The following is a 72,089-nucleotide window of genomic DNA, read 5'->3' on the forward strand; positions in this document are numbered from 1 at the left end:
GAGACAGAGAGGGAGAGTGTGAGAATGGTGTGCCAGGGCTTCTAGCCACTGCAAACAAACTCCAGATGCATGCACCACCATGTGCATATGGCTTACATGAGACCTGGAGAATCGAACCTAGGTTCTTAGGCTTCACAGGAATGTGCCTTAACCACTAGGCAATCTCTCCAGCCCTTCATACTGTTTTCTGTAGTGGTTGTGCTAATTTATCTTCCTATCAAGAATATATGAGAGTACCCTGTCTTCATATCCTCTCCAGCACTTCAGGTGTTTTTTGTTTTGTTTTGTTTTGTTTTTTCTGATCAAGGCTCAGGTTTATTCAGGCAAACACAAGCTTATATACAGAAGATTAAACTTTCTCGATAATCCCTATCCTGCCTAAAGTCAGCTTCACCAGGATCGTATGTTAATGCCTCTGTATCTGATGCCCACTCCACCTAGGCTGTATACTAAACAATGCCTTAGTATCAGGCGCCTTATCGATAAGGCCTTTGTATCAAGAGATTAGAGACCACCCTTAGCTCCCAAGGTCAAAGAGCAGCTGCAGCTCCCAACATCTCCCCCTTCTTTATTTATTAAAAGAAGCGATTGTACCTGTCTTAGGTTGTCAGAGGCAGAAGAACATCCTTACCTGTCATTGGACAAACATACATGCCCTGTCTTAGCTTGGATGCCTCCTCCCCCGATCTTACTTGTCTCTGGCTACCAGCCAGATAAAATTCAGGGAGAATTGGTATTAAATCTGAGGGAGCCAAGGACGTGTTCTATAGTGCATACCTCGGACCTTTGTGTGAACATTCACAATAGACTTCATTAGACACTTGAAGAAAATAGGCAATAGGCATAAGAGAAGCAGAAGGCAAACTCCCACAGCTGCAAAGCTTCCTAGACAGGAACTTAGAGAGTTCTAACCAGGCAACACACTTAATTGCAGCAAGTAAATCATTAGCAACCTTAGTGGCATCAAAATCAACATGACTGTTCTGTATAGCTAGAATTTCTGAATGTAAATTAACCAAAGCTAACAAAATGTTATCATGGTGCCAAATTCCTTCTAAGTGCATTTTGACCTTTACCCAATCTTCATAGGTAGCATTGTAAGTTTTAGAGGTGATGCAGATCCATTGGTAATCTGCATGGCATTCCAATCAAGCTCTAATCTTCATTCCTTGAATTTGCTCTCCTAAATAGATCACTGCATCAAACAAGGCATCTATCTTTTCTTCTAACTTCTTATCTATGGCTACTTGAGTTCCCAAAGCAACAGAAATGTTTTTAGCTAGATTGTTCAAAAAGTGAGCAGTATGTTGAGGTACTTTTTGTTGTTGTTGTTTTGTTTTTGTGTTCTCAGGGTGGCCTTGAACTCACAGCAATCCTCCTACTTCTGCCTCCCAAGTGCTGGGATTAAATATATGTGCCACTATGCCCAGCATTTGAGTTTTTGTTTGTGTGTGTGTGTGTGTGTGTGTGTGTGTGTGTTTGTGTGTGTGTGTGTTTGTGTGTGTGTGTGTTTAAGTAATAACCACTCTAACTGCAGTTTGTTTGATTTGTTGTTATTATTTTGGATTTTCAAGGTAGGTTCTTGCTCTAGTTCAGACTGACCTGGAATTCACTATGTAGTCTCAGGGTGGCCTCAAACTCATGGTAGTCCTCATACATCTATCTGCCTTCCGAGTGTTGGGGCTAAAAGCATTGTGCCATCATTGTGGCTTTGATATGCATTTTTGACAGGGTCTTACTATGTAGCTCAGGCTGGCTTTGAACTAACAATCTTCCAGGGTTGAAAAGATGGCTTAGCAGTCAAGGCATATGCCTGAGAAGCCCAAGGACCCATGTTCTACTCTCCAGATCCCATGTTAGCAGTTGCACAAAGGTGAGGAAGAGCAAAGTTGCACATGCCCATTAGGTGGGCAAGCGTCTGGAGTTCTAGTGCACTAACTGAGGCCCTGGTGTGCCAATTCTCTCTCGTCTCTTGGTCTCTCTCTCTTAAAAAAAAAACAAAAAAAAACAGGCATGGTGGCACATTCCTTTAATCCCAGCACTCAGAAGGCAGAGGTAGGAGGGTCACTGTAAGTTCGAGGCCACCCTGAGACGACATAGTGAATTCCAGGTCAGCCTGGGCTAGTGTGAGACCCTACCTTGAAAAACAAAAACTCGGACTTCCACTTAAGATGGCTGTGTAGGCACCACACCACAGCAGCCTAGGGGAGTAAAAGACCAAAAAAATTCCGCAAAATACACACTTTGACTAAAAAGTGAGGTGTATAGGAAATTGAAATGGCAGTGGAGAAGTAGAAGAGATCCAGAGCATCAGGAGCCCACACAGGCTGGCAAAAGTGGGCCCAGCAGGTCGGCTGACCCTGGCAGAGGCAGGCGCACCAGAAAGCCGCCAGGCTCAGCTCGAGACTCGGGAAAAGCCAAGTGCGGGAGCTTCCACTCACACCGGCGCTCTCCGCAACTCAGGAAACGTGAAGGGAGAGCGGCAGTGAACAATGGAGGAGCAGATCACAAGATAGAAGAACATGTGGAACAGCGAGAGAACTAGAGCAACTGCAGCTCCCTCCCCCACCACCACCACATGAGCCCAACTCCAGCGAACAGAGCAGCAGTCCTGGGACCTGGTCACGCTAACTTGAGCTGACAGCAGGACCCAAGCAGGAGCAGGGTCTGGCAGCAACATCAGGACTCCAGCACTGGCAACAGCGTCCCCAGTGGCAGCAGATCCAGCAGCTGTAGCAGTTCCAGCAGCAGGGGTGCCAATCTACAGGGCCGCAGTTGCCAGGCTCGGTTTGCCCCACAGGAAAAGCCAGTGCCCAGCTCCAGAAATCAGAACAGTGGCCCAATGACCCAACCAGCAACTTGACTGAGACGAAAACCATCCAAAAAGGTAACAGGGAAGGGTCTCACTAGGTCACAAGCTGACTTGGATCCCTCAACAGACCAGAAATCTTAATCTCTTTGATGATAGAGGATCAGGTTGTTATAATAACTTCTCTTGCATAAATACTCAGTGCTGTTTTTGATTGAATGTGTAGAGTGCTTAGTTAAATTTTAGAATCTACCTGTATTTTATTCCACTCAGCCTGCTTGAATACTCCCATAGCAGGGAACCTCAACCCCTAGGAGCACCTTTGTAGATACTCTGAGAGTCTTAAGAGCCACACCTAACACCTTAAGCTCCTACCCTGAAAATATATAACATCAAATCAATTGATACAGCTAAGAATACCCAGCTAGCTAAAAAATCCAAGCATTAACTTAATCCAAGATGCAAAAATATATACATTATAACACCAGAAACACTAAAAATCAAGACAATATAAATCCACCTAAAAGTATTAATGCATCATAAATGACCTCCAGTGAGAACGAGCTAGAGGATATGCCTGAGAAAGATTTCAAAAGAATGATTGTAAATATGTTCAAAGAAGTTAAAGAACAAATCAAAGGAATCAAAGAGGAAATCAAAGAAGATGCAGGACACCAATTTCATGAAATAAAGAAGGCAATACAAGACATAAATAAGGAAATAGAAATAATAAAGTAAAACCAGTCAGAATTATTAGCAATGAAGAACACAGTTAATGAAATAAAAAACTCTGTAGAAAATCTCACCAGTAGAATGGATGAAGGAGAGGACAGAATATCTAAGCTAGAAGACCAGATGGAAGATCTAATACAGTCCAACAAAGAGAAAGACAAACTAATAGAAAAGTATGAATGGGAATTTCAAGATGTCCGGGACACTATGAAAAGAGCAAATATAAGTCAGGGCATAGTAGAAGGAAAAGAATTTCACTCCAAAGGCATACTACGCGTCTTCAACAAAGTCATAGAAGAAAACTTCCCCCAAATTGGGAAAGAAGTGCCAATGCAGACACAGGAAGCCTGTAGGCCCCCAGCCAGACAAAACCTGGAAAGAACCTCTCCTCGCCATATTATAATCAAACTACCAAACACACAAACCAAAGAAAAAATATTGAAAGAAATTAGAGAGAAAAATCAAGTTACCTACAAAGGCAAGCCTATCAGGATTACAGCAGATTATTCAACACAAACTTTAAAAGCCAGAAGGGCTTGGAGTGATATATTCCAAGTTCTGAAAGATAACAACTGTCAACCAAGGTTACTTTATCCTGCAAAGCTATCCATTCAAATAGATGGAGAAATAAGGACATTCCATAACAAAAGCAGGTTAAAGGAGTATTTGAAGACAAAACCCACTCTACAGAAAATACTTGATAGAATCCTCCCATGCTGAAGAAAAGAAAATCACACAAACAAGGAACCTGGAAAAAACAAGCAATACCCAAATACTAGTTAACACAAGAGAGCAAAGGTAGAACTGGAACCACAAAAAAAAAAAAAAAAAAAAGGCAAACATAAATACACACCTTTCAATAATATCTCTTAATAACAGCGGCCTCAATGCCCCAACGAAAAGACATAGGTTTGCAGACTGGGTTAAAAAGCAGGATCCTCCAATTTGTTGTCTCCAAGAAACTCACCTTTCTACAAAGGATAGACATTATCTTAGGGTGAAAGGTTGGAAAACAGTGTTTCAAGCAAATGGGTCTAGAAAACAAGCAGGGGTTGCTATCCTAATATCTGACAAGGTAGACTGTAGTTCAACGTTAGTCAAGAAAGATAAGGAAGGTCACTTTATATTGATTGTGCCTATATTGAGATATTAGAGGGCTGGAGAGATGGCTTAGTGGTTAAGCGCTTGCCTGTGAAGCCTAAGGACCCCGGTTTGACGCTCAACTCCCCAGGTCCCACGTTAACCAGATGCACAAGGGGGCGCACACGTCTGGAGTTTGTTTGCAGTGGCTGGAGGCCCTGGAACGCCCATTCTCTCTCTCTCCCTTTCTCTGTCTGTTTTCCTCTTTCTCTCTCTGTTGCTCTCAAATAAATAAATAAACAATAAAAAAAATTTAAAATAAATTTAGAAAGGTCGTAAGTAAATGACCTAATGCTTCACCTTAAAGCCTTGGAAAAAGAAGAACAAGGCAAACCAAAAATCAGTACATGGGAAGAAATAATAAAGATTAGGGCAGAAATTAATGAAATAGAAACAAAAAAAAAAACCAATCCAAAGAATTAATGAAACAAAGAGTTGCTTCTTTGAAAGGATAAACAAGATTGATAAACCCTTAGCAAATCTGACCAAAAGAAAGAGAGAAGAGACATAAATTAATAAAATCAGAGATGAAAACGGCAACATCACAACAGATTCCAGAGAAATTCAAAAAAATCATATGGACATACTATAAAAGCATATACTCTACAAAGTATGAAAATCTGAAAAAAATGGATGAGTTCCTTGATTTATGTGACCTACCTAAATTAAATCAAGATGAGGTTAATCACTTAAGTAGACCTATAACAAGCATGGAGATCTGAACAGTTATCAATAATCTCCCAACTGAAAAATTCCAGTCCCAGCTGGATTCACTGTTGAATTTTACCAGACCTTCAAGGAAGAGCTAACACCATTGCTTCTTAAGCTTTTCAAGGAAATAAAAAGAAGGAATTCTACCAAATTCCTTCTATGAAGCCAGCATCACCCTTATACCAAAACCAGGCAAAGATAGAACAAAAAAAGAAAATTACAGACCAATCTCCCTCATTAACATAGATGCAAAAATTCTCAACAAAATATTGGCAAACAGAATACAAGAATATATCAGAAAGATTATTCACCCTGACCAAGTAGGCTTTATCCCTGAGATGCAAATGGTTCAATATACGCAAATCTATAAATGTAATACATTATATAAATTGGTTGAAGGACAAAAATCACATGATCATCTCATTAGACGCAGAGTAAGCATTTGACAAAATCCAACATGCCTTCATGATAAAAGTCCTACAGAGACTGGAAATAGAAGGAACATATCTCAATATAATAAAAGCTATTTATGACAAGCCTACAGCCAACATATTACTAAATGGGGAAAAAACTGGAAGCTTTTCCACTAAAATCAGGAACAAGACAAGGGTGTCCACTGTCCCCACTTTTATTTAATATAGTTCTAGAAGTCTTAGCCATAGCAATAAAGCAAGAGACACACTTAAAAGGGATACAAATTGGAAAGGAAGAGATCAAGTTATCATTATTTGCAGATAACATGATTCTATACATAAAGGACCCTAAATACTCTACTAGCAAACTGTTAGAGCTGATCAAAACCTATAGCCATGTAGCAGGATACAAAATAAATACACAGAAATCAGTAGCCTTCATACATGCTAACAACAAACACACAGAGGATGAACTCAGAGAATCACTCCCATTCACAATTGCATAAAAATAAAATAAAATAAAATAAAGTACCTTGGAATAAACCTAACCAAGGAGGTAAAGAATCTCTTCAATGAGAACTTTAAAACACTTAAGCGAAAAATTGGAGAAGACACTAGAAAGTAGAGAAACATTCTTTGTTCCTGGATTGGAAGAATCAATATTGTGAAAATGGCAATCTTACCAAAAGCAATCTATACATTTAATGCAATCCCTATCAAAATTCCAAAGGCATTCTCATGGAAATAGAAAAAAACAATCCAAAAAATTCATTTGGAATCACAAAAAACCTCGAATATCTAAAATAATACTGAGCAACGAAAACAAGGCTGGTGGTATCACCATACCAGATTTTAACCTATACTACAGAGCCATACTAACAAAAACAGCATGGTACTGGCACAAAAACAGACATGTAGATCAGTGGAACAGAATAGAGGACCCAGATGTAAGTCCAGGTAGCTATAGCCACCTGATATTCGATAAAAATGCCAAAAATACTCACTGGAGAAAAGACAGCCTCTTCAGCAAGTGGTGTTGGGAAAACTGGATATATATCTGTAGAATGATGAAAATAGATTCTTCTCTCTCTCCATGCACAAGAATTAAGTCCAAATGGGTTAACTTTAACATCAGACCTGAAACTCTGAAACTGCTAGAGGAAAAATTAGGGGAAACCCTTCAACATATAGGTCTTGGCAAAGACTTTCTGAACAAAACCCCAATTGCTGGCAATAAAACCACAGATTAACCACTGGGACCTCATGAAATTACAAAGATTTTGCACTGCAAAGGACACAGTGAAAAAAGCAAAGAGGCAACCTACAGAATGGGAAAAAATCTTCGCCAGCTATATATCTGATAGAGGATTAATATCTAGGATATACAAAGAACTCAAAAAGTGAAATAATAAGGAATCAAACAAGCCAATCAAAAAATGGGCTTTGGAGAGAGTTCTCAAAGGAAGAAATACAAATGGCATATAAGCATCTTAAAAAATATTCTACGTCACCAGTCATCAGGGAAATGCAGATTAAAACTACATTGAGATCCCATCTCACTCCTGTCAGATTGGCCACCATAATGAAAACAAATGATCATAAATGTTGGTGGGGATGTGGAAAAACAGGAACCCTTCTACACTGCTGGTGGGAATGCAATCTGGTCCAACCATTGTGGAAATCAGTGTGGAGGTTCCTAAAACAGCTAAAGATTGATCTACCATATGACTCAACTATAGCATTCCTAGGCATATATCCTAAGGACTCATCTCATTTCCTTAGAATTACATGCTCAACCATGTTTATTGCTGCTCAATTTATAATAGCTGGGAAATGGAACCAGCCTAGATGTCCCTCAACTGATGAATGGATAATGAAGATGTGGCACATTTATACCATGGAGTTCTACTCAGTGGTAAAGAAAAATGAACTTATGAAATTTGCAGAAAAATGGATGGATCTGGAAAGGATTATACTAAGTGAGGTAACCCAGGCCCAGAAAGCCAAACACCACATGTTCTCCCTCATATGTGGATCCTATCTACAGATGATTGGACTTCTTCGTGAGAAGGAAAATACTTAGTAGCAGAGGCCAGTAAGTTAAAAAAGAGATATAAAGGGAAGAGAAAGGAAGGGAGGAGGGTACTTAATAGGTTGGTATTGTATATATGTAAGTACAATGATTGAGATGGCAAGGTAATATGATGGAGAATGGAATTTCAAAGGGGAAAGTGTGGGGGCTAGAGAGGGTATTATCATGGAATATTTTTTATAATCATGGAAAATGTTAATAAAAATTGTGAAAAGAAAAAAAAATAAAATTAAAATTAAAATTGGAAAAAACAAAAAACTCCAGTGTTAGCCTCCCAAGCATTGGAATCTAGGCATGTGCCCCATGCCTGGCTGTTGGGTATTTTTAGGTGCTTGTTGGCATTTACATGTCCTCTTTTGAGTATTGAGTAAACAGGTCTCCCCCCATTTTTTTATTGGATGTTTGGGATTTTGCTGTTGAATTGAATGCCATACATATTCTGGAACTTTTGTTAGATAGAAGCCTGCAAATACTTTCTCCCATTCCTCATTATTATTCCTTTGCTGTGACAAAGTTGTTTATTTTGATGCAGCCCCACTTGCCTGCTTTTGCTTCTATTGTCTATGCTTTTAAGGTCACATACAAAAAGTAATAAATAAATCTTTTCTAGACCTACACCTTCAAGTGTTTCACCTCCATTTCTTTCTACTAGTTTCAAGCCTTACATTTAAGTTTTTATGCAATTTGAGTTGGTTATTGTGTATGCTGAGAGATGGTGATGCTGAGAGATGCTGCCTATGTTCCCCAGTGTTCCCAGAACCAGTGGCTGACAAGACTGTCCTTTCTTCATTGTGTTATGATTTAGGCACCTTTGAAAATAAAATAAAATAAAGTTAAATTTAAATTTAAAAACCGGGTGTGGAGGCACATGCCTTTAATCTCAGCACTTGGGAAGCAGAGGTAGGAGGATCACCGTGAGTTCGAGGCCAGCCTGAGACTACATAGTGAATTCCAGGTCAGCCTGGGCTAGTGTGAGACCCTACCTTGAAAAAGTAAATTAAAAAAATGATTTAGGCACTTTGTACTATAAATGTATGGGCTTATTATTTCTGAGTTTTCTATGCTGTTTAATTGGTCTACATGTCAATTTTTACACAAATACAGCATTGGTTTGTTTTTGTTTTTGGCTTTTCGAGGTAGGGTCTCACTATAGCTCAGATTACCTGGAATTCACTATGTAGTCTCAGGGTGGCCTTGAACTCATGGTGATCCTCCTACCTCTGCCTCCCAAGTGCTGAGATTAAAGGCATGTGCACCACCACACCCAGCCATGGTGCTGTTTTTGGATGGGTTTTGAAGCCATTGTTACAATGCTTCCAGCTGTGTTGTTTTTACTCAGGATCACTTTGACAGTTTGGAGTGTTTTATAGGTTCATACAGCATATAGGAGAGTTTGTTACATTTCTGTGAAGCATGTCATGAGGTACGGGTGGCATTGAATCTGTAGGCCACTTGTTGCCTTGACAGGCAGGATAATGCTACTGTGAGGGGAAAACAGACCAACATGGATGGAGATTCTGAGCCGACTTGGCCCAGTGGGCCCAAGATGGTGATCAGCCAGGGTGGACTATCCAGCAAGAAGTGGAAATGTGAGATTCAGGGCTAGCGAGAGGCAGGGAGACACGAAGTGGAATATGCACACAGTGCTAGCGGGTAGAGGCAGCCGTGGGTTCAATGGGGAAAAAGAGAATCCAGGATGCTTCCTGAAGAAGCCATCCTGGGAGGAAGAAGAGTTAGGGTGCCAGATAGAAAGATCCAAGAAGAGGGGCAGGTCCTTGTTAGTACTACTGAGGCGCTGAGTCAGCAGAGAAGAGCTGGCAGGATTTGGTGTCTGAGCATCACCAGTGACCACAGCGAGAGCATTCTCAGGTAATAGACACAGGCTTAAAGGTCCAGGAAGCCACAGAAGAATGTCAGTCACTCTGTCAACAAGGAACGTGGGTGATGCTGAGAATAGATCTGATGGGAAAGAAGGAGGAGGAGGGAAGAAGGGTGGATCCAAAAGTGAGTAAAGATTTTGGAATAGACAAACGTTGTTGTCCTAACAGCGCCAACTCATCTTCTTTCTGGTCCACTGTAGCTAGATGCCAAGGTCCTCAGTGGATGCCTAAAACCACAGATAGTGCCAACTTCTGTAAACTGTGTTTTTTCCTGTATATGCATTCCGATGATAGAATTTATAAATTAGTCACAGCCGGAGAGCAACAACAAATTCTAATAAAACAGAACGATGACAACAGTACACCGTAATAAAGCCCCAGATCACCGCTCTTGCCCTTTGGGGCCATGGTGAGCTCAGCGCACTCAGGCCCTGCGATTCGGCGGCAGTTGGTCGGCAGGGTGACTGAAGAGTCCGTGGGTGGTGTGCACAGCGCGATCCATGGGCAGAGAGGTGTTTACATTCCAGGTGGGCTGGAGCGGATTTTGTAAGACTTTATCGGAAAATCTGTGTAAAACTTTAAACATTTGAATTGTTTATTTCTGGATTTTTTCCACTTCATACTTTTGAACCCCACTTGACCATGGACGGCTGAAATGGCAGAAAGCAAGATCACAGATAAACCTGGGCTATTACATTTTCTTACCTGTTTTGCACCAATCCTCCCAGTGTGGGGGGGACACTGTGGCAGTGGAAGAGCCAGGCTGAGTATGTCAGGGTCTTTTGAACTTGCACCAAGCTCAGGCTGTGAAGAAAAGCTTGAGATAGAGCTCAGATGACTCCTGGATGGCAGGAAGAGGATGTAGATCTCATCCTATCCAAAATGGATTCCACTCGTTACAGCCTATAGTGGATGGCATTGTCTGAGACAGCCACAACAGCCTACCCCCTGCTCCTGAACAGTGGGAAAAGATTTTCAGCAAGAAGAGCAGTCTGTTTCCCTTCACTGTTAACCTAGGCAGGCCTCTGCCACCACCTTAGCTGATAGACACCACTGTAAGCACTGGGTGACCAAATCTCGTGGTTGGCTGATGTCATGCCTCTCCTATAGTTCTCTTCTCTTGAATGAGTGCCTCTGAAGCCCTGAGCCATCATGTAGACAAGCCCATATAAGAGAAACTGAAGGCCATAATCATTTCATAGTTCTCGTTTAATATTTTTGGACCATTCTTGACCACTGGGGGGAAAAAAACGATCATAAAGCCAGGCATGGTGGCCCACGCCTTTAATCCCAGCACTCAGGAGGCAGAAGTAGGAGGATTATCATAAATTCAAGACCACCCTGAGACTCCAGAGTGAATTCCAGGCCAGCCTTTGTTAGAGCAAGACCCTACCTTGAAAAACAAAACAAAAAAAGAGATCATGTATCATGCTTGGGTGTCTTGTCCCATTGTTTGAGAGAGGTCCAGGCAAAAAGAAATCAAGACCCTGCCTCAGTCTCAGATGAGCCTCCAGTGCACAGCACTGTGACCTTGACCAGCTTCCTGTGCCCTCCCTCTGCTATGTGTCTTCACCATGCCCAGGGCCCAGAGGAAGTGATGAACAGGCAGACCTTGAGGGTGCCTGGCAAAGGCCACCTGCCCAGCAACTAGCTCGGCCCCTCCCCCTCCAGGCAACACAGAATCCAGAGACCATTCTAAGTCAGCAGCCCTCCAGGTAGAAGCTTGGCTGACAGCCCAGAACCACCTAAATGGACTTTGGGCTGATTGCCCAAGCTGGACTAAGGCCCTCCGCTTCTTAGAAAAGGCACTCTCTTTGGAACCAGGGCCACCCCCTCACTACCCTGTCATGAGAGCCAGGTGCTGGCAAAGCAGGGCAGAGTGAGAAGGGCCTTGGGTCACACACACCCCTGAGACCTGGCCACCCATCTGCCCTGGGTCTGGGGAGTGAGGGAAACAAACCCCATGAGGAGGGCAGTGCCCATCCTCATTACTGTGGGTAGTCCCGTTGCTTGTGCAGGCAAAGCTCTGAGGAGCCTGGAATGCATTTTTCCTCAACCTCAGCCTTTGGCAGTGGAGATGGAGAGAGCTCTCAGAGGACAATATAGTGGGTTTCTTTCAGCAAAGGTGACTCGTGAAAATCAGGAAACACTCCCTGTACTCTTGTAGAGAGATCTGTAACCCGTGGCCACAGGGCAATTCAATAGTTTTATTCTCAGTTCTCTGTTCTTTGAAGTAACATTCACACTTATTGTCAACTTTGGAAAAAGTCATCCAGGTTTTTCTTGATTGTTTTGTTTTTCGAGGTAGGGTTTTGCTCTATTTCAGGCTGACCTAGGATTCACTATGTAGTCTCAGCCTTGAATTCATGGCAATCCTCCTACCTCTGCCTCCTGAACACTGGGATTAAAGGCGTGCGCCATCACACCTGGCAGTCTCCCAGTTTAAATCATGTTGTCACTGTTTAGAAATTAGCAGTCATGATCTAGAAACATTACATTTAATTTTTTTCTCATTTGTACAAGGATAAAATTAAATATGGAGCAGGGTCACTGAGAAATCCTGCTAGAGCTATGCTGAAAACTTTCTCCTTGTAGACCAACTGACAGAAAGCTGGAAAAAGCCACACTGCATGTAGTTCAATGGGAGAGAGAGAAATCACCAGGGGAGATACTCAACAGTGGACATTGCAAGCCTTAAGTTTGGCCAGCCAGGCCAAATGAGCCAATGAGTGCAATAGTGGCACATCTGTTATGGGGGAAACCAACCACCCTCTAATTGGACTGGATGCCTGCTTCATGGGAGGGAATACATGCCTGATACTGAAAACCTACAACAGGGGTAGTCATGAATCTTAGAGGTATAATATCTGCTGGTATCTGACTAAATGTATATACTATGCTCACCAAACTGACCAGTAAGCACTTTTCTTAAGGTTCATACCCATATATTAATGCTTCTCTCACTTTTGGTTAGAGAACCTCCTCTTTTCAGATGGTAGTGACCTCACCAATGACTCAGAAGGCACCATGGTGCTGAGAAGAAGTGACAGAGGAGTGCTCAGCACTGAAACATCTCTATCACACTTTCCACGGTTCAAGATCCATTGCAGAAGAGGTGGCAGAAAGAATGTAAGAGCCAAAGAAAGGGTAGGACTCCTGACAACGTGCTCCTCCAGACACAAAATGGCCTGGATATCCATGACCTCCCAGTGCCTGACACTACCTATACACAAACATCATAATAGGAGGAAAAGATTATGACATCAAAATAAGAGAGACTTATTGAGAGGGGTAAGGAGTATGATGGAGAGTGGAGTTGCAAAGGGGAAAGGGGGGAGGGAGGGAATTACCATGGGTTATTGTCTATAATTATGGATGTTGTCAATAAAAATAAACAAATAAGGATGGAATGGAGAGATGGCTTAGTAGTTAAGTGCTTGCCTGTGAAGCCTAAGGACTCCGGTTCAAGGTTCAAGTCCCCAGGACCCATGTTAGCCAGATGCACAAGGGAGCACATGCGTCTGGAGTTCGTTTGCAGTGGCTGGAGGCCCTGGTGCGCCCATTCTCTCTCTCTCTCTCTCTCTTTTTCTCTCTCTCTCTCCCTCCCTCTTTCTCTCTGTTGCTCTCAAATAAATAAATAAATATTTCATTTTTAAAAATAAGTAAAATATTGTCTATGTGGGTTTGACTATAGAAACAAAGTGTTCTTTAAGTAAGCTTTTATATGCAAGCATATAGACAGAATGGGCATGCCACAGCCTCTAACCACTGCAAAAGAACTCCAGATACATATGCTACTTTGTGCATCTGGCTTTACATGGGTAAAGGGAATCAAACCCTGGTCATTAGTCTTTGCAGGCAAGTGCCTTGACCACTGATCCATCTCTCCAGCCCCTCTAAGTAATTTTTTTTGTTTTTTTGTTTTTTTTTTTTTGGTTTTGAAGTAGGGTCTCACTCTAGCCCAGACTGACCTGGAATTCACTCTTTAGTCTCAGGATGACCTCAAACTCATGGTGATCCTCCTATCTCTGCCTCCCAAGTGCTGGGATTAAAGGCATGCGCCACCAGGCTCGGCTTTCTAAATAAGTTTTTTTAAACCATAGAGTGCTTTATATGCTAAGCATCATGAGAAAGAATATATTTTCATTAATATGTACATGTGTGAAAATGCAAAGGATATTTCTAGATCAGTACTTCACATCCAGGACAAAGGACATCTGCCAATATCTAGAGACATTTTCAGTTGTCACAACCAAGAGCTGTCAGCATCCAGAAGGGAAAGACCAGGGACGGCTGGACATCAGCCATGAACAGAACAGCCCCACCCACAAGTGTCACTGTCAGGTCCAAAGTGTCATCAGCTGAGACTGGGAGCCTATTCCAAAGATGTCATAGTACTCTCTTGTTGCTGGGATAAAGCACCTGACCAAAAGCCAATGATGAGAGGAAAGGTTTTTAATTTGGCCTAGAGTCTCAAGGAGAAGCTCCATGATGGCAGGGGACAGCATGGCATGAGCAGAGGCTGGGCACCACCTCTGCCACAGCAGGTGGAGACAGCGGAAGGAGAGTGAGCCAAACTCTGGCAAGGGGGAGCTGGTTATAACACCCCTAAGCTCACCCCCAACCACACACCTCCTCCAGCAAGGCTCCACCCAACTGCCATCAGCTTCAAAACACATGAGTTTATGGGGGACATCTGATTCAAACCACCACAGAAGGGTTCCCAACAAACAAGCCAATAGTAGTTACCATCAGGTGGGGACCAGCAAGAGAACATTCCTTTTCCTTGTGTGCCCTTCAAAATCATTTTGTGCTGAATTTCTTACTGAGTCCACATACTACTGAAAAAATGAAGCTAAAGAGAGGCTTAGCAGTTAAGGCACTTGCCTGTGAAAACTAAGGACCCAGGTTCAAGTACCCAGTACCCACGCAAGCCAGACGCATAAGGTGGTACATGTGTCTCAAGTTGGTTTGCAGTGGCTGGAGGCCCTGAAGTGCCTGTTCTTTCTATCTGCCTCTCCCCCAGCACCAAATAAATAAATTAAATTAAATTAAACATTTTATAAAAATTAATAACTATTCCTTGAGTCCGCCATAAATATCAAGTACCTACTTTTTATTATTGGAGGAAAAGGAATAATAAAGACGGAGGGCTGGAGAGACAGGGGCTACCTCACAAGCATAAAAACCTGAGTTCAATCCCCCAAACAAATATAAAAATGCCAGGTGTGGTGAGGCATGGTGAGGAGGAGGTGGAGACAAGTGGACTCCTGGAGTTCCCTGGGCAGCCTGTCTACACCACTTGGTGAGCTCCAGGCTGATGAGAGACCTTGTCTGAAAACAAAGCAGATGCCTTTCCTGAGGATGACACCTGAGGCTGTCCTCTGGCCTCCCCATGCATAGGCACACACGTGAGCACAAACACACACCCTTTAAAAAGAATAGGAGGAGGAGGGGGAGGGGGAAAGGAGGACCTGCTACATTACCTCTTGCCAAGTGGGTCTAGCTAGCCTTCCTCTTACCTCGGATTTCTCAACATGGCACACTGACATTCTTTCTCGAGGGCACTGCCTTGTACTCTGCAGGATGCTCAAGAGTCCTCTCCCCAACCGATGCCAATAGCTCCCTTGCCCAATTGTGACAACCAAAGCTGTCTCCAGACATTTCTAGATGTCTTGTGGGAAGGGAGCAAGAGCAGACCAGGTTGGGAACTGCTGCATTAGTGTACCTGTGACAATGCAGACACAACCACGTCCCCATTCACTGATTTACAGTCCACCAGTTCCTCAAGTGCCATACAAACTAGCCACCTCAAGTGCCAAAGGACTCAAGGTGTGGAGCCAGCAGGCAGGTACAGAGCAAAGGGCAGTGACGAAGCACTTGCAGGGGGCAAGGGGCAGGGCTCTCAGACCCCTGAGCCTTCTTGCTTTTCCTTCCTGCAGGCCTATTTCAGAGGAAGAAGTTGAACAGAGGCTAGATGTGGCCAATGTCACATGGTGAGTGAAGGACAGTTCTAGTATCTGTAGCATCCCAGGACGTCCTCAGAGAGCCCGCCCTCATTCTATCACTTCCTGCTCACAGGCGCCCCTGAGTCTCCTGGCACTGGCTGCTTGGAGGAAGTCACCTGAGATGGCATGTGCTTTCTGCATGGTCCCTGCCTTTCTAGATAAGCTGTCACTCAGCTATTCCCAGCACAGCAGCAGTTCCAGTAGGAACAGGTTTGCTGTGAATACTCAGAGATGTCTCCTTGGGGCTGGTGGACAGACCAACAGATGGGCACCCAGCCCAGGATCATAGTAGCTACAGCCACAGGCAGCCGAGACCTGCAGAAACTCTCTAGCAGTGAGAGTGGAAACAAAACCCACGTTAGCAGGGCGTGGTGGCGCACATCTTTAATCCCAGCACTCAGGAGGCAGAGGTAGGAGGATGGCTGTGAGTTTGAGGCCACCTTGAGACTACATAGTGAATTCTAGGTCAGCCTGGGCTAGAGTGAGACCCTAACTCAAAAACCAAAACAAACAAAAATAAAAACAAAAAAAACACCACTTTATTTCAAGTGCTTGGATTAGATGCCTCGTGGCAAAGGCAATGAAGGTAGGTAAGTCCATACTATGTTCTTCCTTGTGGGAAAAACCCAGACTGTTATAAACCTGGACTTTGTAACCAGATTGCCTGGGTTTGCAACTTCATTCTGTTGCTTCCTGGCTGTGTGATCTCAGACAGAATACTTGACCTCTCTGAGCTTGAGAAGTTTCCATAACAGTAAACTCTTCCTGGTATCATTAACTCAGCTGAGATGATGAACACTTTTTGGCACAAACCAGATACGTTGGAGATCACCAGCAATTCCAGCCTTTCGGAAGGGGAGGCAAGAGGATCTGAAGTTCAAGGCTAGCTTCAGCTACATAGTTCTTAGCACAGCATATAACTTATATTACATGGTTCCTACTGTTTTTGTTCTATTATTAAACATAAATATAATTTAAAAATACCATGATCCATGAGCTTATAAGAGACATTCATGAATTACAGTTTGGAGTCAAAAAGGCAGGTAAACAAATGAGAAAGTTCTGTTCAGTTAAATAACACCTTGTATTGGAAAATAAAAGATATCATTTAAATATTTTATTTTTTTATTTGTTTGAGAAAGAAGGGGAGAGAGAGAGAAAAAAATGGGCACACCAGGGCATCTAACCACTGCAAATGAATTCCAGATGTATGTGCCACCTTATGCATCTGGCCTACATGAATCCTGGGGAATAGAACCTGGGTCCTTTGGCTTTGCGGGCAAGCATCTTAACTGCTAAGCCAGCTCTCCAGCCCAAAAGATATAATTTAAAAACAAATTTTAATGGTGTTTTAGCTCATGTGAACAAATAAGACATGATTATTCTTGGTTTCGACTGTTTTCCAGCTGCGGTGTCTTTCTCATTGATCAGAGAGAAATCCCCATGGTCTGGCAAAGGAAGCTTTTAATTGCTCTGGATGGACCAATTTTTGGCTTAGCTGCTCAAGCATGTAATAAGGGAGAGAGAGAGAGATTTTTGAGATTGCTTTGAGACAAATAATACAGTCAGACCTGTCAAACATCCCGTACCTCTCTCACAAGCTCTGCACAGCCCTGTCACCGGCTGAGTGTCCCCAGAAGCAGGCTAAACCCAGGATTTGACTTAATCCCCTTTACTTGAGCGGAAACCTGGAAGCCCTAGCAGAGTGTGTGAGGTTGGCAGGTCACAGCTAGACCACCAGATCTTCATCCTGGAGAACATACCTGAGACCAGTGCAGGACAGACAACCTGCACAGGCCACCCAGAGGTTGTAGGGCTGGGAAGTTACACCCGAGTCCTATCAGCCATAGGCTGGGGTCTGGAACTCCCAGCTGGATGACCCCAGTGCAGGAGCTGGAGGAAGCCCCCAGGACAAGGTGACAAGCACTAGCAGTTGGGAATCAGACCATCTGGAAGCACGACCAGCACCTGCAGCACACGGATGTAAGTCACCACCCACATGGGGAGGACCGCTGGACCTGGCTGAAGAAATAACTTTTTTTTAAAAAAGTGCATGAGGGGGCTGGAGAGATGGCTTAGCAGTTAAGGTGCTTGCCTGCAAAGCCAAAGGACTCAGGTTCAATTCCCCAGGACCCATGTAAGCCAGATGCACAAGGTGGCGCATGCGTCTGGAGTTCATTTGCAGAGGCTGGAGGCCTTGGCGTGCCTCTATCCCTGCCTCATTCCCCCCCCACACCTCTCTCTCTCAAATAAAATAAATAAAAATTTTAAAAAGTGCATGAGGGCTTGGGAGATAAAAGCATTTGCTAAATAAACATAAGGACTTGAGTTCAAATCCCCAGCACCCAAGTTTGGTGATGCATGCCTGTAACCCCAGTGCTAAGGAAGCAGACAGACAGAGCTGCTGATGGAATCAGTGAGCTCTGGGTTCCATAAGAGACCCTGTCTCAATCAACAGTGATAGAGACCTCCAAAAATGTCCATCTCTAGCCTCTATGTGCACACGCGTTTATGGGCATGCACTCTTGCACACACGTTCACCCATGCACGTACATGTGCACCACTCACAGAAAAGCATATAAAATTGTTAAATATCTACTTCTAATCTTTATCACTTTACCCAACCTGCTTATAGCCACATACTATATCTAATGATATATTAATTTAGAAACATTTCTTGCCTTGCCCTCACTCCATGATCCATCCAATCTTAGACCAACTTCTCCAGTTCTTCTTTGCTCTCAGAGCTCTTGGTATCAGCATCAAAGCCACCTTTTGAGTTATTTTCTTCCCTCTCCTCTCCATGCTTGGTGATCAGCATTTTTGGAATCTGTAGGATGCTTTTGCTGGAATTTTTATTCCAAGTCTCAAGTACCTATTTGCATAACATTAGGGCAGCTGGCGGCCCCATTCATCACGGAGGTGCCAACACGTGATCCCCATAATATAACCACTGACGGTGAGGCTTGCTTAGGTGTCCTTAGAGGACTCATTCACCCTCACTTGCATGCCACACCTTCTGGAACTCACTCAAACTGGGGTAAATTTCCTAACCTCCTGTCTCAGTCTGCTATTGTAACAAAACCCCACCAACTGGGTAACTGATTATTATTTTTTGTTTGTGTGTATGTGTGTGTGTAATGTGGTGTATATGTTGTGGTGTGTGTATGCATGTGTGGCATGTGTGGTGAGTGCATGAACATATGCCCATGTGCTCACAGCATGCCTGTGGTGGCTGGACAGAACGTCAGGAGTCCTGCTCCATCACTCTCCCACCCATTTTTTTTTTTTTTTTTTTTTTTTTTGGTTTTTCGAGGTAGGGTCTCACTCTAGCCCAGGCTGACCTGGAATTCACTATGGAGTCTCAGGGTGGCCTCAAACTCACGGCGATCCTCCTACCTCAGCCTCCTGAGTGCTGGGATTAAAGGCATGCGCCACCACGCCCGGCCCACCCATTCTTATTTTGAGTCAGAGTCGTCTTTCTTTTTTTAAAAAAATACTTATTTATTTATTTGAGGGGGGTAGAAAGAGAGAATGGGTGTGCCAGGGCCTCCAGCCACTGCAAATGAACTGCAGATGCCTGTGCCTCCTTGTGCATCTGGCTTATGTGGGTCCTGGAGAATCAAACTGGGGTCCTTTTGGCTTTGCAGGGAAAGGCCTTAACCACTACGCCATCTTCTCCAGCTCCAGAGTCACCTTTCTTAAATTCAGGTCTCTGCTCCCCTTCAGAGAGATGACATTACCAAGTGTCTGGCCATTTCCAGATGTTTGCATTCTGGAGACTTGAACTTGGGTGGTTTCAGGCCCTCTCCGACCTTCATACCTGTGCAGGAAGTGCATCTAACTGCTGAGCCATCTCTCCAGCCTACCAACTGGGTACTTTATAAAGAACAGAAAATGGGGGCTGGAGAGATGGCTTAGCGGTTAAGCGCTTGCCTGTGAAGCCTAAGGACCCCGGTTCGAGGCTCGGTTCCCCAGGTCCCGCGTTAGCCAGATGCACAAGGGGGCGCACGCGTCTGGAGTTCGTTTGCAGAGGCTGGAAGCCCTGGCGCGCCCATTCTCTCTCTCCCTCTATCTGTCTTTCTCTCTGTGTCTGTCGCTCTCAAATAAATAAATTTAAAAAAAAAAAGAACAGAAAATGTTTCCTTACAGTTCTGAAGGCTGTAAGTCCAAGATCAAGCTACTTGTGGGTCAGGGGGAGGGGTCTCTCCTCCAAGATGGCATCCTGTCTGTTACTAAATCCTTACTCTGCAGAAGGGCAGAGAAGGGTCTGAGCTAGTTCTCTAATCCATTCATGAGGGTGGAGGAGGCCCCACCTCTTAGTGCCAGTGTAGTAGGGATGATGTTGCAACAGAAATTTGTAAGGGTGCTGTCAAAATAATTCACACAGCTCCCAGCTCACAGGGAATAAGAGGCATAGCCTATTCTGGGACCAAATATGAGTGACCATGGCCCGGGAACATAGATTCAATTTACACCAGACTCTATGTTCCAACATATTAACAATTTCATAAAGCATTTTTAGTTACAAAAAAAAGTCATAAACCAAAGCACCCTTCAAATACATGGGGGGTGGGGGAAACATCAGGCAGGCAAACATCACAGCAAAGCAGGGAAATCTCTGTGACAGGACCCAGACATCTTCTGATGACATTCCCAGCCCTGGAGCCAGCAGAAGTCAGTGGCCTGCCAGCACTTTCCAAAAAGGTTTCACTCAGGCTGGAGAGATGCGTAGTGGTTAAGGCATTTGCCTTCAAAGCCAAAGGACCCAGGTTCAATTCCCCAGGACCTAAGTTAGCCAGATGCACAAGGGGGCACATGCATCTGGAGTTCATTTGCAGTGGCTGGAGACCCTGGTACACCCATTCTCTCTCCCTCTCCCTCTCCTTCTCTCTCTCTCTCTCTCTCATAAATAAAGAAAAAATTAGGTTGATATTGTATATATGTAAGTACAATGATTGTGATGGGGAGGTAATATGATGGAGAATGGAATTTCAAAGCGGAAAGCGTGGGGGGTGGGGAGGGAGGGAATTACCATGGGATTTTTTTAATAATCATGGAAAATGCTAATAAAAACATTAAAAAAAATTTAAAAAGGTTTTACTCTACCACCTAACAGTCACATGGATGTTAGGTCAGGCACTGAGGTAGACAATAAACAGCTACCAAGGAGGCCAAAGATAGTCCTAAACAATCCACCCCAGACCTGTAGCACCCCAATCTCTCCACATCGAAATTCCAATCAGTTGCATAGTCCTGCAGGACAGGCACAACGTTTTTTTTTTTCAGGAGCTTCAAACCACAGAAGGCATTCACACCATAGCCTCCATCACAGCAGTTTCTTCAGATGACCAAAATCACCCCTGTCAGAGGCTCTTTCAGGTAACATATCTCTCCCAAATGCTTTGTTGCTCAAAATAGAACATCTGAGAAACTCCCACAATATATTTTTGGCATTTCTAGGGGTTGAACCCAGGACCATGGTGCATCCGAGGCACTCTACTGCTGAGCTACATCTGCAGCCCATTAGTGTCAATTTGTAATTATTGGACAAATTGCATCAATTCTCTATTTTACAATTATCCTTATTTTGATACTCATGTCTAGTATATTGGATTAAATGAAGACCTCCTGTCTTTGTGGTATAAACATTACCCTGGTCTTGTAAACCAGAAGCAAGAGGTTAGTTCTCCAAAGACATCAAGAAAGAAGCTATAGGGGCTGGCGAGATGGTTCAGTGCTTAGGGCACTTCTCTGCAAAACCTAGCCACCCAGGTTTGATTCCCCAGGACCCATGTAAGCCAGATACACATAGTGACCCATGCATCTGGAGCTTGTTTGCAGTGGCTGAAGGTCCTAGCACACCCATTCTATCTCTCTTTCTCTATTTGTCGTTCTCTGCTTGCAAATAAATAATGATATAGCCCCAACATCAGCACCCAAAGTGGATATTCTTTTTTTTTTTCAAGGTGGATATTCTTAATAAACTATCTTGAATTCATTATACCCCATATAAGTAGGCTACCTTAAGAAAAATAATGCTATGTAGCTATGTAAATAGTGCATATTATTATTTACCTCATGCATTGGAAACAGCCTCTTCTTCCAAGGGCCTGCCGGGAAGGAAGGAACCACTCCTGCATTCAGGCATAAATTCATGTTAAACCTTACACCACACAGGCATCATTCTCAGTTTACAGTGAAGACCTGATGGTTCTAAACAACTCAGGGAGCACAGCCATGATTTCTACAAGTTTCTCAAGGGCAAGTTTTCAATTTTAAAACAGATCTTCAGGGCTGGAGAGATGGCTTACTGCAAAACCTAACAATCTATGTTCAATTTCACAGTACACACAAAGCCAGATGTACAAAGTGAATCATGCATCTGAAGTGGTGCAGCAGCTAGAGGCCCGGGCATGCCTCTCTCTCTTTCTCTCTCTGTCTCTGTCTCTGTCTCTCTCTCTTGCCCTCTCGCCCTCTCGCCCTCCTTCCCTCCCTCCCTCTCTGCTTGCAAATAAAATTGTTAAAAACAATTCTTTTAAAGAAATTTTTTTTAATTTTTTATTTATTTATTTGAGAGCGACAGACACAGAGAGAAAGACAGAGGAAGAGAGAGAGAATGGGCGCGCCAGGGCTTCCAGCCTCTGCAAACAAACTCCAGGCGCATGCACCCCTTGTGCATCTGGCTAACGTGGGACCTGGGGAACCGAGCCTCAAACCGGGGTCCTTAGGCTTCATAGGCAAGCGCTTAACCGCTAAGCCATCTCTCCAGCCCTTAAAGAAATTTTTTAAAAACCAGATATTCAGAAAGCTGTGTGTCCTGGCTCCAGGCTTCCAGCCATGTCAGATAAAGACACCTCTGAAGAGAGGTCTGCAGATGAGGCTTCTGGGAAATGGCCACTAATCCAAATATGCCTAGAGATGGTCTGTTTTAAATTAGCCCAGGGCTCTTCCCTCCTGCAAGTGACAATGACCAGATTTATGGTAAGTGAGCCTGCCCCACATGTCATTCAATGAACACTTTCCAAAGAATCTCCGAATTATGCTATGAAAGTATGACCATCTTGTAGGCCACACAGACCCCCAGCTCCCACGGCTCTTGGTCTCTTTTACAAGGTCTTACAGGTCTAGGAGACTGGGCTCTGTGAAACAAGGTGGTCACAGGCACCTACCAAGTTCACAACTGATTGTTTGGATCAGATGTTCCCCATAAACTATTTGCTTTGAATGCTTGGTCCTTAGCTGGTAGCATTTGGGAGGTGAATCCTTGCTGGAGCTGTGTTGCTAAGGGAGAGCTTCAGGGTGTGATAGCCCAGCTCCCCCTTGCCAGAACTCAGCTCACTCTCTTGCTGCTGTGGCGGAGGTAATGTCTGGCCTCTGCTCTACCCTGTCATCATGAAGCTTCCCCTTAAGACTGCAAAACACAATCAACTCATACCAGGTGTGGTGACACACACCTTTAATCCCACTACTCGGGAGGCAGAGTTTGGAGGATCACCATGAGTTCAAGGCTACCCTGAGACTACATAGTGAATTTCAGGTCAGCCTAGGCTAGAGTGAAATGCTACCTTGAAAAAAATTAAAATATAATATAAAAAACTCTTTCCTCCCATCAGCTGCTTTGGCCAGGTGTTTCATTCCAGCAATGTGAATGTAATGGCAATGGGTTGTCAAGAGAAGGCTAGGATGTAGCTAGCTAATCTACAGGATGCTTGCCTTGACAGGCAGTTGTCATTCTGACATCCCCATTCCTATACTGGGGATGTGTTCACTAGGTGTGTGGATCTAGTTAGGTCCCTGCCTCCTATACTGGGGAGCAGAGGAACGGAGGACCAGAGGTAAGAGCATACACAAGTCCAGACAATTGGCAGATCCTGCCCAGGATTTCAAGCCTAGAACAAGAGATGGAAAAACTCAAGTCAGGTGTGATGGCATATGCCTATAATCCCAGCACTCAGGAGACTGAGGCAGGAGGATCCAGTGTTTATGGCCAGGCTGAACTATATAGAGTGGGACCTTCTTTACCCAGAGAAGGAGGGATAAAGAGAGATAACAAAGAGATAAAAAGAGAGAGTGAGAGAGAGAGAAGGAAGTTAAGAACTATTCAGCATTCTTATTCATTTTGAAGCTGAAGTAATTAGTGGTTGAGGCAGTGGCTAGAGGCCATCAGCAGCAATGTCAGTGGCTAGAGGTAGCTTCCCAGCCAGCCCAATCCTATAGAGTGTCTTTGCCTGTTCTGCCTGCCACCTGTCACCCCAGCTCTCATTCATTTCCTGAGCCCAGAGTTTGGGCTTCTTGTAGACTCCATAGCCATTCAATAAGTAACCTCTCACTTGAGCCTCTCTTCTCCCTTTTCCTTCCATCTTCTCTTCCCTTCCCATTTCTTCTGCCCCTCCCCTTCCCTTCCTTTACCCTCCCTTCTTTTCCTTTCCCTCCCTTTCTTTCCCTCTCCCCTTCCTTTTCTCGTTCCTCATCCCATCCCTTCCCTTTTCTTCCCTTCCCCTCTCCTGTCTACTCTCTCCTCTCCTCCCTTCTGTCCCCTCCCCTTCCCTCTCTTCCCTGTGCCATCAGCCACAACTGGTCTCTGCTGCCTGCTCCCTCAAAACACACACTGACATAGTATGCCAAATCAAGATATTTTATTTTAATTCAAGAGCTAAATAGCATTAGAGAGTGGTTTGGCGAGATTATAATGCTCATAAAAATATAGAGGATTTTATCTCATTAGCTAACAAGGGAGCACATTAAGTGTTCTAAGTGACTGAAAGAAGAATTCCAGGAACCACTGACCCATGGGTCATCAGAACGATGAAGTAAACTTACCATTAGATGCAGAAGTCTAGCAACAGGCCAATAAGCATGCACATTCCACAGAACATGACTAATTTACAGTACATGTCTTTTGTTTTGAGATAAGGTCTCACTCTAGCCCAGGCTGACCTGGAATTCACTATGTGGTCTCAAGGTGGCCTTGAATTCACAACAATCCTCCTACCTCTGCCTCCCAAGGGCTGGGATTAATGGTGTGCGCCACCATGCCCAACTCAGAAAAATATAATTTTTAAGATGTATAGAGGTAGGAGGATTGTTGTGAGTTCAAGGCCACCTTGAGACCACATAGTGAATTCCAGGTCAGCCTGGGCTAGAGTGAGACCCTACCTCAGAAAAAAAAAAAAATTGTATTTTTCTGATTTGCAGTGTTGTCAGACAATGAAGGACAGAGATAACCTGGAGGAGCTCCCTACACTGGACATTCATTGGCCATTGATTTTTCTTGCCCATTGGAAAGTCTTTCATGATTTTTTCCCTGAAGGTAGTGTCAGAGATCACCACTGAATGGAAGACACCAGAGGATTCACTCAAAAGACCCTGACAGCCAAGTGTGGTCATGGGAAGTCCTTGAAGGAAAAGAGTTAGGCTGGATGCAAGAGCTGACCAGGAGCAGGTGGGGAGGACAGCCTGGAGGGGACATAAACTAAGACATCCTTGCAGTGTAGTATTGTGTAGTGAGCATTGTGGAGCTCAGCTTATTAACAAGATTCCTGCAGGTGAACATGGCTCAGTTGGTAATGTGTTTGCCCTGCAAGCATGAGGACCTGAGATTGATCCCCAGAACCCATTTTTTAACGAATTTTTGTTATATTTTGTTTTTTGAGGTGGGGTCTCGCACTAGCCCAGGCTGACCTGGAATAGTCTATGTAGTCCCAGCGTGTCCTCAAACTCACAACAATCCTCCTACCTCTGCCTTCCCAGTGCTAGGATTAAAGGTGTGCACCACCACACCGGCCTTTAACTATTTTTATTTATTTGCAAACTGACCCAGAGAGAAAGAGAGACAGACAGAGAATATGAATGGGCGTGTGAGGGCCTGTAGCCATTGCGGAGGAACTCCAAATATACGTACCACTTTGTGCATCTGGCTTTATGTTGATACTGGGGAATCAAACCCAGGGCTATTAGTCTTTACAAGCAAGTGCCTTATCACTGAGCCATCTTTCCACCACCACCACCACCACCACCCCACACACACACCATGTTTGTTTCTTTAAAAGTCAGGCGTTCCCATGTACACTTGTAGTCCCAGTGTTATGGAGAGAGAGACAAGGTGCCAGGCACTGTGGTGAATGCACCCTTCAGAGGTAGCCAAGTGGGACCTGCTTGGCTCAAAGCCAAATCACCCAATGTGAAGCCTGTCTCTGCCTCCTACCAGCTGGGTGTCCTGGGGGAAATTCCTTAACCTCTCTGGGCGCATCTATTCTGAGCCACAGAAGAGGAACAGTGAAGGTATGTGGCTCGGTGGCTTGATCCGGTGATTGTACGAATGAGCACAGTTAAAGCCCCGGAACTAATGCTTAGTATACTTTACGCGCTTGTAAATATTACACAGCCTCCTCCAAACACGTGTGTAAGTGAATACTCTTTTAAAATACTTTTTAATTATTTATTTATTTATTTGAGAGCGACAGACACAGAGAGAAAGACAGAGGGAAAGAGAGAGAATGGGCGCGCCAGGGCTTCCAGCCTCTGCAAACGAACTCCAGACGCGTGCGCCCCCTTGTGCATCTGGCTAACGTGGGACCTGGGGAACCGAGCCTCGAACCGGGGTCCGTAGGCTTCTCAGGCAAGCGCTTAACCGCTAAGCCATCTCTCCAGCCCAAGTGAATACTCTTATTGCACCCATTTTTAAAGCGCCGAAGCTGAGAGGTAGCAAGGGATGGGGATGAACTTCAAGCCCCTGGCTGATTCCAGAACCAACTGGCAGAGCTGCTGTTTCATGGCTCCACTGGTCACTATGCATCTACTACACGCATAATCAGCAAGGTGCCGGCTGGGAATCTGGCTGTGACTCACGCACGAGGTCCAGGCCCCCAGGGAAAGGCCACGCAGCGCCCCGCCCTTGCAGCAGGCTGCAGGACACGGTCCCTGGGGGCAGCCCTTCCTGCCTCAACGCGCCTGCGCACACCTCCCTCCTCCCCGGCGGCCGCAGGCGGAGGTCGCCGTAGCCCTGAGCAGGACGCCGGGAAAGGGACTCCGCGGACCACGGGGGTCACCCTCTCGGGGCTGGGCCAGTGCTGCTGAGGTTCAAATCCACCTCCTCATACAATACGCCCCCGCCCACCCCCGTGCCCTGGGTCGAGCCGGAGGAAGCCGCCGGCCAGCTGTTGGCAGCAGCAGCCGCCGCGAGCTGACGAGGGTTGCCACGTCGCGGAGGCGTCGTCCCGCCTCCACCCGGGCCGCTCCGCCGTCTGCTTCTCATTAGCGCCGGAGCGAGGCCTGGCCCCCGCCCAGCTGCGACCGAGCACAGCCTTCGGCCCGGGCTCTCCTCCCCGCCACGCCCATCACCAGCCGCAGCCCCACTTGGGAGCTGCTCCTCCACCTGCCTCATCTCCCAGGACCCCTCCTGTGCCCATCCACGTGAGCAACCCCTTCCTGCATCCACAAAGGCTCCCGCAACCCCCAGTCCTTAAGATGTCAGAGCCCAGAGGTGTCAAAAGGGCCGAAATTTAAATCCCTTCTGAACTGCTTGCCAGCTGTGAGATTTTAGACCAGTTGATGTCCCGGCGCCTCAGTTTCTCCACCTATAAAATAAGGGAGTGATGTTGACAGTGCCCACCTCTTGGGGCTATTGTGAAATGAAATGACCCAGGTGAAAGTACCTGAGATGAAAACAGGACTGGTTCATATTACAAACAAAAGATGAATCTGCGATTGAAGGCTTACTTTATAAGGGAATTCAGTGTTGGCATAGTAGAGCCAGGTTTGCAGGAACAAGAGCTAAGGTGTTTTTTGTTTTGTTTTGTTTTTGTGTGGATTTACGAGTATTTAAAGCACTTTGTCAAAAGGATAGAGGTTTCAATTCAAATAAATGAAGAAAATGGATAAAAAGGATGCCAGGATAATTAACATGGGAGAATGGGCAACCTGTCCATCATCAAGGAAAGGCATATTTAAAACACCCAGCAAGCTGGATGCGTTGGTGCACACCTTTAATCCCAGCACTGGGAAGGCAGAGGTAGTGGGGGCGGGGAGCTAGAGTTAGGGTGACTAGACCCCTGAAGGCCAAAAGTGCAGAAAAGTTTGCACTTGCAAGAAATCAAAGATGATCTGACTTCTTATCTCTTACCTAGTTCCTGAGACCTACTTTTCAACAGTAAGGACCCTGCCTGGGAGGGAGACCTTTCATAGAATTTAAACATTGTCATTGGTCAAGTTAGCCCCCAGAACTTGGTGTCAGGGCTAACCTCTTCCTGAGATAGCCCCTAGCCCTAACCAACCAGCTGTCCCTCTGGTTCACCTGAGCCGGAAGTCAGCCCACATCGCTAAAAGGTTTTAAGTACCTTTACAAGGGTAGGGCTGTCTCTTTGATCACTTGAGAACTTCCAACTGTGAGTGAGGTTTCCCCTCTGCTGGGCCTGGGCTAGCTCTGCCCAGGCCCAGCCAGGAGGGCCCCCTAGCCCTTACTCTCCACATAGGTTCTTTATCCCCTCATGCTCCCCACATGGCAGGAGCTCCTTGGACCTTCTTTTTTCTTTTCTTTCCATGCTTTTTTCCAGGCCCTCCACGTGGGATCTCTAGCTACATGAGTGCCTTTCTTTGGCTCTGTACTTTCCTCAATAAATATAATAATTTAATAATTATCCTTCTGAGTCCCTTCATTCAATTATCTGATTAAAATTTAGAAGCAAAGCAGGGTATGGTGGCACATGCCTTTAATCTAACCCCAGCACTTGGGAGGCTGAGGTAGAAGGATCACCATGAGTTCAAGGCCACTCTGAAACTACATAGTGAATTCCAAGTCAGCCTGAGCTAGAGTGAGATCCTACCTCGAAAAACAAAACAAACAAACAAAAAAAATCAGAAGCAAACCTAGGGATTGGGGTGCAAGAACTTTCCTGGACCCTTAGCACCCCATTACAGTAGGAAGAATGTGAGTTTGAGGCCACCCTGAGACTACATAGTGAATTCCAGGTTTTCTGCCTGAGCTAGAGTGAGACCCTACCTGGGGAGGGAGGAAAACCACCCAGCCATGTGTATATATTCCCGATAACACTCTAATGTCCTGTCTGCTTTGTGAGATTTATAGGGACAGATTCAGACCATTGTCAGATGCCACTGTGCCATTCAGTGAACAGTTCTGGGAAAGGACCTCAGGATCTTCATGGTATAAAAAGATTATACGTGCTATCTTTATAGTTATCCTGTTGACCTTTGGACCCAGCACACTCAGTTGTTGTCGCCTCACACTCAGATGGTCCTGAGACAATCTAACCTGGTTCCCTTGATTACTCTCCAAGGCCTAAAAGTCTGCTAGAACGGGAACTATAAAGACCTCCAGTTTGCTGTGTGTCCACTTCTCCTTAACTCCTTGCTTTTATTCTTCCTCCCCAACATTTTCATCCAGGACTGTCTTCCTGCACTCCACCAGTGTACTTTTGGGGTCTCTTAGATGGTCCCATTAGAGAAATTTCCCAACTGCCATACCCAACGACCCCCCTCATCTTGAAGAAGTAATACTGGTTTTTGTCCCAATTCCCTAATGACAGTTAGAGTTACTTCTTCAGGGTGGGGATTGAGGCAATTTAGGGTGACTAGGCCTGAAAGTAAAAAGCAGGAATGTCCTTGGGCTTGCCCTGCTAGAGATCAGAGAAGAATCTGTCTCCTTATCTGTTGCCTAAAGGAGTTACATAGACTTGTTGTTCCATAAACAATCTGAGACCCTCTCTGGGAAGGAGTTCCCTTTCGTAAAATTAAGGTTTAAATCTTATCCTAGATTTCTGGTTGGCTAAGCTCAGCCCTAAACATCATTGGCTGGCCTCTTCTTGAGCCAGTCCCTGAGTCCATGGATCAGCAATCTCTCTGACTCACTAGTGCCTGAGGGTAAGGCCCACCACAATATGATTATAAATAAATGCTTAACAGATGTTCACAGCCTCTTTTTGCCTGTTCACTTCTCCTGAATCTCCAAGTCAGCATCTCAACCCCCCCACCTCACCCCACCCCACCCCTGTCCCTGGGATGAGGAAAAGAGGAGGTGACCCTATTCCCCCATGGGCTTTGCCCCTTCTTGCCCCCCTCATGGTGGGAGCTCTGTACTTCTCTTAATCTAGTAAATGTTTTGTTGTTGCTGTTGTGATGGCATGTGTAGCCATGCCCAACTTTTTTTATGGGCACTGGGGACCAAACTCAGGTCTTCAAGTTTGCCAAGCAAGCATTCTTACCCACTGAGCCAACTCCCCAGATCCACCATCTTAGCAGCACACAGGAAATGCGGGACAGAGAGCAGCAGCTCTGTCCAGCTGAGGAGGGATCTTGAGGCTCCAAGAGATCTTGACTCTAATGCCACAGGGAAGCACACAGGGGCTCTTCTGCCTCAAGCCGCAGGTGTAGGTCCTCCTTAGCAGACCAAAGGTCAGATAAAGATAATTGGACCAGGGCTGGAGGATTGCTTAGTGGTTAAGGTGCATGCCTGTAAAGCCCAAGGACCCAGATCTTGCTTAAACCAGATGCACATGGGGACGCATGCATCTGGAGTTCATTTGCAGTGATTAGAGGCCCTGGCATGCCCATTCTCTCTCTAATAAATAAATAAATAAATAAATAAATAAATAAATATCTTTAAAAAAGATCATTGGACCAGACTGGCCAAACAAGATACAGGATGCTCATTTGCATTTCAGGTAAATCAAAAATATTGTTTTAGGGATGGAGAGATGGCTTAGCAGTTAAGGCACTTGCTTGCAAAGCCTAAGGACCCATGTTCAACTCCCCAGTACCCACATAAGCCATATGCACATGGTGGCACATGCATCTGGAGTTCATTTGCAGTGGCTAGAGGATCTGGTGCACCCATTCTCATCCTCTCTCTAATAAAAAAATAAATAATAATAATAAAGTATAGCAAGGCCTGGTGGCACATGCTTTTAATCCCAGCATTCAGTATGCAGAAGTAGGAGGATCACCATGAGCCCAAGGTCACCCTGAGACTCCATAGTGAATTCCAGGTCAGCCTGGGCTACAGCGAGACCCTACCTTGGAAAACTAAATAAAGAAAAATCAAAACTAATAATAAACATTTTAGTAGAAATTGCTCCCCCTTCCCAACCCGCTTATCTGTAGTTTTGAGTTCTGTGGTTTCATTTACCCTCAGACAACCATAGTTCAAAAATATTGCATGGAAAATTCCAGAAATAAACGATTCATACATTTTGCACCATGAGTCATCCATTCCTTTCCCAGCATTGCACACTATCTCCATGCTGCATGCACTCCCCATCTGCTCATTAGACACCTCATAGCCATCATGGTTATGAGACCACCTGTGAAATTCTATTGGCAATCAAGGAACCCTTACATAGTAGCCTAACTTTAGTGTTATCCTGCATCCCAATGCCTACACCATGTGCCTCACTTGATCTCATCACATAGGCCCTGGATCATCTGTGCAATAAGATATTCAAAGACAGAGAAACTATATACACATAACTTCAATATGGTATATTGTTCCATGTAAAATAATAACATTGTTGCTGATCTCTTAATGTACCTAATCCATAAACTAAACTTTTGTATGTATACTATGTATGTGGGAAAACATAGCCATATACAGGGTTTGGTACTATCTGTGATTTGTTGATGGTCTTGGAACATATTTCCCATGAATAAGGGGGACTACAGTTTGTCCCTGTGGACTTGGGTATTGGCAATAGGGCAATGAAAAAGTGAACAATATTGCTGAAGACTGCATACTTGGGCTGCAAAGTCACTGAGAAATCCTGCTAGAGGTGAGCTGAAAACCTTCTCCATGTAGACCAGCTAACAGAAAGCTGGGAAAAGCTATGCTGCATGCAGCTCTATGGGAGAGACAGAAGTCATCAGTGGAGATGAACAACAGTGGACACTGCAAGCACTAAGTTTGGCCAGCCAGGCCAAATGAGCCAATGGGTGCAATAGTGGCATATCTGTTACTGGGGAGACCAACCACTCTCTAAGTGGACTGGAGGCCCACTCCATGGGAAGGAATACATGCCTGATACTGAAAACCTATGATGGGGAAAGTCATGAGCCCTAGGTGTGTAACAGCTGCTGGTGTCTGGCTAAATGTATATATTATACTCACCAAACTGCCCATAAACACTTCTCTTCATGTTCATACCCATATATTAATGCTACTCTCAGTTTTGGCTAGAGAAGCTTCTCTTTTCAGATGATAGTAACCTCTGGGATGATTCAAACGCCACCATAGTGCTGAGAAGTGACAGAGGAGCACTCAGCACTGCAACATCTCTATCACACCTTCCAATGCTCAGGATCCATTGTGGAAGAGAATGGAAAGAATTTAAGAGCCAAAGGAATGGTGGGACTGCTTACAATGCACTCTTACAGACACAAAATGGGCTGGATATCTATGACCTCGCAGTACCTGACACTACCTACACAAGACCATCATAACAGGAACAAAAAATGATGACATCAAAATAAAAGAGAGACTGATTGAAAGGGAAGTTTATAATGGCTAGTGGAGTTGCAAAGGGGAAAGTGGGGGAACAAAATTACTATGGGTTATTGTCTATAATTATGGAAGTTGTCAATAAAACAATTAAAAAATAAAAAGGGAACAATTAATATTTAATCTGAATAGAACTGAAGTTGAGATCTTGAAGAGATGTCTGCTTGCTGACATTCACTGTGGTAATGTCATAGTAGTCAAATAGGGAAACAACTTAGATGTCCGTTGATGGATAATGGATTTTAAAGAAAAATGTGAGGGCTAGAGAGATGGCTCAGTGATTAAGGCACTTACCTACAAAGCCTAATGACTTGTGTTTAACTGCCCAGTACCCACAGAAAACCAGATGCACAAAGTGGTGCATTATGTCTAGAATTCTTTTACAGAGGCTAGAAGCCCTGGTATGTCCATTATCTCTCTCTCTCTCTCTCTCTCTCTCTCTCTGTGTGTGTGTGTGTGTGTGTGTGTGTGTGTGTGTGTGTCCCTGCTTAGAAATAAAATAAATATTTTTTAAAACCTATGTTATATGCATACAGGAGATGTAATATGAATGTGTATGGCAGTGTATGTCTTTAATCCAAGCAGTCAGGAGGCTGAGGAAAACCTATGCTGCATGCAGCTCCATGGGAGAGACATGGGAGAGTCATCAGTGGAGATTAACAACAGTGGACATTGCAAGCATTAAGTTTGGCCAGCCAGGCCAAATGAGCCAATGGGTGCAATAGTGGCATGTCTGTTATGGGGGAAACCAACTGTTCAGTAATTGGAATGGAGGCCCATTCCACAGGAGGGAATACATCCCTGATACTGAAAACCTGTGAGTACCAGGTCGGCCTGGACTAGGCCCTACCTCAATAAAAGAGAGACCAAGAGGTCATTCAGCCTTTAAGAAGAAAAAACGTCTACTGTTTTCAACAACATGGATGGACCAGAGACTGCCACCATTCTACTTTTTGCTCCTATAGGTTCAACTTTTGTAGATTCTATTTATGTAAGGGAGATGGTGTGGTGTTTGTCTTTCTGGGTCTTGTTTAGTTTAATTAGCATAATGCCCTTCAGGGTATTTATTTTATTTGTTTACTTGTTTGTTTCATTTTTTTTCTAGGTAGGCCCTCACTCTGGCCAAGGCTGACCTGGAATTCACTATATAGTCTCAGGCTGGCCTCAAACTCACTGCGATCCTCCTACCTCTTCCTCTTGAGTGCTGGGATTAAAGGTATGAGCCACCACTCCTGGCAGGTTGGGTGGTGGAGAGGCAGGAAGCTGAGGTATCAGGCACCTTCCAAATGTGGGCAAGATGAGCTTGATCCCTACAGCAGAAGGCACTCAAGGCCAAAGTTCCAACTAGCATGACCAGGGAGCATTAAAATTTAAAGAAAAAGGCAGAATTTGGGAACTCCAAAATTAATCCTTGATTAAATTTTGGCTATCTGCTTAGTCTTAAACACTCAGAGAGAAATGTATAACCAAAGATAAAGGGATACCTCAAATATGCGAATGGCCTATTAAGTAATACAACAAGAACTTTCTAAGAGGGGAAACAAACAGCCTTAGGACATGTCCCCATTTCTAATAGTTCTAATTCTATAATGAGGAAAAACAAACAGATATTTTCAAATCTAGAATATACATGGATGACTCTGACCAAGAGTCACTTAACTCAAAAGACTTCCTTATACTGGGAACAATGGTGAATCTCTTCTAACTTGTGCCAGGACATCCTTAAATAAGACCTAAGATCAAAAAATATATTTGTACAGCCTTTAATGGCACCCAGTTGCTCTATGGTACCAACCTTTGGCCCTAGCTACCCCTAGGACAAATTTTAAAAGGTACACTTGGGAAGGTTATTATACAAAATATGGTATATTCACCATTATCAAAGTCAAATGTTGTATATATGTTCATGATAATTCTGCTAATATCTGTTTTACAAGTCATACTGAAACACATTCAGACCATGTCAAATGCTATTGTGCCATTCAATGAACAGATCTGGAAGAAAATCTCAGCCAGCTTATGCTCAGATGCTCCTGAGACAATCCAACTCCGTCTACCTGGGTTCCCTCAAATGCTCTCCAAGGCCTACAATTCCACAAGAAGGACAACCCTGAAAGCAGTTTGCTGTGTGCTCACTTCTCATTAACTCCTTACTTTTATTCTTCCTCCCCAACATTCTCTTCCAAGACTATCTTCCTGCACTCCATCAATACATGTTCAGGGTCCTTTAGAGTATTTCCCCTCTCTGGGAGACACTCTCTAACTGCCACAAACAACTTGGTGCCCCATTCAGCAGGAAATGCTTCACAACCTAATGTCACTGTCCCTTGTGCTCTAATGGCAGTTAGAGTGTCTTCTCATGAGAGGCAGGAGTAAGAGGGGGGTAGAAGTAGGGTGACTGGATCCCTGAAGGTGAAAAGTGCAGAAAACTTTGCACTTGCTAGAAATCAAAGATGATCTGACTTCTTATCTTGTGCCTAGTTCCTTAGACCTGTTTTCCACAACCAGGACCCTTCCTGGGAGGGATGTCTTTCATAGGACTTACACATTGTGGTTGGTCAAGTTCAGCACCTAGGGCTTAATGTCAGGGTTAGCCTCCTCCTCCTGAGACAGTCCCTAGGCCTAACCAACCACCTGTCCCTCTGGTTCACCTGAACTGGAAAACAGCCCACCAGCCTAAAGTCATAAATACCTTTACAAGGGGAGGGCTGTCTCTCTGACCACTTGGGAACTTCCATCTGTGGGTGAGTTTTTCCCTCCATTGGACCTGGACTGGCTCAGTCCAGGCCCAGGACCAACCAGGAGAGCCTCCTAGCCCTTACTCTCCACATGGGTTCTCTCTCTCTTTTTTTTTTTAACTTTATTTTTATTTATTTATTTATTCAAGAGAAAGAGGGAGAGAGAGAATGGGCGTGCCAGGGCCTCCAGTCACTGCAAACAAACTCCAGATGCATGTGCCCTTGTGTATCTGGCTGACGTGGGTCCTGGGAAATCAAACCAAGGTCCTTTGGCTTTTCAGGCAAATGCCTTAACCACTAAGCCATCTCTAGCCTTCCACATGGGTTCTTTATCCCTGCCAGCTCCTCACCTGGCAGGAGCTCCTTGAACTTTCTTTTGTCTTTTCTTTCCATGCTTTTTTTTTCTCAGGCCCTCCACATAGGATGTCCAGCCAATTGGGTGCCTTTCCTTGGCTCCATACTTCTCTAAATAAATATAATAGTTTAATAATTTAAAAAATTAAAAGGCAGAGACAGGAGGATCTCAACTTCCTGGAAGCAGTAAGAAGGGGGTCCTGACCTCAGGGGACTCAGAATGGGATACACATGCTTAGGAGAATGAAAACACAGTTTGGAGAGCAACCAATTAAGCTCCAGAAGTTGAAATATGGGGCTGGATAGATGGCTTAGTGGTTAAGGCACTTGCCAGCAAAGCCAAAGGATCCAAGTTTGATTCCCCAGTACCTACATAAAGCCAGATGTACAAGAAGGCACATGTGTCTAGAGTTCATTTGCAGTGGAGGCACTGGCTCACCCATCCTCTCTCTCCCTTTTTCTTTCTCTCTCACTCTCTTAAATAAACAAATAAAATATTTTTTTTAAAGATGGACTATGTCCCTCATTGGTTGGGGCTCTTGAATACTGTTTCATCCCCTCTGTCTGTAAATGACCTTAAAGATATTTATTATGGCATTGGTAAGAAAACTGAAATTTGAAGATGGCGGCATAGGCACCATGCCAAAGCAGCCTAGTGGGGGAAAGACCAAAAAACGCAGCAAAATACACACTTTTACTAAAAAGTGAGGTGTATAGGAAACTGAAATGGCAGAGGAGAAGAAGAAGAGATTCAGAGCATCCAGAGCCCACACAGGCCGGCAAAAGCATCCCCGGCAGGTTCATGGACCACGGCATCAGCATCACACCAGAAAGCCACCAGGATCGGCTTTAGCCTCAGGAAAAGCCAGGTGAGGGGAGCTTCCACTCACACTGGAGCTCTCCACAAACTCTAGAAACATGAAGGGAGAGCAGCAGTAAACAATGGAGGAACAGATCACAAGGTAGAAGAACACGTGGAACAGCAAGAGAACTAGAGCAACATCGGCTCCCTCCCCTCCCCCACCCCCAGTGCCCAACTCCAGCGAACAGAGAAGTGGTCCAGGGACCTGGCCACGCCAACTTGAGCCGACAGTGAGACCCAAGCAGGAGCAGAGTCCGGCAGCAACATCAGCGGCTCCAGCACCGGCAACAGTGGCCCCAGCAACAGCGGATCCAGCAGCGGCAGCTTCAGTGACAGCAGCAGCAGATCCAACAGCAGCTTCAGCAGCAGCAGCAGCCTCAGAGGCAGTAGCAGCTGATCCAGCAGCAGCAGCAGTGGCGATGGATCCAGCAGCAGCAGCTTCAGCAGCAGCAGTAGTGGTTGCAGCAGCAGGGGTGCCAATCTGCAGGGCCACAGTTTCCAGGCTCAGTTTGCCCCACAGGAAAAGCCAGTGCCCAGCTCCAGAAATCAGAACAGCGGCCCAACGACCCAGCCAGCAACTTCACTGAGACCAAAATCATCCAGAAGGTAACTGGGATTGCACCAGAGAAGGGTCTCACTTGGTCCCAAGCAGACTTGGGTCCCTCAACAGACCAGAAATCTTAATGTCTTTGTTGATAGAGGATCTGGTTGTTATACTACCTACTCTTACATAAATACTCAGTGCTGTTTTTGATTGAATGTGTACAGAGTTTAGTTAAATTTTAGAATCTACCTGTATTTTATTCCACTCAGCCTACTTGAATACTCCCATAGCAAGCAAACTCAACCCCTAGGAACACCTTTGTAGATACTCTGAGAGTCTTAAGAGCCACACCTAACAACTTAATCTCCTGAAGATATATAACATCACATCAATTGATACAGCTAAGAATACACAGCTAGCTAGAAAATCCAAGCATTAACTTAATCCAAGATGTAAAAATATATACATTATAACACCAGAAACACTAAAAAGCAAGACAACATAAATCCACCTAAAAGTATTAATGTATCAGAAATGACCTCCAGTGAGAACATGTTAGAGGAAATGCCTGAGAAATATTTCAAAAGAATGATTGTAAATATGTTCAAAGAAGTCAGAGAACAAATCAAAGGAGTCAAAGAGGAACTCAAAGAGGAAATCAAAGGAATCAAAGAAGACGCAGGACACCAATTTCATGAAATAAAGAACGCAATACAAGACATAAATAAGGAAATAGAAATAATAAAGGAAAACCAGTCAGAATTACTAGCAATGAAGAACACAGCTAATAAAATAAAAAACTCTGTAGAAAATCTTACCAGAAGAATGGATGAAGGATAGGACAGAATATCTAAGCTAGAAGATCAGGTGGCAGATCTAATACAGTCCAACAAAGAGAAAGACAAACTTATAGAAAACTATGAGTGGGAATTTCAAGATATCCAGGACACTATGAAAAGATCAAATATAAGAATTTAGGGCATAGTAGAAGGAGAAGAATTTCACTCCAAAGGCATAGTATGCATCTTCAGTAAAATCATAGAAGAAAACTTCCCCCAAATTGGGAAGGAGGTGCCATGCATATACAGGAAGCCTTTAGAACCCCAGCCAGACAAAACCTGGAAAGAATCTCTCTCACCATATTATAATCAAACTACCAAACACACAAACCAAAGAAAAAATATTGAAAGAAGTTACAGAGAAAAATCAAGTTACCTACAAAAGCAAGCCTATCAGGATTACAGCAGATTATTCAAAACAAACTTTAAAATCCAGAAGGGCTTGGAGTGTTGTATTCAAGTTCTGAAAGATAACAACTATCAACCAAGGTTACTTCATCCTGCAAAGCTATCCATTCAAATAGATGGAGATAAGGACATTCATGACAAAAGCAGGTTAAAGGAGTATTTGAAGACACAACCAGCTCTACAGAAAAAAATTGAAAGAATCCTCCATGCTGAAGAAAAGGAAAAGCACACATATAAGGAACCTAGAAAAAACAAGCAATACTCAAATACTAGTTAACACAAGAGAGCACAGGTAGAATTAGAATCACAAAAAAAAAATGGCAAACATAAATACACACCTTTCAATAATATCTCTTAATATCAATGGCCTCAATGCCCCAACCAAAAGACATAGGTTTGCAGACTGGGTTAAAAAGCAGGATCCTCCAGTTTGTTGTCTCCAAGAAACTCACCTTTCTACAAAGGATAGACATTATCTTAGGGTGAAAGGTTGGAAAACTGTGTTTCAAGCAAATGGGTCTAGAAAACAAGCAGGGATTGCTATCCTAATATCCGACAAGGTAGACTTCAGTCCAACATTAGTCAAGAAAGATAAGGACAGTCACTTTATATTGATTAAGGGCACACTCCAACAAGAGAACATTACAATTCTAAACATATATGCAGCTAACATGGGGGCTCCCAAATTCATCAAACATACACTATTAGAACTAAGGTCACAGATAACACCAAACACAGTGGTGGTGGGTGACTTTAACACCCCACTCTCATCAATTGATGGGCATCCCAGGAAAAAATAAACAGAGAGGCATCTGGACTACATGAGGTCATAGAAGGAATGGACCTAACAGATATCTACTGGACATTTCATCCAAATGCTGCAGAATATACATTCTTTTCAGCAGTACATGGAACATTCTCTAAAATAGACCATATATAAGACACAAAGCAAATCTTAACAAATTCAGGAAAATTGAAATAATTCCTTGCATTCTATCTGACCACAATGGAATTAAACTACATGTCAATAGCAAGAAAGGCTATAGAGCATACACAAAATCATGGAAACTAAACAATACACTACTAAATGATGAATGGGTCAATGAAGAAATCAAGAAGGAAATCAAAAAATTTATAGAGTCAAACGATACTAAGAACACAACATACCAAAATCTCTGGAACACAATGAAGGCAGTTCTAAGAGGTAAATTTATAGCCTTAAGTGCCTATATTAAGAAATTAGAAAGGTCACAAGTAAACGACCTAATGCTTCGCCTTAAAGCCTTGGAAAAAGAAGAATAAGGCAAACCAAAAATCAGTAGATGGGAAGGAATAATAAAGATTAGGGCAGAAATTAATGAAAAAGACAATCCAAAGAATTAATGAAACAAAGAGTTGCTTCTTTGCAAGGATAAGCAAGATTGATAAACTCTTAGCAAATCTGACCAAAAGAAAGAGAGAAGAGACACAAATTAATAAAATCAGAGATGAAAAAATAACATCACAACAGATTCCAGAGAAATTCAAAAAACCATAGGGACATACTATAAAAGCATATACTCCACAAAGTATGAAAATCTGAAAGAAATGGTTGAGTTCCTTGATTTATATGACCTACTTAAATTAAATCAAGATGAGATTAATCACTTAAATAGACCTATAACAAGCATGGAGATCCAAACAGTTACCAATAATCTCCTGACTAAAAAAAAGCCCAGGCCCAGATGGATTCACTGCTGAATTTTACCAGACCTTTAAGGAAGAGCTAACACCATTGCTTCTTAAGCTTTTCCAGGAAATAGAAAAAAAAGGAATTCTACCAAATTCCTTCTATGAAGCCAGCATCACCCTGATACCAAAACCAGGCAAAGATAGAACAAAAAAAGAAAATTACAGACCAATCTCCCTCATTAACATAGATGCAAAAATTCTCAACAAAATATTGGCAAACATAATACAAGAATATATCAGAAAGATCATTCATCCTGACCAAGTAGGCTTTATCCCAGAGATGCAGGGATGGTTCAATATATGCAAATCTATAAATGTAATACATTATATAAATGGGTTGAAGTACAAAAATCACATGATCATCTCATTAGAAGCAGAGAAAGCGTTTGACAAAATCCAACATGCCTTCATGATAAAAGTCCTACAGAGACTGGGAATAGAAGGAACATATCTCAATATAATAAAAGCTATTTATGACAAGCCTACAGCCAACATATTACTAAATGGAGAAAAACTGGAAGCTTTTCCACTAAAATCAGGAACAAGACAAGGGTGTCCACTGGCCCCACTTTTATTTAATATAGTTCTGGAAGTCTTAGCCATAGCAATAAGGCAAGAGACACACACAAAAGGGATACAAATTGGAAAAGAAGAGATCAAGTTATCATTATTTGCAGATGACATGATTGTATACATAAAGGACCCTAGGGCTGGAGAGATGGCTTGGTGGTTAAGCACTTGCCTGTGAAGCCTAAGGATCCCGGTTCAAGGCTCAAGTCCCCAGGACCCACGTAAGCCAGATGTACAAGGTGTTGCATGCATCTGGAGTTTGTCTGCAGTGGCTAGAGGCCCTGATGTGCCCATTCTCTCCCTATCTGCCTCTTTCTCCTACTGTCACTCTCAAATAAATAAATAAAAATAAACAAAAAATTATTAAAAAAAAAAAAGGACCCTAAAGACTCTACTAGCAAACTGTTAGAGCTGATAAAAACCTACAGCCATGTAGCAGGATACAAAATAAATACCCAGAAATCAGTAGCCTTCATATATGCTAACAACAACACACAGAGGATGAACTCAGAGAATCACTCCCATTCACAATTGTATCAAAAAAATAAATAAAGTACCTTGGAACAAACCTAACCAAGGATGTAAAGAATCTCTTCAATGAGAACTTTAAAACTCTCAAGCGAGAAATTGCAGAAGACACTAGAAAGTGGAAAAACATTCCTTGTTCCTGGATTGAAAGAATCAATATTGTGAAAATGGCAATCTTACCAAAAACAATCTACATATTTAATGCAATCCCTATCAAAACTCCAAAGGCATTCTTCATGGAAATAGAAAAAACAATCTAAAAATTCATTTGGAATCACAAAAAACCTCGAATATCTAAAATAATACTGAGCAACAAAAACAAGGCTGGTGGTATCACCATACCTGATTTTAACCTATACTACAGAGCCATAGTAACAAAAACAGCATGGTACTGGCACATAAATAGACATGTAGATCAATGGAACAGAATAGAGGACCCAGATGTAAGTCCAGGTAGCTATAGCCACCTGATATTCGATAAAAATGCCAAAAATACTCACTGGAGAAAAGACAGCCTCTTCAGCAAATGGTGTTGGGGAAACTGGATATATATCTGTAGAAGGATGAAAATAGATTCTTCTCTCTCTCCATGCACAAGAATTAAGTCCAAATGGATTAAAGACTTTAACATCAGACCTGAAATTCTGAAAATGCCAGAGGAAAAAGTAGGGGATACCCTTCAACATATTGGTCTTGGCAAAGACTTTCTGAATACAACCCCAATTGCTCTGGCAATAAAACCACAGATTAATCACTGGGACCTCATGAAATTACAAAGATTTTGCACTGCAAAGGACACAGTGAAAAAAGCAAAGAGGCAACCTACAGAATGGGAAAAAATCTTCACCAGCTATATATCTGATAGAGGATTAATATCTAGGATATACAAAGAACTCAAAAAGTTAAATAGTAAGGAATAAAATAAGCCAATCTAAAAATGGGCTATGGAGCTAAATAGAGCATTGTCAAATGAAGTAATACAAATGGTATATAAGCATCTAAAAAAAAGTTCTATGTCATCAGTCATCAGGGAAATGCAGATTAAAACTACATTGAGATTCCATCTCACTCCTGTCAGATTGGCTACCATCATGAAAACAAATGATCATAAATGTTGGCGGGGATGTGGAAAAACAGGAACCCTTCTACACTGCTGGTGGGAATGCAATCTGGTCCAGCCATTGTGGAAATCAGTGTGGACGTTCCTAAAACAGCTAGAGATTGATCTACCATATGACCCAGCTATAGCACTCCTAGGCATATATCCAAAGGACTCATCTCATCTCCTTAGAAATATGTGCTCAACCATGTTTATTGCTGCTCAATTTATAATAGCTGGGAAATGGAACCAGCCTAGATGTCCCTCAACTGATGAGTGGATAATGAAGATGTGGCACATTTATACAATGAGTTCTACTCAGTGGTAAAGAAAAATGAAGTTATGAAATTTGCAGAAAAATGGATGGATCTGGAAAGGATTATACTAAGTGAAGTAACCCAGTTCCAGAAAGACAAATACCACATGTTCTCCTTCATATGTGGATCCTCACTACAGATGACTGGGCTTCTGCATGTGAAAGAAAATACTTAGTAGCAGAGGCCAGTAAGCTAAAAAGGAGACATAAAGGGAACAGAAAGGAAGGGAGGAGGGTACTTAATATGTTGGTATTGTATATTTGTAAGTAGAATGATTGAGATGGGGAGGTAATATGATGAAGAATGGAATTTCAAAGGGGAATGTGGAGGGGGGAGGGTATTACCATGGGATATTTTTTATAATCATGGAAAATGTTAATAAAAATTGTGAAAAGAGGGCTGGAGAGATGGCTTAGCGGTTAAGCGCTTGCCTGTGAAGCCTAAGGACCCCGGTTCGAGGCTCGGTTCCCCAGGTCCCACGTTAGCCAGATGCACAAGGGGGCGCACGCGTCTGGAGTTCGTTTGCAGAGGCTGGAAGCCCTGGCGCGCCCATTCTCTCTCTCTCCCTCTATCTGTCTTTCTCTCTGTGTCTGTCTCTCTCAAATAAATAAATAAATAAATAATTGTGAAAAGATAAAAAATAAAAGAAAACTGAATTTCTAACCTGGCATGGTGACACACCTGTAGTCTCAGCTACTTGGGAGAGTGAAGTGGGAGGATGATTTGAGCCCAAGAGCTGTAGAGCTCAAAAGGAGCCTGAGCAATGTAGAGATCCCATCTTTATACAACCAAAAAATAAAAACTAAATGAAAGTTTGCCAACTGCCAACATGTCAATTTACAGGGGGACTAATTAAGACAATGAACAAATAAAATACAATAAAATAAATATAGTTTGCAATAATTTTGGAAGGTATCTATATGTCATGAACTTTGAGCTGCCTAAAACTAAATATCAAGTTAAATAAATATATGCAGATATAGTACAAATCAACATACACTACAGAGCTAGAGGAATAGCTTAGCAGTTAAGGCACTTGCCTGAAAAGCCAAAGGACCCAGGTTTAATTCCCCAGGATCCATGTAAGCCAGATACACAAGGTGACACATGCATCTAGAGTTCGTTTGCAGTGGCTGGAGGCCCTGGCATACCCATTCTGTCCCTTTCCCTCTCTTTCTTCCTCTCTCTTTCTCTGTCTCTCTCAAATAAATAAATAAATAAAGATAAATATTTTTTTAAATATACTACATGATGTATATGATGATTCTATATACATAAATTATATGTAAGTAAATGTATAGGGATATATGAATGCTAATATAAACATGCATGTGTATAAATGCACACACAAAGCACCAAAAATATGTTCACCAAAAAGCTAATGAGCCAGGTGTGGTGGCACATGCCTTTAATCCCTGCACTTGGGAGGCAGAGGTAGAGGGATCTCCATGAGTTCAAGGCCACTGTGAGACTACACAGTAAATACCAGGTCAGTCTGGGCTAGAAAACAAGACCCTACCTTAAACCCCAGCCCCCCAAAATAAACTAATAATGGTAATCTCTTCACGACAGAATTTGAATTATTTTTCCGTATTTTTTTTTTTAATGGGGGGTGGTTTTCTAAGTAGGGTCTCGCTCTAGTCCAGGTTAACCTGGAATTCACTACGTAGTCTCGGGGTGGATAATTAGATTTGGAAATAATTTTGTAGATGTATCAATACATATCAGTGAAGGGCCAAAGAGACTGTTTCTAGCCCCACAAGCTTACTACAGAAACTGCTCTAGGCAGTCTAGGGTTAGAAGGGGCCCAGGTCTTCAGAAATTAAGAGGCAAACTGAGGCTCTGTGGACTGTGGCTAAGGGCTCTCTTACCCCACTCTTATGCCACCCCTGGGACAGGACAAGCTACATGTTTATGGGGCCCAGTGCAAAATGACCATGAAGAGCCATATTCAAACAATAGTGGAATTTCAAACCAGGTGCACTGGCACACACCTATAATCCCAGCAACTCAGGAAGCTGAGGCAGGGGAATGGCACTTTCAATACAGGTCTGGGAAGCTTAGCAAGACCATGTCTAAAAATAATTTTTTTTAAGGTTTAATAATGTAATTCCAGAGCCGGGCATGGTGGTGCACACTTTTAACCCCAGCACTCGGTAGGCAGAGGTAGGAGGATTGTGGAGAGTTCGAGGATACTCTGAGAGTACATAGTGAACTCCAGGTCAGCCTGAGCTAGAGTGAGACCCTACCTCAACCCCCCCCCAAAAAAATGTAATTCCATGATAGAGGAATTTCCTAGCATGCATGAGGTCTGAAGCTCAATTCCCAGTACTTGGAGGAATTTTGTTTTGTTTTGGTTTTTGTTTTTCAAAGTAGGGTTTCACTGTAGCCCAAGCTGGCCTGGAATTCACTATGGAGTCTCGGGGTGGCCTCAAACTCACAGCTATCCTCCTACCTCTAACTCCCGAGTGCTGGGATTAAAGGCGCATGCCACCATGCCAGGCTCAAGGAAGTTTTTTAAAAGTACTTCAAGAGCATAAATCCAAGTGTGGCCTCTGAAAACGGGGTTGTGTGTGACTCCATTGGCTGGGAGCTGTCCCTGCCTAGGGAGACCATCAGAGTTACAACACATCGCCACCAGAAAAAATAGCTAGGAGTAGAGTGGGGAAGATCTGTCAAGGAAAAGTCAGTCTCCGCCTTGGATGTGACTGGATGGGAAACAGACCCACACAGACCCCTTTAACTCACCAGGAAGCTCACAGGAGCAAACATGATACGCATTCTCGGTTTTGCATTCGTAACCCCAGCTCCTGAGATATTAAAGTCCAGAAGCAGACTCCAAGGGCTTTGGGTGCTGAGCAGCTTTAGTTAACAAGGAAACAAGTCAGGCAGTGTGGCTCAGGCCAGGCCACTAGGTCTGGAGTTGGCATCTGCCCACTGCTTGCAGTCTCCTGGCTGGCCTAAAGGAATCTTTTTTTCTCAGGACTTCCCACTCCCCCACCTATGTGTTCCCTCCATGTCTCTGCTGAGGCCATCGTGCCACCACTAGCTGTGCCATGGGAACCTGCCCCTGGGCCTCCCGCCACCCACCCTGCCCCCACACCTACTTGGCTCCTGGGTACCACAAAGAGTGCCTGTGTTGGAGCCCAGCAGACTTCAAGCCTGCAGACAGCCTACACCTCCCCTAGGCCACAGGGCACAAAGGCTGGTCTGTGTGGCCGGCCCGGTGGGCCCACCACCTCCCTTCCTCTGCCAGGCACTGCGATCAAGTCAGCAGAGTATCCCAGGAGGCTGCTAAGGCAACGGAGGAGTCAAGGAGATGCCCAGCTCAAAAGCCCACAGTGTCCCCACAGCGTGTCAGCAAACTGGGATCATTTCCAGGCTCTCTTGCACAGCATGAGCAGCCACTGGCCTGTACTCTAGATCCGAGTAGTCAGCTCCACGTTGCTGGGATCAACATCCAATCAGACACAGTTATGGGAGGAAGGGATTTATTTCAAGCTTGCAGATCCAGGGGAAGTTCCTTCAATGGTGGAAGAAGCTGGCCCCTTTTTATAGATTCAAAGAGAGAGAAACCAACAAAAAGTCAACAAGCTAGAATGCAGAACTGAAACTGCTCTGGCCACACCTTTGGGCTGGAATTCAGATCTGTGCCCAGTGGCACACCTCCTCTGGCTGGAATCTGCCTGCTAGGGGCTGAAGTTGTAAACTTAATTTTAATAAAACACCTGAGTCTATGGAACCATGCATTCAAACCACCACAAGGTCTAATTAGGTAGTTAAAGGGCTCCATCACACTGTCCTCTAACCAGAATCCATGCAACAGTCTTCCCACACCCATGTGGGTGTACAGCAGCTCCCACTTCTGCAGAAAAAAAGCCAAAGTTGTCCACTCTTACATCCAGCTCTCTCAGGCCCACTTTGCCTTCCCACCATTCTGGGAACTACAGCTCCAGCTGTATTTGCTCTTTGTTTGCTTGCTTGTTTATTTATTTATTTATTTGAGAGTGACAGAGAGGAGGAAAGAGAGAGACTGAGACATATATATATCCACCATTGAGGGAGAGAGAGAGAGAGAGAGAGAGGGAGGGAGGGAGGGAGGGAGGGAATGAGAATGGGTGCATCAGGGCTTCCAGCCACTACAAATGAACTCCAGATGTGTGCACCCTCTTGTGCATCTGGCTAACGTGGGTCCTGGGGAATCAAGCCTTGAACCAGGCTCCTTAGGCTTCACAAGCAAGTGCTTAACCGCTAAGCCATCTCTCCAGCCCTTGGTATTTTGTTGGTGTTGTTGTTGTTTGGTTGGTTTTGTTTTTGTTCAGTCCTAGGATTGAATTCAGGACTTCGAATTTACTATGTAAGCATGGAATCGCTCTACCCACTGAGCTACATCCCCAGCCCTCTTTGCTTTTTATTTTGAGGCTGGCCTTGAATTCCCTCTAGCTGAGGCAGATTTTGAATTATTATTATTATTATTTGGGGCTTTTTTCGAGGTATATTCTCAACTCTAGCCCAAGCCTTTCCCCACCACTCAAAGTTCTCCTCACTTTTGGGAGAAAGTATCAGCTGTGAAAGGCAAGCAGTGGGGGAAGGGGAGGAGAAGGGCCAGTGGAAGGAGGACAGACTGACATCAATTCCAGGTCACAGAGCCTTGAGTCAGCCTCCAGGGTCCTGACTGTCGATAATCACTGGTTTCTCTAGAAAGTTCCTTGCCCTACCCTACACCCCCCACCCCACAGTCCTACACATGCAGGTAGCCCTGGGCCCATCTGGGGATTCCCACTGGATCCAGTTAATAGGAAAGGCTGGCCAGAGATGGGGTAGAAAAGAGTGAAAACTACTAATACCCCATTTCTCCCTCATACCCCCTGGTCTGGCGGAGGCTCAGAGCAGGGATCCCTGCAGCTGTCCATTTCACCAGCCACCAAAACTCATGCCCCAGCCCTTCAGACTAAGGGTACGCTAGCTCGGCCTTGCTGTAACAGTTCTGCTTAGTTCTACTAATAAGGGCCTTGGGGGTCTCCAAATTCAACTCAGTTTGCTAGGAGCAGCTCCTCTATTAAGAAAATCTTTTCAAACTGGGCATGGTGGCGCACACCTTTAATCCCAGCACTTGAGAGGCAGAGGTAGGAGGATCATCGAGAGTTCGAGGCCACCCTGAGACTACACAGTGAATTCCAGGTCAGCCTGAGCCAGAGTGAAACCCTACCTCGAAAAAAATAAAAATAAAAATAAAGTTCAAGGTCGGCTAGGCATAGTGGCACATGCATTTAATCCCAGTACTCAGAAGGCAGAGGTAGGTAGGGGGATCTCTGTGGCTTCTGTAAGTTAGAGGCTAGCCTGGGACTACCAAGTGGGCTCCAGTTTAGCTTGGGCTAGAGTTGAGAATCTACCTCGAAAAACCAAAAAAAAAATATATATATATATATATATATATATATATATATATATATATATATATATATAAAATCTTGTCAGCAATCCACACTGTCTCTTTAAAAAAATTTATTTAATTTTTTAAACTTTATTTTTTATTTATTTATTTGACAGAGAGAAAGAAGCAGAGAGAGGGAGAGAGAAAATGGGCATGCCAGGGCCTCCAGCCACTGTACACGAACTTCAGACGTATGTGACCCCTTGTACATCTGGCTTACAGGGGTCCTGGGGAATGGAGCTGAGGTCCTTTGGCTTTGCAGACAAGCACCTTAACTGCTAAGCCATCTCTCCAGCCACTGCTTGTCTCCTGTCATTGCCCTAGCTGACAGTGGTGGGCTAACTGGTCCCCCACAAGTAGCCCTTATAGGCACCTTGTGCAAGCCGAGTGCAACTCTTCCACACTCAGGTGACCTTGGCTTGCATCCCAGCTTAGTTTCCACATCGGGAAAAGGAGGGTGGAAGGAACAATGCTAAAGACCTCAGCTCTTTAACGTGGCGCACAGCTAACCCCTCTCCAGGCCAGCTCCAGAGAAGAAAGCGCTGCTGACAAGGACGAGGGCGGCTCAGGTGGCCGTGGCTCGTTCTTTTCGTCCCATGTGTCTGTTTCCCGCCCTCCCATCCCCTCTCTGCTGTACCTCTCATACAGCCAAGTATGGCTCCCCCTCAACTCATAGTTTATTTTTATTTTTTTTAATATTTTATTTTTATTTATTTGTTTGTTTGACAGAGAAAGAGGGAGAGAGAGAGAGAGAGAGTGTGTGTGTGTGTGTGTGTGTGTAAATAGGCACGCCAGGGCCTCCAGCCACTGCAAACAAACGCCAGATCCATGTGCCCCCTTGTGCATCTGGCTAATGTGGGTCCTAGGGAATCAAACCTGGGTCCTTTGGCTTTGCAGGCAAATGCCTTAACCATTTAGCCACCTCTCCAGCCCCCAATTTGTAGTTTATATATGAAATGAATAGAGATGTTCAGGCTGCCCTGCAACCAGCATTCATGAACTCTTGCCAGTCCATGCAATAGAAGAACAAGCCTGGGTAATTTAGAAGAAGCAGACATTTCTTATGCTTGTAATTCTGGAGGCTGGGAAGTCCAAGCATGTGGCTTCTGGCATAGGCCTTTAGGTCGCTGTATCATCCCATGGCAGAAGGTAGACGGAGAAGAGAGAGATCAAAAAGGGACTAAACCTGATTTTATAACAACTCACTCTGGAGATTGCAAGCCCTTTCCCAAGATAGTGACATTAATCCAGCCCTGAGGGCAAAGCACTCGTGACCTAATCAACTCCCAAAGTGCTTGCACTGGGGATTGCATTTCAAATTTATGAACTTGGCAACACACTCAAACCACAGCTCCATCATCAGGAGCTTTTCCCAGCCACTGACAAGCTTCTGCGCTGTGGAATGACATCAGGTAGAGCAGCCACCTCTCTGAAGCTCTGCTGGATGGTCTACCTGTCTTTACTTGGTAGTCTTGTCCTTTAACCTGGGATGTTTCCTTAGGAGCCATCACTGGAATTTGGAACACAAGCTGACTCCCGGAGCCATCTCCCAGGATTCCTGAGGAAGCAGGAAAGTTGCTGTCATGCATCCTGACTTCTGGTCTCCATGCTGCCAACCTTGATCTGGCTCTCATTTGAAGCTCACACAGCCAGAAACACAGCAGACATAGACATTCGTATTCTCTCGCTCTCTCATTCACCCCCTCCCTTTCTTTCTTTCTTTCTTTCTCCTGTTAGAACTTACTCTGAGCTCTCTGGAATATTCCCCTTGGGGACGAAACCATCTTCAATTAGTCCCTCAGCTGAGACTTTTAAAACTCAGTTGATTTTTGCACAGAAGAAAGGCACAAAGCCAGCCCCACCCCTTCTCCAAAGACCAGCTCTGGGTTTTTAAGTTCAAGCAATAGCAATTCCATTGAACACTTAGTTCCAAATTTTTCTTCGGGCTTTCAAAAGGAAGAAAACACCATTTAAGCTTTAAAAAGTTTTATACAGTTTGAATATCACATCAGCCAGTGTCCCTGGGGAGGCTGGCAGCAGCACCCCCACCCCCAGGAAGCTTGAGGAGAGTTCAATAAAAATGCAGAAAGGGGCTGGAGAGGAGGCTTAGCCCTCAAATCCCTGGCCTGCAAAGCCTAAAGACCCATGTTTGATCTCTTTCCAGACTGCACATAAGCCAGACACACAGAGGCGAGACAAGTGCAAGGTTGCACATGCCAACTAGGTCTGCAAGCAGCTGGAGTTCTAATGCAGTGGCTGAGGCCCTAGCATGCCAATTCTCCCTCCCTCTCTCTCTCTCTCTTTCTAAAATATAAATAAATAAATAAAAATTTAAAAATAGAGCCAGGCATGGAGGTGCACACCTTTAATCCCAGGCCTCGGGAGGCAGAGGCAGAAGGATCACCGTGAGTTTGAGGCCATCCTGAGATGACACAGTGAACTCCAGGTCAGCCTGACCTAGAGTGAGACCCTACCTCAAGAAAAACAAAAACAAAAACAAAAGCCAAATGCAGGATGGTTTAGGAAGCAACGCAGGGTAATGCACATCCCACGGCCAGCAACATCAGGGGCCCACGCCTGAAGATGAGGGAGTGATTTTTGGAACTCAGAGAGGGTGGAAGCAAGGAAAAACCCCTGACTACAAGCTGGGGTCTTTAGGCAGGAAGTGCACTCAACCCATAAGGACTCAGAAAGGAAAGGACTGCCCTCCAGGCACTGTCCATGGAAAGGACCAGCTGAAAGGGGAACCCACTCATTCCTTCAGGCTTTAGGATCCAGAATCCCAAGACCCAGAGCAGACAGTTCCCCAAAGCGTTGTTGGGCCCAGGCATGGTGGCTCACACCTTTAATCCCAGCGCTTGGGAGACAGCGGTAGGAGGATCGTTGTGAGTTCACAGTCACCCTAAGACTACATAGTGAATTCTAGGTCAGGGTCAGCCTGGGCTATTGCAAGATCCTATCTTGCAAAAAAAAAAAAGGGGGGGTACTGAAAGGGGAAATGATGCCAGAAGACTATAGAAATGCCTGTCAGCCATTGAAAAGTAGGGCAGCCTGTAGTCCTGGACAGCTCCCACACATAGTCCAGGAGTCCTCCCGTGTTGAGCTATGAGCCTCAGGTAATCCTTAAACCCCAGATCAGCAAGATCTTCCCAAAGAAGGTCTTTCTTGCCATTCCCACTGGGAACCCTCATATCTACCCAATTGTACATGCCTAACCTTACCAAGTATTTTTCCAACAAAGGTCCCTCTAATGGGGTGATTTCTCCTGATAGACTATAGTCTCTGGAACTCTGAGCCACATCAAACTTCTGCTCCTTTAAGTGACTCTTGTCAGCTATTCTGTCACAGTGACCAGAAAAGTGACTAATGCACTTTAAGTGAGTCAAAAGCAGCTCAGGTCTGGCCTGAGACTTTGAATTGGTTGCTGTAAGACTCCTGGACTGTTTGTTTTTTGTTTGTGGTTTTGGTTGTTTAAAATTGGCCTGTGGGGCCGGAGAGATGGCTTAGAGGTTAAGGCGTTTGCCTGCAAAGCCAAAGGATCCTGGTTCAATTCTCCGGGACACACATAAGCCAGATGTACAGGGGCACAAGCATCTGAAGTTCCTTTGCAGTGGCTGGAGGCCCTGGCGCACCCATTCTCTCTCTCACTCTATCAAATAAATTAATTAATTAAATATATTTAAAACTGGCCCGTGTTTAAGTTTAATTGGTATGTAGCATCCTCACTCTTATCTGAAGGGACCTAGTGTGAAAGCTCAGCCCCAGTCAATGATTTCCTCTTGTAGTTAACAGATGAGCAAATGCTACAAATACAAACCTTCACTGCTCCCATCATTCAATTCACTGAGGGGGGAAAAAAACAGAAAATACCACATTCACATAACTGTAGAAATTATTAAATTCTTAGACACACTGTTAAAGGTAGTTTTCTCCCCCCCCCCAAAAAAAATGGGAAAGTGTTTATACCAGGAAATAAAATATTAATTTTTATTAAAAATGTAATTTTACTATATGAGCAGGAAGAAAACTCAGTAGCAGAGGCCAGTAAGCTAGAAAGGAGATCTAAAGGGAATAGAAAAGGAGGGACTTAATAGGATGGTATTGTTTATATGTAAGTAGAAGAACAGATTACTGGGGAGGAGGTGAAAAGGCCTAAGTGAGGTCAGGGGAAGAGATTGAGTAAAGGAAAGGTGGAGAGAGGGCTAATCAGAATCTAAGAGGATATAAATGAGTCATATGGAAACCGACTTTTTTGGACAATGGAACACTCAGGAGTTGTTGATTGTTTCTAGAAAATTTTCAGTGTCAGGGATGGGATACCTTCCAGTGAGTTGTTGGCCAGGGAGGTCCCTGATGCCCCCAAAACATTACAGGCCATTGCCAAGGCCCTTGGTTTCCCACCAGGAATAGATGGTAAGACGCTATTACTGAAGACTCCACATACTTGGGCTGCAAGGTCACTGAGAAATCCTGCTGAAGCTGAGTTAAAAACCTTCTCCATGTAGACCAGCTAACAGAAAGCTGGGGGAAAAAAAAAAAAAACATGCTGCATGCAGTTCAATGGAAGAGACAGAGAAATCACCAGTGAAGATACTCAACAGTGGACAATGCAAGCTTTATATTTGGCCAGCCAGGCCAAATGAGCCAATGGGTGCAAGAGTGGCATGTCTGTCATGGGGGAAACCAACTGCCCTCTAATTGGACTGGAGGCCTGCTCCATGGGAGGGAATACATGTCTGACACTAAAAACCCACAACAAGGGTAGTCATGAGCCCTAGGGGTGTTACGTCTGCTGCTATCTGGCTAAATGTATATACTGTGCTCACCAAACTGCCCAGTAAGCACTTCTTTTAATGTTTGTACCTATATATTAATGCTACTCTCACTTTTGGTTAGAGAACCTGCTCTTTACAGATGGCAGTGACCTTGGGATGACTCAGAAGGCACCATGGTGCTGAGATGAAGTGACAGAGGAGTGCTCAGCACTGCAATATCTCTACCACACCTCCCAAGGCTCAGGGTCCATTGCAGAAGAGGTGGTAGAAAGAATGTAAAGAGCCAAAGGAAAGGTAGAACTCCTTACAACGTGCTCCTCCAGACACAAAATGGCCAAAATATTCATGACCTCACAGTGCCTGACACTATCTACACAAGACTATCATAATAGGAGGAAAAGATGATGACATCAAAATAAGAGAGAGACTGAATGAGAAGGGGAGGGGATATGATGGAGAGTGGAGTTTCAAAGGGAAAGGGGGTGGCGGAATTACCGTGGGATATTGTTTACAATCATGGAAGTTGTCAATAAATAAATAAATAAACCAACAAAAAAGTAATTTTAACTGACGAGGGAAAATAACAAAGGGGAGGCATTCTACCTTTTTTTTTTGAAGTAGGGTTCTACTTTAGCCCAGGCTGACCCTGACCTGGAATTCACTGTGCAGTCTCAGGGTACCCTCAAACTCACAGCAATCTTTCTACCTCTGCTGGGGGTTAAAGGCGTGGGCAATCACACCCAGCAGGGAGCTTTCAATTGTCATTTCTCATGGGACAATAATAACACCAGGCCTCTGGAATCCAATTGAGCAGCTCTGCTCAAGTCGGAGGATCAAGCCCACCCCTATCTTCCCGTCTGGCTGGGTCCACACAACGTTACTAGGACGACATGTCACCCAGCACTCTGTAAGACGTGAGATCTCAAAGCCAGAGTCATGAAACGCAGACCTGTGGTATTTCTGCCCAGCCACCCAGGTTCAAACCTCCTAATGCATCTGTCCCCCAGGTCTCACCCCGCCAGCACATCGGTGGTGCCTTTATAAGCTTGGAAATAAATCAGACCTCCCTGGCTTGAGCAAGAGCAAACTGCATGAAGGTCAGAAGACAGGTTTTTTTTTAAAAGCCGTTCTTAACAACTGACCTTTTCAGACAAATCTCAGCAAAATTTTTCTCTTGGCATGGTGGCGGAGGCCACCGAGAGGGGAGGGGGCGCGGGCCTGGCTGAGCGCAGCTGTGTCTCAGCGGAACACCTCCTGGGCCCCTCTGAAACACCTATTGTTTGCTGACTGTTGGTGGAGGACTTTCTGGTTCGTTTACGTCATATTTCCTCAATGGAGACCATTGTCTCTGCCGCAACTCCGCAGTTCTTGTCTTCATAATACATCACTCTGGCCCCAAACCCTGACTCTGTGAGAGTGTAACAGGATCCAACAGGACCCAACTATGTAGTTTCAGGATCCAACTGCAGTCCCAGTACAAGCAGGAGCCTCAACAGGCAGGATGGAGGAAGGGAGAGCACTATCCCAGAACTGGGGCCAGGACTTGGCCAGCCTGGTGAGGAAATTTCATTGCCCCTTCTAGCTCTAGTCCACCCTGATTTTCTTCTGGCCCCATTGCATCCCTTCCCACCGTTCCTGAGGCAGACAGCCAGCCTTCGCGAGGCACCCCGGTCCTGACAGCCAGGTCTCTCTGCAATTCCTTCCCATGTTATACTAGGCTCCTCTGTGTAGATGAACTGTGGAGATGCAGGATGCGGTCACAAAAGTCATGGTGGCTTCCATTTTGTTTTATTGGATCACTCACGTGCTGTAAGGATGCTCAGGCCACCTGGGGAAAGGCCAACCTAGAGGGAGCCATCTCAGAAGCTGATCTTGTGGCCCCAGTAGAACCCTGAGAGGCCAGTAGGCACAACTGCATCTGCTGCAAGCTAGTGAGCCAAGCCCTTGCCTTCTAGTCCTGGGCTTCAGACCACCAGAACCTCAAAAACTGAACAATTAGTGTGGCTCTACATCTTGTGTTTTGTTCCACAGGATAATTTGTTGGATGACATTATGCAGTTAATATTCTGGTGATTTGAGGCTGGAGAGATGGTTCAGCAGTTAAGGCACTTGCCTGCAAAGCCTAAGGAACCAGTTCCATTCTCCAGTACCCATGTAAAACCAGATGCACAAAGGGCACATGTATCTGGAGTTTGTTTGCAGTGGCTAAAAACCCTGGTGCTCTCGTTTTTCTCTCTCTCTTTGTTTGTGTGCATTGCTACCTGATTCTTTATTTTTTTAGTATTTTATTTATTTCTTTGAAAGAGAGAGAATGGGCATGCCTGGGCCTCCAGCCACTGCAAATGAACTCCAGACACATGTGCCACGTTGTGCATCTGGCTTTACGTGGGTCCTGGGAACTCGAACCTGGGTCATTTGGCTTTGCAAGCAAGTGCCTTAACTGCCAAGCCATCTCTCCAGTCCTATCTGCCTTTTTCTCTCACTCTCTCTCTCAAATAAATAAATAAATTTTTCAGTTTGATCACTGGGCACAATCTTTAATAAAACATACCATGCACTTTGCTATTTAAAGTGCTTTGGCTAGGACTGGGATTCTAGACATTAAACAGCATGTAATTATTAACTGAACATTAAGACACAGGGATGCCTATGATCGAATTCACTAATTTTTAGCTTGCAAATTCTAGGTTCCCAGGGAGTATTAAACTACTAAATAGGTGTGTTTTCTTGTTTTGTCTTGTTTTTTTGAGGTAGGGTCTCACTCTGACCCAGGCTGACCTGGAATTCACTATGTAGTCTCAGGATGGCCTTGAACTCACGGCGATCCTCCTACCTTTGCCTCTCAAGTGCTGGGATTAAAGGCATGCATCACCACGCCTGGCATAAAAAAATTTTTTTTTTAAATATTCTGGTGATAAAGATCACTTCCTGGGGCACAGAGTAGAGGATAACAGAGCAAAAATCCACACAATGGCTCTCCTGTTACAGGAGCTATTAGGGTCAGAGCCTGGGCCCTAGCAGCCTTTAACAAGCTAGGCTTGGCCACCTATCACCTGAATACCATTTAAACAGGCAAGTAATGATGAAAAGCAGAGAAAGATTTATTCAATGTGGCCACTCTGGGAAGACGAACAAATAAAGAGGTGCAGGGACGCCTTCCCCAAGTCCATCTTCAGAATGTTGCATGAGGTTCAGGCTTAACTAGAGGGAAAGAAGTGCAAGATCAGAGCAGTCGGAGCCGGGGTGCGCTCCCACCCATCATTGGCCATCACTGACTCAGCTCCAGTCTGCCCTGCAAGGTGGGCTGACAAGGCGTCAGGGCCATGTGCAGTCTTCCCCAGCAAGCTCCTCCTCCTGCGAGCACCAGACCCTGAAGGAACCCCAGGAAGGGGGACCCCACGCTCTGCCCGAATATGGCGACACCCCAAATCACTCATGAGAAGAGGTCTTGATGCAAACTGCAAGAGGATTTTATTCCAAGCGCGCTGGGGCCCACAGTCGTACACCACACAGGGGTAGAGGACTGCAGAGCCCCGAATGCAGGAACGGGACAGTTTTTATAGGGTTTCTAACAAAGCCTGTGCATTAGACCAATCATTTTTTTTAATATCAGGAGCCCGCAGGGTGCGAGCCAGTCAGTTTGTGCCACCCCATAGTTTCTAAGCCAATTAATTAGTTTAATTTGTTCAAGCCCCTTGTGGACCAATCATTCTCTTATGACCTTGGTGGTCAGCATTTGCGCAGGTCCTTGGGTGGGAGTAGCGGAGTGTGGTACCAGTCTCCTATGACCTTGGAGGTCAGCATTTGCTCAGGTCCTTAGGTGGGGGTAGCAGAGTATGGTATCAGCTTCCTATGACCTTGGTGGTCTGAGGCAGGCTGCTACAGCTTATGGTGCAGGCTACTAAGGCTTACGGTGTGGGCTATTAAGGCTTATGGTGCAGGCTATTTACAGAAACCAAATAAGTGGTTCACTTCATTACTCATTTCCCATCCTTGAGGGCTATCTCATGCCCTTTTTACCTAGTTTTATATTAGGAGCGGGCTCTGATATAATGAGAAGAGGGATTCTTTACTTGCTTCCAACAGAGAGTAAAGCCTGGAGTTTGAGGTATGCAGGGGCCCGCTTAAGCTCCCTTTGGAGCGTGATGGTATTTCTGGGCTTCTGAATTCTTGGGCCTTTCAACCCCAGCCTCTTCCTTCTCCTGGCATGAGTTTCCTGGGGAAATCCTAATTTCTTGGGGATCATCGTTTCAATAGTCTGACAGCCACGGGGGGGGGGGGGGGGGAACAACTGTCTCTTTAGAATATCTTCATTCCTACCAGGATAGTTGGTTTCTGGGTTTCTGTGTCCTTTATTATCTTGTCACTTTTTTTTTTTTTTCCAATTTGAGAGCGACAGACACAGAGAGAAAGACAGATAGAGAGAGAATGGGCACGCCAGGGCTTCCAGCCTCTGCAAATGAACTCCAGACGCGTGCGCCCCCTTGTGCATCTGGCTAACGTGGGACCTGGGGAACCGAGCCTCGAACCGGGGTCCTTTGGCTTCACAGGCAAGCACTTAACCGCTAAGCCATCTCTCCAGCCCATCTTGTCACTTTTATTTTCCCTCTCGCCCTTCCTTTCTTCCTTCCTTTTCTTTATTTATGAGAGAGAGAGAGAGAGAAGCAGAAGAGAAAGAATGGACATACTAGGGCCTCCAGCCATTGCAAATGAGCTCCACAGACAAATGTGCCACCTTGTGTATCTGACTTATGTGGCTACTGGGAAATCGAACCTGGGTCCTTAGGCTTTGCAGGCAAGTGCCTTAACCTCTGAGCCATCTCTCCAGCCCTTCCTTTCTTTTTGCTGCTACTAATTTTAAATATATTGTATTTTTACTTATTTATTTGAGAGAGGCAGGTAAAGAGAGAGACAGAGAGACAGAGAATCGGCATTCCAGGGCCTCCAGCTGCTACTAATTTTTAAAAGGGGACAGGCCTGGAGAGATGGTTTAGTGGTTAAGGTGCTTGCCTGCAAAGCCTAACAACCTGGGTTCGGTTGCCCAGGGCCCCCATAAAGCCAGATGCACAATGGCGCATGCATCTGGAGTGCAGTTGTAGTAGCTGGAGACCCTGGTGTGCTCATATTCTCCCCCCACCCTTACCTCCTCTATCTCTCTCTGCTTGCAAATAAATAAATAAACCTTTTTTAAAGGAAGAACAAAGTGTTGAAAGTGAAACAAAGCAGGTCAGCATGTTTCTCTCGGCTTTTAGTACTTAGAACCATGCCTTCTAGGAAGTGGGTATCACCCTTTCACAAAGCACCCTCAGTGATACTATGTTCCTCTTACAGAAATCCATAGTGTAAGGAAAACCTGGGACCTTTCCTCACAAGCTACTACCCAGCCACGCCCCTCAATTGGTTCTATGTTTGCCAAGAGATTTCTTTTTTTTTTTTTTTTTTTTTTTTTTTTGAGGTAGGGTCTCACTCTAGCCCAGGCTGACCTGGAACTCACTACAGAGTCTCAGGGTGGCCTCAAACTCACGGCAATCTTCCCACCTCTGCCTCCCGAGTGCTAGGATTAAAGGCATGCGCCGCCACACCCGGCTGGGATTTCTTTTTAAATCTAACTTGCTATTAAAGGGTAATTTGTTGTTGTTTTGTATTGTATTTGTTTTGAGACAGGGTTTCATTCCAGGCTGACCTGGAACTCACTCAGTAGCCCAAACTGGCCTCAAATTCACAGTGATTCTACCTCAGCATCCTGAGTGTGGGAATTATAGGCATGAGCCACCAAGCCTAGCTAGCGCAGGCTGACCTGGAATTCACTATGGAGTCTCAGGGTGGCCTCAAACTCTCAGCGATCCTCCCACCTCTGCCTCCTCCCCAGTGCAGGCTGACCTGGAATTCACTATGGAGTCTCAGGGTGGCCTCAAACTCTCAGCGATCCTCCCACCTCTGCCTCCTCCCCAGTGCTGGGATTAAAGGCATGCACCACCACGCCAAATCTAACTTTTTGATCATCCATTTTACCTTAGAGGCTTCATCACAAAGTTCCAACCATGAAAATAACCTTCCTGCCCCTTAGCTTTCATTTTACTCTTCCTGCCCGTGTTGGACCTCATGTTTATTTGAGGCCACAGTTTCTCACCATCTTCATGCAGCAAGTTGACTGAACTACTGATCTTGGCAGAGGTAATTCTTGTGCCCTGTGGCACTTCTCTGAAGACCCCTGGATAACCAGGAGACTGCTTGAACACTTGACACACTCCTTGATGACCAACACTTTGTAGGTACTTGTGCAACTTGCCATAGGCTCCGTAGAAACAGTATTGTTATCAACAAGTGTGCCAAGTCTTTATTGAAATGCATGTTAGACTAGGTTGATTGCCCTCCCCCCATCCTCCAGTACTATCCCAAAAGGAATGTATCTTAGTTGGTGGCAGCAGCTCTTACAAACTACCACAGGCCTAATGTCTTGCAACAACAGAAATTAATTTTCTCTCAGTTGCAGAGGCCAGGAGGGTGGAGTCAGAATCACTGAAGCAAAATCACTGTGACCCTGTGGGGACTCCAGGTGGTAATCCAGTCCCTGCCTCTTTCAGCGTCCCTGGCTTGCGGCCACACTCCTCCAAGTCTCCAAGACAGTGCCATCATGTCTCCTTCTCCACTGTCTATGGGGTACACTGGGTCTCTCCTGCCTCTCTCCTACAAAGACACTTTGTGAAGGTACCTAGGGCCCACCTAGAGATCTAGAATAATCCTCCTGACTCAATCCTTGGGCATATCTGCAAAGACTCCCTTTCTCCCCTGCCTCTTCTTTCTCGTGTTCCTCCCTTCCTGGAGATGAACCTGGAGCCCCACACATCCACATGCTGGGTAAGCACTTTATCACTAAGCTATAGCTGCAACCCTCTTCTTACTTTTTCTTTTAGAGCAAGACTCTACCTCGAAAAACAACAAAAGACAAAACAAATAAATAAGTGGGGGCTGGAGAGATGGCTCAGCAGTTAAGGCATTCACCTGCAAAGCCAAAAGACCCAGGTTCAATTCCCCAGTACCCACGTAAAGCCAGATGCAGAGTGGTACATGCATCTGGAGTTTGTTTGAAGTGGTTAGAGGCCCTGGTGTGCCCATTCTCATGCTTTCTCTCTTTCTCTCCCTCTTCCTCCTTCCCTCCCTCCTTGAAAATAAATAAATAAAATATTCAAAAATAAGTAAATGAAACTACAGGGGCTGGAGAGATGGCTTAGTGGTTAAGGCACTTGCAAAGCCAAAGACCTCAGTTCAATTCCTCAGTGCCCATGTAAGCCAGATGCACAAGGTAGTGCATGTATCTGGAGTTTATTTGCAGGGGCTGAAGGCCCTGACACACCCATTCTCTCCCTCTCTCTCTTTCTTTCTCTCTCTCACTCTCTCTCCCTCTCTCTTTATCTGCCTGTTCCTCTCCCTCCCACTCTCAAATAAATAAATAAACTATTTTTTTAATGAGAGAGATGAAATAAGTAGCCTGGGGGCTACTTCTCCCAGTGGGTGGGGTTAAGGCCTCGGAAGAGACTCTTGTGGCAGTGCTCACCTTCCCTCATGCAAGAACACAGTACTCCTCCTCCATGAAGACATAGCAAGAGGGCCCTCACCAAGTACCAGATGTCGTACCCTGATCTTGGACTTGGCTAGTCTCACACTGTGAAAGAGAAAGTTCTTTTCTTTGTAAATGACCTAGTCCCAGATATTTGGTTGTGGTAGCCCAAAGTAAAGATAGAGGCATTGTTGCAGTCAGGTTCGCATTGCTGGTAGAAGTAACCCAACCAAGAGCAGCTTGTAGGAAAAAGAGATTTCATTCGGCTTACAGGCTCGAGGGAAAGCTACATGATAGCAGGAGGAAACGATGGCATGAGCAGAGGGTGGACATCACCCCCTGGCCAACATCAGGTGGACAATAGCAAGAGGAGAGTGTGCCAAACACTGGCATGGGGAAACTGGCTATACCACCCATAAGCCCACCTCCAAAAATACACTCCCTCCATGAGGCATTAATTCCCAAATATCCATCAGCAGGGAATTTAGCACTCAAAACACCTAAGTTTATGGGGGACACCTGAATCAAACCACCACAGGCATATATCCCAAACAGAAACAGCATCTTAGAAGCTGGGTAGGTTGCTCAGTGGTTAAAAGCACTAGCTTGCAAAGCTTACTGGCCCAAGGTTGATTCCCCAGTAATCACATAAAGCCAGATACACAAAGTGGTGGTACATATATCAGGAGTTTGTTCACAGTAGCAAGAGGCCATAGTATGCCCATTTTCTCCCTCTCTCTCTCTCTCTCTCTTTCACACACACACACACACACACACACACACACAAATTAATATTTTTTCAAATAAGCCAGGCATGGTGGCACATGCCTTTAATCCCAGAACTCAGGAGGCAGAGATAGGAGGCTCACTATGAATTCGGGGCCACCCTGAGGTTTAGTAAATTCCAGGTCAGCCTGGGCTAGAGAGAGACCCTACCTTGAAAAACCACAAAAGAAAATGAAATAGCATCTTGCAAAGCTATTTGCACACCCATGTGTTTGTTTGTTTTGTTTTTTTTTTTTTGGTTTTTTTTTTTTAATTTATTTATTTGAGAGCAACAGACAGAGAAAGAAGCAGAGAGAGAGAGAATGGGCGCACCAGGGCTTCCAGCCACTGCAGACAAATTCCAGGTGCATGCACCCCCTTATGCAGCTGGCTAACATGGGTCCTGAGGAATTGAGCCTCAAACTGGGGTCCTTAGGCTTCACAGGCAAGCACTTAATCACTAAGCCATCTCTCCAGCCCACGCACACCCATGTTTATTGCAGCATTCTCCACAACAGCTAACTGGTGAAAACAAACTAAATATCTATCAACAGATGTATAAGTAAAGACATACAATTGAAAATGTTTAGCCTTAAAAAAAAAAAAAAAGTCGGGCATGGTAGCGTACGCCTTTAATCCCAGCACTTGGGAGGCAGAGGTAGGAGGATCGCCATGAGTTTGAGGCCACCCTGAGACTCCATAGTGAATTCCAGGTCAGCCTGGACCAGAGTGAGACCCTACCTCAAAAACTCAAAAAACCAAAAACAAAAAAAAGAATAAAATTCTACCTGTAATCCCACCACTCAGGAAGCTGAAGCAGGAAGATCGTAAGTTCAAGGCCACCCTTGGCTATATATTGAGTTCCAGGCGAGCCTGGGCTCCATAGTGAGACTCTGTCTTGAAAAGAAGAGAGGGGAAAGGAGGAGGCGGAGGAAATTCAGATGGATTCTACAACATGGAGGAGACTCAGGGACATTATGCCAAATGAAGTAAGTTAGCCCAGAAGAACATTGCATGATGCCATTTATACAAAGTTCCTAGAATAGTCAAATATAATAGAGACAGAGAGTAGATTGTGGTTGCCAGGACTGGAGGAGAGGGGAGTGGGGAGTTGCTCAGGGGGTGTAGAGTTTCAGTTTTGCAAGGTGAGAAGTCCTAGAGATCTCTTACAGTACAGGGTGCCTATGGTTAACAGTACTGTACTGTTGCACACTTACAAATGGCTAGTTAGTAAATTCATTGCTACATGCTTTTTGTTTGTTTGGTGCTTCCTCACTGAGCTACATTCCCCACTCCTAATGTTGTATGTTTTCTCATTGTTAAAAGTCAATTAGGTGCTGGAGAGATGGCTTAGTGGTTAAGCGCTTGCCTGTGAAGCCTCAGGACCTCTGTACGAGGCTCGATTCCCCAGGACCCACATTAGCCAGATGCAGAAGGTGGCACACGCGTCTGGAGTTTGTTTGCAGTGGTTGGAGGCCCTGGCATGCCCTTTCTCTCTCTCTCTCTCTCTCTCTCTCTCTCTCTCTCTCTCTCTCTCTCTCTATCACTCTCAAATAAATAAAACAATTTTTTTTAAAAAAAAAGTCAATTAGAGGGCTAGAGAGATGAGAGATGGCTTAGCGGTTAAGGTGTTTCCCTACAAAGCCAAAGGATCCCAGTTCGATTCTCCAGGACTCATGTAAGCCAGATGCACAAGGGGGCGCATGCATCTATAGTTCATTTGCAGTGGCTGGAAACCGTGGCACACCCATTCTCTCTCTCTCCCTCTTTCTCTCTCAAATAAATATATAAAAAATATTTTTTAAATAATATAAAAGTCAAACAGAGGAGCTGGGTGTGGTGGCGCACACATTTAATCCCAGCACTTGAGAGACAGAGGTAGGAGGATCACCATGAGTTCAAGGCCACCCTGAGACTACATAGTGAAATCCAGGTCAGCCTGGGCTAGAGTGAAACCCTACCTCAAAAAAAGAAAAAAGTAAAAGTCTTGGGGCTGGGGAAGTGGATCCATGGTTAAAGGTGTTTTCTTGCAAAGCCTGCCAATGTAGCTTTAATTCCCAAGTAGCCACATAGCAGTACATGTATTTGGAGTTTGTTTGCATGGCCAGAAAGAAAGCTTGATATGCCCATTCTCCCCCCCCCCCAAATAAATAAATATTTTTAAAATATCACATTGTCTCATGAAGAACCACAGATGTTACTCATCCATTCCCTGCATCCCTCACTGGCTGAGAGTCCCTGCATTCCAGGGGCCAGTGAACACCCCTCAAAGCGAAGCAGGTAGCCATAGGCACACATGGGCAGATCCTGAGGCCACCTCATGGTGGCTGAGACACGCGCAGGGCACAGACTGCATCTGCTGTTTCACTTTGCTTGGAGTCTCTGTGTCTTCATCTGTACAACAGGGATGAGGCCAACCCCCTAAAGGAAGGGTGATCAAGGCTCTGTGAATGACAACGCAGTGCCCACTGTTAACTACGCTGTGAACATGAGCCACAGACACTGGAAGGTGCAGCTCTTTCCCTGCCCTGCTCAGCCCCGTCCTGAGAACTGCCTCTCAGCCTCCCTGCTCCCCCGCCTTCAGGGCCCAGAGCCCCCTGCTGAGCTAGACACCCGCCAGCACATAGACCTGCTCTCCAACGTACCACAGTCAAATCAGCCGCAGCTGATCCTGTGGGACCAAGGATGTCCTCACTGTCCCTAAAACTACATAGAGACAGCTAGTGGCTCTCCCTACTTCCTTGATGAGGACAACAGCTTGACAAAGGGCCTGGGGCTGGGCTGTTCACATGGACACCCTCTAGTCCCCAGAGCTTGCTCCTACAGCCCTTTTTCTGTCATGCTCCGGCCTCATGAGGATTCTTCCGGCCTGCCCCACACCCACAGGCTTCCTCGATCTGAATCAGGAATGTTCATACTGAGTTTGCAGACCACCCCCGCTCCCATCTTCCTATTTTTTAAAAAATCAATAAACTTTCCTCCCAGTTCTAAATGTGTGGAACCAGCCTGAGAATTTCAAAAGATGAAGAGATGGCTTAGAAAAGGCACTTACTTGCAAAGCCTGCCAGCCTGGGCAAAGCCAGCCTAAAGTGGCTAATGTGCCTACTGTCTGAAGCAGCAAGCATACTCATACACACACACAAAAAAAAAAAAAAAAAATTGGGCCAGATATAGTAGCACATGCCTTTAATCCTAGCACTCGAGAGGCAGAGGATCACCATGAGTTCAAAGCCACCCTGAGCATACATAGTGAATTCCAGGTCATCCAGGGCTAGAGCAAGACCCTACCTCAAAAAAAAAAATTAATTAATTAAATTAAAATGACCAAAAAAAGCTGGAGAGATAGCTTAGCAGTTAAGGCACTTGCCTGCAAAGCCAAAGGATTCAGGTTGGATTCCCCAGGACCCACATAAGCCAGGTCCACAAGGTGACACATATGTCTGAAGTTCATTTGCAGTGGCTAGAGGCCCTGACATGCCCATTCTCTCCCTATCTCTCTTTCTCCTAAATAAATAAAAGAAAAAAATTGTTTTAATCACAAAAAGATACTGACGGTGCCCTGAGACCCGCTCTGAACTTAGCGCTGTCCCTCCTTCCTAGTTTACAGACACTGGCTGAACTGACAGGGTAGAAACCACCTTCCTTGCTGGCCTCTGCTAGCATGACGTCACCTTTCCCTGGGCGAAGACGTGGCTTTTCCTCATTGTGTTTCCTGCTCTGAGACCAGTTTGGAAAGGCTTTCTGGAGGCTGGAAAGGAATATGCCCCAACCTTTGAAGAGCTGCAAGCTGGCTGCAAGCCTCTGAGCTGCTGTTTTCTTCTTTATGCTTTTTGTATTTTCCACAGTGGGCACGTTCTATTTTTTAGTGTCAGAGAAACAAATGAGAGTTTTTTAAGTAAGCAATTTAGAAGCTCGCTCAGTGGCCTTCAGCATTTTCAGGCGTCCGCTCACCCTGGGCTGCAGCTCCTCCATGCGCTTGCTGGCTCTGTGCTTTGGGTCCCTGCCTTCCTTCTACCTTCGCGCCTGTCCCTGGAAACTTGGAGCTAATCCCAGTTACTCAAGCAAACGAAACCAATTGCCTTGGTTGCTTCTCCATCTTTCCTTCTCACCAGGAATATTGATCATCAAAATTTGTTCTCCCAAACTAAAAAGTTGACCTTCTGTCCCTGCTAATAAGAGGTACCCAACACAGAACATCATTTTCCTAGTACTAACAGAAGTATGGAACTTGAGAATCATCACCAGGAAATGTCGGACAGACCTTAATCAAGGGACTGCTGCAAAACACTGCCTTGCTTGTCACAAATGCCAATGTCACAAAAGACAAAGCCTGAGGAACTGCTTCTGACTGAAGGAGACAGGACAACGAATGCAGCATGTGATCTGAGATATTGCTTAAAGGACATTATGGGGATAGTTGGTGACAGCTAATCTGAATAGGTCTGTCCATTAGATAATTGCATCAAGTTACGTCAGCTTCCTGACCTTGGAAACTGTGGTTGTGTCTAGGATGACCTTTTCTTTTTAGGAATTTACACACACGGAAGCTTGGGCAGGGTCTCGGGGTAGCATATCTGCAATTTGCCCTCATTTGATTCACATCAATACATACAAGTTAAAAATGCAAATAGAAATAATGCAAATGCATAAAATGTTAATATTTGAAGACTGTAGATAGTGGGAAAATAAAAACCCTCGTTCTATTAATATTCATCAACAACTATTCTTGGACTTTGTCTGTGAGTCCCTTTGATTTTGACCCTGGGTTAAGCAAGAGGCACAAATGACTGCCTCCTAGGTTGAGTCCTGGCTAATCCGGTTGCTTGAAGTTCTTCCTGGGTCAGGTCCTCACCATGGCTTGGACCCTGCAGACACTCGGCAGGAACACCGGCTGAGGGTTACTTTACTCTTCACAATAAGCCATTTCATTAGAGACAGAGTCTAGCTGGCATCAACTTGCACTCTGTGTGGACCTTCCCAGTGCTGGAATGACAGGCTGCGTAACCATGCCCAGTTTATAATGGGCTTCTGGGGTTGGCCTTTCTATCCCCAGTTTACAGATGGGGCTGGAAGAGATAAACTCACTTAAGGGTACAACAACTATCCAGTGGCAAGGCCAAAAGGACCCTCAAACCTTCAGTCTTTACATTTAACCACTCTGACATTGGTGAGGAGACGTCCTGGCAACGCCTCTGTTCGTAAATTTCTTCTCTTGCTTCTCCTTTGCCCAAATGATAGAAGCAAAGATGAGTCCCAAGCAAGGCTGTCTGAAACAGTGATCACCACACATGGCTGGCCCAACTGAAATATAAATAAAATTTTAAGTGCAGTTCCACGGCCTCATGGGACTAATGGCTACTGTTGTTGTAGATTATTAAACATTTCCATCACTGCAAAAAGTTCTAGAAGACAGTGCTGTTCTGAAATCTTTTATATGTACTTGACTGCCCAAGGTAACATTTAATTCAAAGATATATACATATGTATATGTACGAATATATATATTCAAACCCACAAAATTGTCTTTTCCACTGCTCTTTCCCATAAACTAAACATTTGTGGAGTTAGAGGGAGACACCTAGAGGCAGAACATGGGATTACAACCTAGCCCACACAGCACTGGAACCCTCCCGGGACTGGGTGTCAACAATCACCAACTATCAGGGAATCCAAACACGTGAGAGAAACTGCCTCGACAGGGAAAGGACGAGGGATATATTACCAAGGCGCGAAACTGAGCCAGAAGACCCGTGTCCCACCAGACTGAAACCTTTCAGCGGCATAGCTCTCAGACCTACCACAGCTCTGGCACCGAGGGAACCCATCCTGACCGGTAGCTGCTCACTGAATACATGACTAGTTAACTGGTTGATTCATTCTGTGGATTCCAGAACTCTACCACTGAGACTTTTCTTCACTTACCGTTGTTTTTCAATTGGATGTCTCTGTTGCGTTAGGCATCAGTACAGAAATGAGACGTATTGTTTCCGGCAACTTAGCTGACATTGAAGTGCTCCAAGGATGCCTGCGCTTCATGGAGTAACCGACACTAAGACGACGACCCGACTTACGAATCTCTGGTGTATGAAAAGATGTTCCTCTTTTTTCCTTTGGCCTAAAGTGGCAGGAACGAAAGATGGCTGGCTTGATTGGGAGATGGATCTGATCCTAAATTATTCATCGGTCCACTCAGTTCACAAACACTGGGCTTCTCCGTAGGCAGGGGGCCGTGGGGACGAGAGGAGTGGAGGCTGCAAGGTTAATCTAGGCTCGGTCCCTCCATTAGTCAGATTTTCCTTGTCAATGTGACAAAAATGCCTGACAAACAACTTGAAAAGATGAAGGATTTCTGTTGGTTCGTGGTCCGACCTGTGGTCAGCTGGCTCCATCACTTTGGGTGTAAGATGAAGCTGATGGTCGTGGAAAAGGAGGCTGCTCACTTCGGGGTAGACAGGAAAGAGGGAGGGACGAGCGACCAGCATGACCTGGTAAGATATACCTATTTCTTCCTCCCTGTAGGCCTCTCCTTCAAAACTTTATACCACTTCTCAAAATTGGGCCACAAGCTGGGGGTCAAATATTCAATTGAGGAGCCTGCAAGAGACATTTAATATTCAGACCGTAACAAGTAGAGAAGGAAAATTTTAGAACTTGGTTAAAGAACGAAGTCTTTGTGTGTGTGTGGTGTACACGTGCAGATGTGCACACCCATGCACATGTGTGGAGGTCAGAGGAGAATGACAGCTGTCCTCCACAATCACTCGCCCATATATTTCCTTGAGTCCATCTCTCAGTGACCCTGAAGCTGTTGGGATTTTTCTTTGTTTGTTTTCAGTCAGTCTGGCTGACCAATGAGCCCTAGAGATTCTCCTGTCTCCGGTCTTCACAGGACTGGGGTGACAGGTGTGCATGACCACACCCACCTGTTTATGTGAGTGCCAGGGACCCAACTCGGGGTGGAGCAGGCCCTTAAAGGCCTGCACAGCAAGCACTCTCACCCACTGAGCCATCTCTGCAGCCCCTGAAGTCTCTTGTTTTGTTTCAGATTGTTTTTTTGTTTTTTGGGGTTTTTTTTTACTTATTATTGTTGTGGTAGTTAGCTTCAGGTTACTGTGACGAACTTCCAAACCTGGCCCTGTTTCTGGAAGGAACAGTATTAATTGAAGCTTGCAGATCCAGGGAAAGTTCCGTAATGGCAGGAGCTGGCCCCTCTCACAAGTGCACACACAGAGCAATTCCTCCAGCAGCACCACAAGCAAGCGCTCCAGGAACCCCACGCAGAGCTCAAGCGCTCTGCATACCTTGGGCTGGAATTTTAGATCCACCCCCAAACACACCTTAGGGGTGGGCCATGGGATCTACCCACAGTGACACCAAGTTACAACCTTGAATAAAACTCCTAAATCTATTGGGGGACATCCATTCAAACTTCCAGCCCCTGAAGTCACTTTTTCTGTTTTGGATTTTTAAAAATTATTGTTGCTTTTAGTCAGAGTTCATTGTGTAGCCGAAGCTGGCCTCAAAATGGTGATCCTCCTGCCTCAGCCTACAGAGTGCTGGAGATTTCAGGTTGCACCATCATATCTGAACTAAATGAAGTCTTGACTTTGCAAGAGAAGTGAGGGTCAGAGCACAGACCAAAGGCATTTCTCCACCTGAGAACACATTTCACTGACCAGACAGGAGGAAAAAGGAAAGATGGTGCCATCAAAGGTAGCCTGGAAGTCATCTTGGGGCAGAGAGAATGCTCAGTGCCAGTCTGCATCCTGTGGTCTCTAGGGGACTCTTCTGAATCTGGGGACCCGGGCATGAGGACACCTAAGCTATTGAATGCAAGTCTTTATTTTAAAGAAAATGGAGTGCACACAATGATGCAATCCCAGGTGGTGGGGTGTTGCTAGAGGGGACCCCAAATCATGGGGAGGACAAACAGATAATCAGCAAGACTGAGTCAAGCCTGCATCAGTGAGCCTAAGGCTGCTTGTACGCCACCTGGCCCGAACTGGAAAGGCCCCAGGTTTGCATCTAGCTTCAGAAGAATGAAAGAATAGTGTCAAAAGTATCATTCAGTGCACAGTCCACGATAGCTCCCAAAGCAAGGACAATCCTCATATTTGGTGGGATTTCATTGGCTCCCTACCTGGTGCCTGGTGCCTGGCTCTCCATCCTTGGTTCTGAGAGGAGAGAGAGAGAGAGAGAGAGAAGAGTAGATTCATGACAAGCCATTGCCTCCTCACCATGGTCAGTATAAATCCATCTGTGACCCCTCTTAATTCCTGTCAGAAGTGAAATGCTATTTATAACACTTTTACCCTGATGAAAAGATCTCAGATGTGGGCTCAGTAGTTAAAAGTAGTTAAAAGCACTTGCTTGCAAAACCTGATGGCCTAGGTTCGATTACCCAAGTGCCCATGTAGAGCCAGATGTACAAAGTGATGCATGTGCCTGGAGATTATTTACAATGGCAGGAGGCCTTGGCACACCCATTCTCCCTTTCCCTCCCCACTCTCTCTCTCATAAATAAATTTTTTTTAGTCGGGCATGGTGGCACACACCTTTAATTCCAGCACTCAGAAGGCAGAGGTAGGAGGATCACAGTGAGTCAAGGCCACCCTGAGACTACATAGTGAATTCCAGGTCAGCCTCGGCTAGAGTGAGACTCTACCTCAAAAAAACAAAAATAATAATGATTAATAAATAAATAATTTTTAAAATATATTTGATTGATTTGAGAAAGAAGGAGAGAGAGAAAATGGATATGCCAGGGCCTCTAGCTCTGCAAATGAACTCCAGATGCATGTGCCACCTAGTGCATCTGGCTTATGTGGGTCTTGAGGAATCAAACCTGGGTTCTTTGGCTTTGCAGGCAAGTGCCTTCACTGCTAAGCCATCTCTCCAGCCCAATAAATATATTTATTTATTTATTTATTTGAGAGAGGTAAAGAGGGAGAAGAGAGAGAGAGAATGGGTGTGCCAGGGCTTCCAGCCACTGCAAACAAACTCCAGATGCATGTGCCACATTGTGCATCTGACCAACATGGGTACTGGGGAATTGAACTGAGGTCCTTTGGCTTTGCAGGCAAGCGCCTTAACTGCTGAGCCACCTCTCCAGCCCCAATAAATATTTTCTTAAAAAGACCTCAGGGGGTGGAGAGGTGGCTCAGCAGTTAAGGCGCTTGCCTGCAAAGCCTAACAACCCAGGTTTGATTCCCCAGTACCCACATAAAGCCAGATACACAAAGTGGCACATGCATCTAAAGTTTGTTTTCACAGCTAGAGGCCCTGGTATGCAGGCCCTCGTATGTCCATTCTCTGTGTCTCTTCTATCTCTTTCTGCTTGCAAATAAATAAAAATCCTTTTTTGTAAAAGGATCTCAGGTGCATAATAGGAAAAAGACAGCAAATCAAGTGAACAGGCACTTCATGCAGAGGTCATCTCAATGGCTCATAGTTTATGAAAAGATGCTCAACACCACTGGTTTCAGGAAAATGCAAATTAAGATGGAAATACACTGAGACCACATACTAGAATGGCTGAAAGTGAGCTTATGAAAACATCAAGGACTGGCAGGGATGTGGAGCAAGCCAAATCATAAACTGCTGTGGGAGTACACATTGACACAAGAATGGTGGCAGATTCTTCTAAAATTAAACATACACTGTGACCAGGCAGTCCCACTCCTGGCTGTATACCTCAGGAGAAATGAGTACTCATATATGCCAAAATGCACGTGTAAAGACATGCCTCGCAGGTAAACTGAGAATAGCTAAAATTAAGAACAAGTCAAGAGGTAGTCCACAGAGGGTAAGTATGGTGTGTTGTACAGCTCAGCAAGTGTAATCAATGAATTGCTCTTACACACAACACGACAGACAGACACAGAACACGGTGTTGAGCAACAGAAATCAGACACGGGGGTGGGTGCAACTCAGGGGCTGAGCACTTATCTAGCATGCCCACAATCCTGGGTTTGATGCCAAGCAAAAAAGAAAAGAAAGAGGGAGGGAGGAAGAGAAGACAGAGGGTTGTAAAGAAGAATGGGGGAGCCGGGCGTGGTGGCGCACGCCTTTAATCCCAGCACTCGGGAGGCAGAGGTAGGAAGATCGCCATGAGTTCAAGGCCACCCTGAGACTACACAGTGAATTCCAGGTCAGCCTGGGATAGAGTGAGACCCTACCTCAAAAAAAGAAAAGAAAAGAAAGAAAGAAGAAGAGGAGGAGGAGGAAGAAGAAGAAGAAGGGGGAGATAAAAAAAAAAGAGAGAGAGTGTTCCTTTATATGAGGTTCAAAACAGGCAAAACTGGGGTTGCGGAGATGGCTCAGTGGGTAAAGGTGTTTGCTTGCAAAGCCTGACAGCCCAGGTTCGGTCCCCAAGTACCTATGTAAAGACAGATATACAAGGTGGCGCATGCATCTGGAGTTTGCAGTGACAAGAGGCCCTGACGTGCCCACTGTCTGTCTGCCTCTTTCTCTCTCTCTCTCTCAAATAAATAAAATATTTCTATTTTCTGTTTGCAAGCTCTGGAGTACATGACATTGACAAAAGCAAGGACCAAAAGACAAAAACACTTTATGTTCCCTCTTACATATGGAAGCTAAAGAATGACCTCCTAAGATTAAATGGGGTAGGGGGAAGGGTGATGGAGAGGGGATGGTGAATGCGTATAGGGATGCCGCTGGGCAGGACAAATGACTTCTCGTGCTCAATAGTGCAGGAGGACAACAATGGTTGACAACATTGACTAAATATTTCAAAATAGCCAGTAGAGAAGATTTTGACTAGTCCCAAGGCAAAGAAATAATAATAAATGTTGCAATTTGATGGTTATGCCAATCTCCACGATCTGGTCATTACTTATTGTCGACATGCACTGAAAAGCCACATTGTACCAAATGCACAATTATTATGAGTCAATAAAAAATTTTAAAGCATGGGCTGGAGGGATGGCTTAGTGGTTAAGCGCTTGCCTGTGAAGCCTAAGGACCCCAGTTCGAGGCTCAGTTCCCCAGATCCCACGTTAGCCAGATGCACAAGGGGGCGCACGCATCTGGAGTTCGTTTGCAGTAGCTGGAAGCCCTGGTGTGCCCATTCTCTCTCTCTCCCTCTATCTGTCTTTCTCTCTGTGTCTGTTGTTCTCAAATAAATAAATAAATAATTTTTTAAAAATCTTTAAAAAATATTTTTAAAGCAGAGACTGGGGAGATGGATCAGTGGTTAAAGGTGCTTGCTTACAAAGCCTGCTGACCCAGGTCTGAGTCCTCAAGATCCATGTAA

Source organism: Jaculus jaculus, chromosome 8 (genome assembly GCF_020740685.1).
Source record: "Jaculus jaculus isolate mJacJac1 chromosome 8, mJacJac1.mat.Y.cur, whole genome shotgun sequence".
NCBI lineage: Eukaryota > Metazoa > Chordata > Mammalia > Rodentia > Dipodidae > Jaculus > Jaculus jaculus.